Here is a 57500-nt window from a genome sequence, read left to right as displayed (position 1 = left end):
AATTGCTTTCACTTAATCTCACAAAGTCTTTTTTGGGACATTTGTTTTTTTCAATGACAAATGCAGTCCTATTTGCTTTGACTGGAATAAACCCAGTAACATACAAATATATAGGCCGATAGTGTATATAAAGAATGTATATCTCTGTTCCAATCTGCCATCATGAACAATAATCAAGATGTATTTACCACAATGTAATATATTTCAAAACACTTTTCCATCATGATGTATTTACCACAGTGTAAATAATTTCAAACACTTTTTTGAGAATTAATGAATAGCGAAGAATTGGAAGTACAGTTTCCTGCATATAGAGTATCAGCCTGTACTATTTGGCCGGAAGAGGAATGATGCATTAAAAAGCATAATAGAATTGTGCCATAAATGGTTCAGGTTGTACCCCAATTGGTTTGATGTGTTTACACACTACACAATTGGACCAAATTATTCAATTCAGAGCATGTCAAATTACTAGATATGATTAATCATAAAAGTACTTTATCATGAAAAGAACAGCATGCAATGATACCACAAATTATTCAGGGGATATTACAAGTGAATTAAAAGTGTGGGCGCAGTAGAATTACATATTGACGAACAATTATTATAGCTATAAGTCTAAAAAATTAACAGATGATCAGCTTCCAACCAATCAATTATCTTAGGTAAGTACTTAAATCGAGAATAATACAAAATTACCCGAAGATTAACTGTTGTCATCTACACAGACACACACAATATCTGGGGTTTAGTCTGACGGCTATCTCCTCCCTCCCCCCTCCCTCCCTCCCTCCCTCCCTCCTCCCTCCCTCCCTCGCCCCTTCTCCCCCTGTGGAGATACATCTGAGTAGGACCCTGCTCCTTTTGTCCTGAGCTCCTCCTTTGTTACCATGCTGATGGTCAGAACAGCGACAGCAGCAGCCATCATATTTACTCTAATGGCCCAACGGCAAAATAGTATCCTCTTTCTCAGTCCCAAAACCACCCTTCATTAATTCACAATCACTTGCTTGAAACAGTGTATTATGGTATTTATTAGAAAATCGGATGATAAAATGCAAATGATGGCGGGAAGTAGTATTATAAAGACATTATAATATATCTATAATATAACATTGTATTTTTTATATTTGTTTTGAATTTGATTTTAAAAGCTTGCATTCTATCTATCTATCTATCTATCTATCTATCTATCTATCTATCTATCTATCTATCTATCTATCTATCTATCTATCTATCTACCTACCTATCTATCTATCCATCCATCTATCTATCTATCTATCTATCTATCTATCTATCTATCTATCTATCTCTCTATCTATCTATCTATCTATCTATCTATCTATATAGCTATATCTATACATTCTGTCTGTCTCAATCTATCTATCTGTATGTCTGCAGGTCTGAACCGTAGATGTTTGCCCCGAGCATCATCCACTATGAACTGTGGATAACCCCATGACGCGGCAGACATATGGAAAGCCTACATAAAATTCTCAGCACCCTGGATATTTATCCGACTGCAGACTGAGCCGCTGAAAAAAAGTGGGTTCGTCGGTTAATGTGACTTCAGTGTTATGAAGGATGAGCTTCTCGGGCGTACTAGACGTTGTCCATCCCGGTGATGCTACCTCGTTTCATCGTAAACTCTTGTGCACCCTCTGGTGCTTGCTAGTCTCCCAAACTTCTTTGTGTAGCTGCCTGCTTTGCAGATTGTCTTCCTTGTCTGTGTGGTTGCTCATTATTCAGAGACAGACGGATCTCAGGTCATCTGCAGCTGCAGCAAAGGAGAAGCAGGAAAGATGGCGATCATCCATTAGACCGACCGGGCACCACACGCATGAAATACGAGGACAACTTTTTGGAAGATCGCTCGAGGAGGAGAAGATTGTACCTGTGAGTTTTTCTACTGTATTTCCAATTTCGACCAAGGTTTCTAAGCTGGGCTTCCGTGGTCTACGAGAACGTCGTTTATGGTAGATCATGGAATATAATGACCTGGAAAGAAAGCGTATCCCCTTTCTTCTTTAGTTCAGGACCAGCGGACTTGCAGGAGAGGGACTCGGGGAGGAATAACCGGGCTGGCACCCATGTAGTCAAAGTCAAGTGGTTCTCCTCGCTTCACAATAATATTCTAACCAACCTATACTGCTTCCTGCTATGTTGCCCGTCGGTTTGAGGTCCAAGTGACACCACAAGGAAATGGACACAGTGGGTTAGAGGTTGACTTTTATGTTTCAGCTCGCCAGTGTTGTGCTATCGCTCTCCCTCATGTCTTATCAGGGGGGGGGTGGAATTAGCGTCGCGTCTCCTCGGCTGGTTCAATGTGTGTGTGTATAGAGGGCTAGCTTCATGGAGAGGCCATTGCACGGGATTGTACTTCGCTTCTCTCAACCCACCAGCCTCAGCCAGTCGCCGAGGGAGCTGAGCCTCCATTAGCGACACATTGTAGCTGGCATAGCCGCCGGTCCACGGCCAGTCACTCACCGTTGGGGAAAAGCCGTGATGTCCACCTCCCGGCGGCTCTCAGTACATTAAAAAACACACTGTCTGATCTGGGATGGGGCTTTGAGATGTTTCTCCAACGTTTGGAAAGTGATATCTTTTGAGAACGTTTTGGGAATTGAATTCAGCCGGAGTTTGGCGGTGCGGTGGTGGGCTCCTGACCATTGTTGTGGACGCGTGCGGCTGTCAGTGGTCTGGAGTCAGGTATGTCACCGTGGAGCTCCACCATAAAATGGAGGAAGGCAGATGAGACTCCCTAGGAGAGCACCGTAGGAGCGAGGCGGGCAGGATCCTCCACGACAGGACAAAGGTTGCCAGCCCTTTCCCCGGCACCTAAAAGCACCATTTATTTGAGTGTTTGCTCTGTGTTTTTACAAAGTTGATCTGCCCATGGTGGCAGAGCTGAACTCTGGAAAGTGACGTTAGATAACATGTCGAGGCTGTGTGGAATAAAAGTCAAGGTTAAGTTTAATGCTTTGGATTTATTTTTTGCGTATAGCGGGTATTTTCGTATTGATTATTTGGTATTGCTTTACTAACAACCTTTAGCTATTGTGAAACACATAGGCACGTGGAGGAGCTTGGTGTTTCAGTGCTGAATGTGCAGCGGTTGGAGCCTGCTGATGGTTAATGTTCTACAAAGTGGTCCCAACGCTGGGCCCAGAGTCGAAACATCTCGCAGAAACTCTCCTTTTGAGAAGTTGAGACAATTCCCTCGTTTTAGGTCTACTTTCCGTTTCGTCCATAATCACAGTTTATTTTTATTTTTTTTACAATTTATTTTGTAAACTATTTTTTTCTTTCTTTCTAACTTTTTTATTGTTCGATGACAGTTGACCCCTTTCTCCTTTTTTTCCATAAAAAACTCTCCACTCCCCAACACCTGTTCTTGTATTATGTTTAGTGGTGTCTTGTATTGGTTGAGGACCAGTTAAAGAGAAAGGTGGTGTGTCTGTGTGTCTCTGTGTGTGTGTCTGTGTGTATTTGTGTGAGCGCACTTGCCCGGCTGTGCTGTGCTCTGCGGTTTGCCTGGCCACTGTGTGTGTGTGTGTGTGTGTGTGTGTGTGTGTGTGTGTGTGTGTGTGAAATCCTGCTGACAAGGAGCCTGTGCTTGACACGGTGTGCTGCGACAACACAGAGGGCTGAGAAGAGCAATCAAAATGGTGGCCGTGCTCCTTCTCCCTGGTGTGGCAGGGCAAACAGGTTCTCCAGAAGGCGCTTTTCTGCTGTCCTCAACACATCTCTCTCTCTCTCTCTCTCTCTCTCTCTCTCTCTCTCTCTCTCTCTCTCTCTCTCTCTCTCTCAGAGACTAAAGTAACATTGATCACTCTGCTGATAGATGCTCAGCAAATGAGCCAAAGCTAATCTCATGTTTGGCTTGTTTGTCTAGTGTTTTTTTTTTAGGAGTAATGTCTCAGCACGTGGATTATCTGTGCATGCATGGTGGTTCTCACATGAGTTTTATCTGAGCAAATTTGGTTGCCAACTTTAGCTTGGGTTGTTACGATAAACTGCTTGAATGTCATGGATAGGGTAAGTAGTGTAACTGGTTGGTTGAACTTTTCATCCCGGCCATTGAAGTGATAACCTTGTTGAATGTTATGCTGAAGCTATCATTGTTATTATTGACTTCATGGAACAACTCTTCAAATTGCTTTTTCAGACAGAGTTGAGTGAGTCACTCAGGTATCACCTCAGCCAAGGGCATCATGTTTTGTGTTACTTCAATGTAAATCATTTGAATGGACAAACATTTGTTTGGTACTAGTGGTACTACATAGTAGTTTACAGCATTCATTGTCAGTCGCTACAATATCTGTTACTCTATTAGTCTACTGCTACTTGGTTACTATGCCGATGTAAACGCCATAAGCTTTACGCTTACGATATTCCAGGGTATGTCCAAAAACTAAGACAGAAGCGATCGATTCTTACCGAGGTCTACTCCTATAAGACGCAATAGGTATTCAACAAGAGAGGTTTTTGTCGTTCTTTGAATGGTGGAAAGAAGTACTCATGTAGCTCATCACTCTCACAGTTCCTTCGCTCTCTTTCTCCCTCTCTTCTCTTTTCCACACACACATACACTACGATGATGCAGCCTTCTTTCTCTACCTGAGGCACTGAAGGAGGAGGCTGGAGAGTGAGAGAGGCGCATACAAAAGGCAATTGAAATGCTCCACCGAGTGCTTTTTCGTGACATGATGCATTGCTTGTGAGATGCGGCCTGGCCCTATCGCTACAGTAGTAAGTGGCCAGGAACTCGCTGGCCCCATTCACCCCCCCCATGTCTCTTCTCATTAAAGGACATCATAACCATGCTAGCTTCTCTGGCGTTATAAGTGACCTGCTGTATGCACCGTAGTAATAATAATAAGTTAATTTTCATACTAAACTATAAAAACAACTTCTTTATTTTTTAACGGTCTGGTCTCATTTTATTGCCTTATGGTAACAAGGTATAAAGACCTAAGATGCGGTTGGGAATTTTATGGCTTTGAATTAAACCAGGAAGTGGCGTTTTGTTTCTGTTGTCTGTTGCCATGTTACACCACGGTTACACCACTGGTTAACTGCCACTTCAATGCTTAAGGGCTTAAACCTCTCGATTATATGCTATGCCCAATAGGAAATGTTAAGCAAGAACAGGTACTTTGATTCTCTCCTGACATTAAGTTGCATTCCCTTCCTCATTTAACACCAAATAACAGTAAATAAACCCAGGCTTGAGCTTGCCATGGTGGAAAAAAACACTGAATTCTTTGGAGACGCCCGTTCCTTGGCCAATGTGCTAACCAGTGGACACAAGGCCTTCATTGAGCCGAAACAGGAGTGGTCTTGTGGAAGGGATCCACTCACGCAGCCTACGAAGCAACAGAGCTGTCCAAGGACGATTAAATATTTAAGAGCTCAGAAAGGAGGTCTCGGTGGTAAGTTAATATCGATGGCTCTCTCGTCTTCCCTTCTCCGCAACTTGTAAACTTACCTCCAGCAGTTTGGTTTTTAGGTGCACCTGGAGATAAAATAAATATCTTCTTTAACTCATTGAGAATATAGTCATGAAGTTGTTGTACAATGATTCTGTACATCACTCCATGGTCCCTCTATCTTTTGGCCAGTATGAAGACCACTCACCATTTTGACCAGTTAGTAACCCCACCCACCCCTTGTAACTTTGGCAACAGTTGAAAGCACGGCATCGGCGGGTTTTTCTGGCAGTTCCCTGTTGAAGGCTGACTCTAACCCTGCCTAGTGTCCTCGGTGTCGTATCTTGTTGAGCTTTGGATGTTCTTCATTAAGTTGGTCTTGCTAGACACTAAAATAAACATTTTTCAATTGTAAAACAAAGCAAACATTTAAATTATTTTTGACTCGCTATTTAAGGAGATATTTAAAAGCTTATAGCACGTCCAACAATTAATTGTATTTTGTGGCTCTTTGGCTGAAGTTACATTTCACTAATTTGAATAATTGATGTTAATGTACTTAACCAAGCAACAATGAAAAATAACCTATAGTTGTTTCTCATAACGAAGCAATCATGTATATTTTTTCCATCGAGACAAATATAAGAACAAAACAGCCATGACTTGTGTGACAAAGAATTTGCACAAGGAAACAACAGGTTCTTGAACTCCAGGAAATGGTTTCCTAGGAGAGATGCTCTACAGGACCGCACGGAATGTATGCTTTCCTGGAGGGATTGTCCTTGTGGAAAAACACTTCCTGGTTTCACTCCAAGATCTGTCCTTGGACATCCTTCAGCTGTCAATTTATCCAATGCCCTCCGCCTTGTCCATGAACTGCACTGGGATACTGCATGACGGATATTCCAGCTACAACTTGAGAGGAAATGTGATGGGAGGGAAAGGCACTAATTCAGAAGACCCCAGACATGAATTGCACTTAAATTGGGGATAGATGGGTTAATAATAATATTTCTTTGATGGTGACATGACTCAGACTATAATAAATATACTGATGGCATGTGACTTTTTATTTGGCACCATGTAAAACACAGCTGGTTGACTTCGCTTCTTCATGTTTAGGCCTAGTAGGGATATGTGACTGAGTGGTCTTTCTCAGTCCATATTTGGAGCTTTGATCCTCAGATATCTCCATGGTGTTATCTGAAACCAGTAGATAGGCCATCGATGACTTTGCGCTGAAGAAGACAGTCCACTTCTCACATTTTTTCCGCCCAGTTTATTTCCTGAAAGCCACGGTGACTGGCGGCTACAGGAACCAATAGGAGGGGGAAGCAGAAGAAGCAGCCTGGTCAGGTCTGTGTGGTTTTAAAGCTAAACACTACCATCTGTGAAACAAGATAGCAGAACAAGCAGCAGACGCAATCCCCCTCTGCTGAGCCGGACGGTCTGGGACCTTGAGGAGCACAAAATGGTGGACGGCCAGCAGGCCACTGATACTGCTGTGTGTGAGTGGCCGTGTCTCAGTGGTCACATTGTGGCTGCTGTATGAAATGGACTCCTCAGAGTGAAGCCTTGGCCAAGCCTCTGCCTTGATATAGAAGATAATGCTGTCAGCGCCGAGAGAGATAGAGAGAGATAGAGAGAGACAGAGAGAGAGAGAGAGGCCGATTGAGCCGGCCTTTGCTAGAACAGGTTTAGATGTCACCCTCCGGTGAACTCTGTCCATGCATGTTTATCTACTTCCACCTTTTATCCAGCGTGAAAAGCTTAGCATCCTGTGTTTTTGGCTGTCATGTCGGAGTGGACTTCTTGTTAAGTTTCAGCTGCTTGCTGCGTCAAACTGTTACAAATGTTGGGAAAATATTAACTGCAAGAGTGCTTCATGGTGGTGTGTGAGTGTTATCGTTGGCATAGTAATGGAAAGGTAGAAGGTCTTCTTTCCATCTAGTATTCTCCATCTAACCTTTACCATCCAGAGACTTAAGCTCAGGGATTTACCTACCCATTTATGTTGTTGCTTTGAACACCGATTTTTACTCTCAAGGTCACATCATTGGGAAAAAAAAAAGAAAAGGCAGCACAACCACTTACCTTTTCAGAAGCTTCTTAAGGGAAAAGGTAAATGTGGGCCGGCCAAGAGCTCCACGCAAACCAAGGCCCTTCCTTTTTTATATGAATGTATGAATCTTGTGGAGTTCTTTTCTCACCATGACAACATGAAGACATGTTGAATCGGGAGCAGGAGAGGAGTACGGTGTGCGTGATGTGTGTGTCCAGTGTTTCTGTGATGCCAAAGTTTGCTGTTTTCTGGCTTCAGGGAAACTAAGGCTGCTCTCCCAGCCAGGGTACAAGTACCTCCGGTGATTACAGCTGCTTGGTTTTTATATTAGGTTGTTTTCTTTTTTGTTCCATTTTTAAAAACTGAAACGTGGGATCAGCTTTGTCTGTTGGATGGAGCACCGAGACATCTTAGGTTTGTAAATAATAGCGGCTATGAAGAGAAGAGTGATATCATTGGTGATATTAAGTATTAAAGGCTGGCTGGCTGGCTGGTGGGTGATGTCAGGTAACCATCTGTCGGAGAGAGAGAGACAGACAGAGAGACACAGAGAGAGGCAGAGAGAGGGGGAGAGGGAGAGGATGACAGAAGCACTGTCTAACCTTGAAGTATGGAGCTCCCAGACATGAAACAGCAAATTACCATATTTTCTTAGGATTAGCATAGTATTGCAGATAGAGGAACTAGGCACATCTCTCTATCTTCTCTTTCTATCTCTGTCTCTTCCTCTCTGTCTATGTCGCTCTTAGTATCTCTCTCTCCCTCTCTCTCTCTCTCGTTCTTTTGAAGTTTGACTTTTGCTGCCAGTATCAAATTCCTTGATACTTCAGCTTTGCTCTTACATGAAGGTTCTGTGTTAATGTTCAGAGATGAAATACGTTCAAAGATGCATTTTATTTTCAAGGACAATGCCGTCAACATTGCTAATGCCACATTTAAGGGCTAGAGCTTTAGTTTACTTTCTGACACCTGGTAAGCATTGTCGGAGGAATATTGGTTCCCAAGCGTTCCTCCGGCTCTTAAGCTATTCCTTGTTTGTTCACTGCAAATTCTTTTTCATCTTTTTTTTGTTTGCCCTGTGTCATCTTTCTAGTGAGGTCAACAGGCAGAAAACGAATGGCATGCTGGATCACAGTGTCTCGTAGCCCAAGTCTCTGGTCTTCACCATTGTTCTTGGCCAATGAACTCGGATGAACCGTGTCCCTCCATACTCTGCACTGCTATGTTTCACTTCAAATATGTTCTGTGGCAAAATGCTTTACTACAGCGTAATGGAATGGAATGGAAGGAGCAAATGAAGGAAGAACCAACAGACAATTAATAGAATTAGATGTATCCCAAACCAATGTTGTTCAGAAGACTAGGTTAGGAAATGCTTCGGAGAATCTGGGAAATATTGTTATTGACTAGCCACAGGCTGTTTTCTTCGAGGTGAGCAGTTGAAACATACAGTTGGTAGGCTAGTAGCAATGCTTCATGCAAAGGCTGTTGAGAAGGTAAATGAATGTATTTTTTATGTAGTTATTCCTAATCTTTGACTGTTCCTTGTTCGCAGTATTACTCTTTGACTCAATGACTGGATGATATGGGGAACATAGATGTAGCCCATCACTTTGTAATTGTACCAGGGGATGAATGTTGCTAATAACGCACGGATGTCTTAAACATTTAAGACACTACAGTTCAATTATTTTATAGATTCAGTCTGCCTTTGTGTGTGTGTGCGTGTGTGTGTGTGTGTGTGTGTGTGTGTACGTTTCACATTGTGTACCGTGCACACGTCTTGGACCTGGGCTTCCTCATATTCATAATAAACACTTTCAGATATAAGAGTAGGTTCACAGATGAAAAAACTGAAAATGTGTTTTCTTACACGTTGTTGATTTGGCATCATGAGGCAGAAAGCGTATGAAATCATTTGATACTATAAACGTACAGCTCTGCTATTGCTAGTAACTTGTTCTAGCATCATGATAGCATATTAAAACTATGGGGCCAGGTCAACGACACACATACTAGAGTGTGTATTAGGATACGGACCCTTACGAAACACTTTTGATCATAAACTACTTTCTAACTTATGTTGCATATCACAATAACCAATGTTGAAATATCACCCGCATCGGCGTTTAACATGTGCTGATGAGGATGATCCTGTATTCTTCATATTACTATCGTTATTAATATCGTATTTTGTATTTCTCTATGGTTGCCTCTCATTCATTCCTTCATGTCATTACCGCTGATTTTTATTCCATCAAGGCAGAATGGAGGAATGTTATGACAAAGTGTTTCTACTGAGAACTATTGATTTCTCACCTCTCCCCTGAATGGGAGTGTTCCATTGATTGGCCAGGTGCGATCGATGCCTCATCTCTGCGTATTCAGACTTTGTCAAATGAGCATGGATCTCACGGGTCATGTGATCATGTGTCATTAAAAGATGGAGCTGCTCCCTGGGCTGTTCTGATGACAGAGTGGAAGGGGGAGGAGCCGATGAGGTCATCGTCCATCGCATTCTTATCAACCTAGCGATGACGGGATGATGGAATGGATCTGTGTTGATGAAACACTATTCATATGCAGTGTTTGGCCATTCAGGACTTTTTCTCCAAAGCAACATACAGTGATTCTTATGTATTAATTCTGTGGTACATATCATGATCGAGTAGCTTCCTGAAGGACACCTTCAGGCTAGACTGAACTTTTGGGATCAAACCAAGAGCGTTTTGGCTCAGAGTCAAACACCCTAAACACTTATGGTAAACACATGTCATCTCCATTAGACTTCTAAAACAACGACACGAATACTAATGTTATCATAACGGTGTCATAATGCTGCTTCGTGGGAGTCTATTTAACAAATGAGTGACCAGGTAAAGACTCTAGGCCAGGGGTTGGCAACCCTAGGCACGCGTGCCACCACTTGCACGGGGCAGCATAATCATTGGCCAAAGGTCAATTTTTTTTATTATTATTATTAAAAAAATTCACAGCACAATGCGGCAGCATAATCACTGCTACCATTTTTTTTTCTGCACTTTATTCTGTTTTGGGCATTTCCTCCCAGTGCAAATATGTTTAAATCAGTTACAGAAAGCAGTGTACATGTCTCAAAGATATTGATGTGGATGGTTCCAACATTCTCATATATTCTCGTTTTTTACATTTCTCATAGTGCAAATATGTTTTGGAATGAGTTTCTGAATGTTTCTGATATGTAATTATAATTTGTAAGCCCATGTTGCAAATATAACAACCCAAAAAACATTTAAAAAGTTGATGCATGATTGTGGACTATATGGAAATAGTACAATTCCAGGTCTTCTGGAAATGTTTTTGGTCGCTGTGTCATAATTCAGCTTAATTTTTAATATATTATTGCTTAAGACACACTCATTAATGAGAAAATGTCAAACTGGCACTGCATGTTGAAAAGGTTGCTGACCCCTGCTGACTCAAACAGATCCACTCTGAAATATGGGTCCACTTCAAGTTGTACTCATTGCTTCCTGTGTTGGTTGATCAGTCTTGATAGTACTTCACCATTCTCCCATTTTGGTGGTTTTCGTTTGGTTCGTGGTGATAGGCTGTTTTGTGTTAGCCCAACATGGCATTGTCAGATAAAAACAAACTTAGCTGCCGTGTTGTTTTTGGATGAAGATTTTACAATAGTTAGCCATGGTGTCAGCACACATGGAAATAAAGGATTTTTACAGTTTCATGGAGACACTGGTTCACTAATCCAGGGCAGTGTTTCATCTTGCTAAAATGAATTCCTAATTCATGTGGAATAGCCTGCAAGGCTTCTCGCTGGCTTACTTCATGTATAAATACTGACCTAGGGTAATACGCTGTATGTTGCCTGAGGCTACATTTGCCAAACATCTCGCCAAGCTGTTGTTAACAACTCCCCATTAAAGTAGATATTAGGACGAACATAGAATAAACTAATGATGAATTCCACTGTTCTATAGCGTGATAGAAGTTGATTAAAGGGGTGTTTACGGTCAGTGGTAAGATGCTGATCTAGTATATCAGGTTCTCTGGTGTTGCCTTCAAGGGTATATGCAGCTGCCAACCTGATCTCCACCTTCTCTATCTTCTCTTTATGCGGGAGGCCAAATTCAACGTTAATCTGGTGATGTAACCTTGTTTTCCCCCACCTTTGCAATACAATGAGATCCTTCTTGGCCTTTGTGTCCCTCTGCCACTCCCTGTATCTTCTCTAAAGGTTTTCCTAGGGCCTCTCTAGAAGGTAAATTATTTAACGCTATCTCAAAGCCTTTAGGTCAGACTTTCCAATCATACTCATGCTTCCGAGATGCATTGAGATAATTATTTTGTAATAATTTCTGAAGTTGTACACATCTCCATAGCCCTTGGCTAAATGAAGAAGATAGCATTGTGGCTGCAATCAATAGTCAATAATATTATCCTTGGTAACATAATTTGCCTGGGCTTGTCGGTTACACATACGTGTTTTGATCTTGGAACAATTTTGGTGTGTGCAACGCAACAGTATCCACCAATCATCCTCCCTCCTTCACCCTCCCTCCAACTCCCCCTCCCAAGGCAGGAGATGCTGGAAGCAAACCCGACGGTTAAGGACAAAAACCTCTGTACGTCTAATCAGCTTAATGCTGGCTTATTCTAAGGCCTCTCGTTCAGACAGAGCAGCTGCTGCCGACCGGCAGAGCAGAGCAGAGTGGAGGGTGTGACTGCTGGCAGCGCACACCGATGCAGAGAGACCGGTTGGTGATTAACAAATGTCAGTAGACTTTGGAATCTGGGGAGCCGAGACTGGTGGCTTTGTCCTCTCCCTCGCTCCCCCATTGCAGGTCTCCTAGGTGGTTCGTTTTATAGGTCTCTCTCTCTCTCTCTCTCTCTCTCTCTCTCTCTTGTGCTCCCTTTCTCTGTATCCCCCCTTGGCCCATATCTCCTCTCTTAGCTCCACCTGTTCGTGTCTGCTCCTCCTGCAAGGTTGCGAGATGTATTTTGAGCACTGCAAAAAAAAAAGGAGAAGTTCATGCGTGCTTCACATGTTTGGACCCTCTTATGGAACCTACTTGGCAGTTCCTTAAAATAGGTTTTTCTGGTCTTTTCTGCTTCTTAAAGAAACATTGGTGCCGAGGTGTACCACACGTTCCTCCACCACTGCCGTTCTGCACGCTGTGCCATTAAAGAGGACGGTATTGAGACCTTAAGGAGATGAACAACGTGGCCTAGAAAAGGAAAGGTCTAGGTAAAGTGCGATTGGCACGGGCATTATGTGTTTCCTCTGCTGAGCCGTGCAGCCAGAGAGCTTGGGTACAGTACATCTGGCAGATAGATTTTCTTGCCTGCAGCTCTCCAGTGACAGACTGCCTGCCTGTCTGCCCTGTCCGCGAGGGAAGAGGATCAGAACGGTGGATCCATGTTGTGTGCCGCTGCTGGCTGAACACCTAAGCACAGAGCCGGCCTCTAAAATGGCTGCCCTTGAAGCTGGGCTCAGAGGAGGATCTGGAGCGGCTCACTCAGTGGTCGTCTGCGAGAGCCTCTGCCGGAGCAGATGAAAGCAGCCACACAATCTCCACCCATTAACTCTGCAGGCTCCGAGACAAAAGGGCCCTGAAGAAGACAGAGCCTCCTCTTAAGGAATATGATGGTGGAGGCGCTGGAGGGGGGGTCCTTTTCTTGCTGGACAGTGTGGGTTTATTTCCTTCTTTTTTCCTCTCCTACCTTTCTTCTCCGGGATTCCCTTGGTATCCATGTCAAGGAACCCGGCATTAGAGTGCAACTTTGTTCAAAGTAGAGATAAACTGTCCATGGAGTGGGGTGGGGCCCTGTGGTGAGGCTGTAACCCGAGGCGAGGCAACAATGGGGCTCCAGGCTGCTCTGGGGACTCGCTGGCATCTCATGCCGGCCCCTGTGTAACTGACCTCCAGTTAGGAAGTAAGGTCTGGTGGTGGGTGGCCTGGTTACCTTAAATACTACAGTAGTCATTCATGCAAATATTATGAATGATATATAATGAAAAGACTAAATCCTCCGTAATATTATTGGCTAGTTATTTATGATAACCTATTTGGGATGATCTATCAGTTTACCTAAAGATATAATAAGCCAATATTCTATATATATATTTAAAGCCTTTTATATGTTGGAACTACTGTATTGAACTCTATGATCCCTAAATTGGTTTTCCTTAACATGACCCTTTGCAAAAGTGCACAAAAGTGTCTATCAGATGCATCAAGACAAGATTTTGGCTTGTTGAATTCTCCACACACAAAACTTTGCCAGCAAAATGTTATGATGAAGAACATTTCTAGCTGAAGAACGCTTGAGGTGTGCATGAATGGTCATTCTTGTAGAGTGAATAATCCTCTTTTATTCAAGCAAGGTATTACTGTTTTTCTGAAAGATGGTTGTTCAGATTCATGAGCCCCCTTTGGCAAATCGAAAGGAATGTTTAAGAAATAAAATGCTTAGCTTTTAGCACTCTCTTTTTAAATTGGACCCCTTTGAATAGTTCATCAAGCCTGGTCATGAAAAGTTGCTTGTCCTAGAATAGTTTGGACAAGGAATAAAGCTGAAGCGTTTTATATATTTATTTATCTTACTTGATAAAGAGACTTTTCTTTGCTCATCATCATTTGTTATGTCATGTGTTTCATCTACGAATATGGCTGTATTCCCATTGATGTTTGGGCCTTACGTTTATTTGGGCCTTTGTTTGGTTATGCCAGTGATTAGGACACCTAAGACCCCCTTCATTGAGATGATTTGGCTACCAACTTGGATCTTGGACTAAGGTTATTAGTTAATATGCTCATCACAACAAACCAATTAGGATTTTCAGGCTCACATACAATTTCATTAGTAAAATAATAACCAGGAATTTGTCTTCATACATTGCTTACATTAAAAGTGACAACAATAACATGATGAAAGGGCAATGAAGCCATAGTGTTATCATCTCATCTTTTTCTTATTTTCCTGTCTTGTCTCTCTCTCTCTCTCTCTCTCTGCTTTTTCATTCAATCTTCTTCTTTGAGAGCAGGGTTATTAATAAAGTCTGACAGAGGAGTCAGTATGTTTTGCCAAACATTAGGATGTGGAGCTGGCTTTCCAGCTGGTCGCTTATCCAAAGGTTACAGAACTGAAACACACCAAGCATTAATCCCTCTTAGTTGTCATTTGTTTTACAGATGATGATGATGATGATGTTACACTTCCACAAAAATAGAATCTCACCATTCTGAATAAAGGAACATCAGCAACACTTGGGAGGCAGATCTTAAAATCAACTTTAATTTGAAATACATTTTAATAATAGAATCATCTGTGGTACCAAATCCATCGGACCAATACTTAGTCCCTGTTGCCATCAAAAAAGGAGATGCTATTCCTATATGGACACATACACCTGTTCAGGTGTATTGACAGGTGTACAATTTATGATATAAGACTTAGAATCAATCATTTCCAGTTACCTTCCTGCCATTAGCCACATTAAATTATCTTAATTCCCAAAACTAACCCAAATCTCCTTTCTCTTCTAGGTTTCCCTGATTTTCCAGGGAGTGCCCCCTCCCCGTAACCATGGAGGTCCTGCAGTGTGATGGCTGCGACTTCCATGCAGAATCGTACGATGACCTGAAGATCCACATCCAGGAGGTACACACAGCCTTCCTGCAGCCCGCCGACGCTGACGAGTCTGAGTCTCCGAAAGACGACGACGAGGAAGAGGTTCCTGACGATGAGGAGGACGACCGAGAATCTTATGACAAGCATTCCTCGTCTTCTCTACCTGGAATGAGTATGATGACTACATTATATTATAAGTGATAGATGATTACTGTATTATACGGAACCCGTAAAGGGACATAGGGTAAGACTTTTTTTTTTAATGTTTCTCGTGCGCACGAGAAAATATATTGTGCGCACGAGAAAGTATCTCGTGAGCACGAGAAAGTATCGTACGCATATCACTGGCAGTGTCACTGGCACACACACACACACACAAGCACACACGCACCCACACACACACACACACACACACACTGCCACTGATATGCGTTCGATACTTTCTCGTGCTCACAAGATACTTTCTGGTGCGCACCAGATACTTTCTCGTGCTCAAGAGAAACGTTAACAATTTTTTTTTCATGTACCTTTACGGGTTCCGTAGTATTATGTCTGAGTGATGAAATAAAAAATATTATTTTTGTGGATGACTTATAGCAATATTCTTATCTGTTTCAGGTCCAAATTCGGAGACCCCCAAAGAAAAAGACCCATCTGAATCCACCCTGTCGTTTTACCAGTGCAAGTTCTGCGTGCGCTACTTCAGGTCGAAATCCTTTTTAAAGAACCATACCAAAAAGGTCCACAACATCAGAGACGACCAGTCGGATGTCCACAATTCCCGCAAGACATCGAAAGATCCCAGCTACACCGTCGTAACGCACAATGACCATTCAAAGGTGTACTCCTGCCAATATTGTACGTACAAATCCCCACGCAAAGCAAGGATCATCAAACACCAAATAATGTACCACCAAGTTCCTTCTGAAGGAGCCGAAGATCATTTAAACGATGCGGAGGCTGGGGACGACTGCCTCTCGGCTGGTGCATACCTCGGTGGTACTTTCGCTTGCGAGTGGTGTGACTTTCAGACCGACGAGAAGGACAGCTGGACGGATCACGTGGCGAAGGAACACAGCGACAAGGTCAAGATCATTTCTTCCGTTGAGGAACTCGAAGGAGAGGCAAGCTCATCCAAGCCGGATTCCCCTTCCTCCCCCAGAAGTCCTGCTTCCGAGGGAGGAATAGACGGTTCTACGGGTAGAGTAACGCCAGTCAACACCATGGGAACACCAGATAACAATGCATCAGTGTTTCATTATGTGATGCCCAATAGCACGGGGTCGTCCATTTTGTCAAAAAGGTTTCCCATGGCCGATTCAAATTGTAGTCCCGTCCTCGAGATGGACGCCAGTTTGCGGAATGAGGAAGACTCCAGGAGCAGCATGGAAGAAGACGACGAGGAGTTGGTTGACATTGACGATCCAAGTTACACCGGGACCTTGTCGGCTGACGTGAAGCAACTGTTGACTGATGAGGACAACAAGGTACTGGAGGCAAAAGGGGTGCAGATCCGAAAGCAGATAAACCGCTTCCAATGTCCCTTCTGTTCTTTCCTCACCATGCATCGGCGGAGCATTTCCCGCCACATTGAAAACATCCACTTTTCTGGTAAAACCACTGTTTATAAATGTGACGAATGCCCCTTTATTTGTACAAGCTCTCTGAAGTTAGGCACTCACAAGCAGAGCCACGGTGGTTCAGACGTGGATGCCATGGACATAACCAACAGCCTGGACACACAAAATGAACCGGCTGCAGAGTCCCTTAATGGGGGGAACGTTATTGCTAAAGTCAACGGGAAAAGGTCAAGTCCAGCGAATGACCATCCGAATCCCCACCAGTGTTCCCTCTGCACTTTCTCCACCACCACACTGAAAGGCCTCAGGGTCCATCAGCAGCATAAGCACTCCTACTGTGATGATGTCGAGACCGAAGCCTTTGAAGAGGCATCGGCTGACCAGCCGGATACTGAAGTGGAGAACTCGCCCACCTTTTTACAAAAAACCCAGACTTCCATTCTAAGGCCTTCCACCAAAAAGAACCCTACTACAGGAAAAAGGGCAAGAAAGTCCATTAACGATTTGCCTTTAGATTTGTCCTCGGTGAAGAAAAGAACAAGAATTGATGAAATTGCCAGCAATCTTCAGAGTAAGATCAGCCAAAGCCAACAGGATATGATCATAAATCTTGATGAACTTGACGATGAGGAAGGGGGTGGAAGCCACAGAGTTGATGATCACGATGATAGTAACCTCACTGCTATAAATCCTGTCTTCACATATAACATCCAGCAAATTCTCGTAAGCGAACCCACCATTCAGGGTGGCAGAGTAGGTAAAAGGAAAAGCAACCCCAAGTCCAAACCACGCAACATCCCCATTTCGTTAACCCTTTCTGACGATAGCGAAAACGTATCCGGGGATCTCACTGAGCTCCAGGACAACGGTAACCAGGATAATAGAGACACTTTCCAAGAAAATGCTGAATATTCCGAGGATCCCGGAGCGGTCCGTTTTTACTGTAAACACTGTGATTACCATAACAAGTCGGCCCGCAGTGTGAGCACCCACTACCAGAGAATGCACCCTTACATCAAGTTCAGCTTTAAGTACATCCTGGATCCAGAGGACCATAGTGCTGTCTTCCGCTGCCTGGAGTGCTATATTGAATACCCCAATTACAACGATCTACACCAACACTACATGGATCACCATCCAGAAGCTAGCAATGTGCTCAACTTTAACCAGCCAGACCTTGTTTACATGTGCCGCTTCTGTGCATATACTAGCCCTAATGTTAGGAGCCTCATGCCCCATTACCAAAGAATGCATCCCACGGTGAAAATTAACAATGCCATGATCTTCTCCAGCTATGTAGTGGAGCAATCTCACAAAACAGGTGAATCTCAAACCCTGCGGGAAATATTAAACTCTGGCCCCAAGAACTTCTCCTCTGCCACCTCTACCCCTAGATCTTCCTCAAGCCCAGCCCTGAAATCGCCCTCCAAGACTCCCGAAGCTAGTGTTGACTCGGAGGCTCTGAAAGAAGCCATGGGTGGTAATGTGGTGGTCTATGAATGTGATGTCTGTTCCTTCGCTAGCCCCAACATGCACTCTGTCTTGGTCCACTACCAGAAGAAACACCCTGAGCAAAAGGCCTCTTATTTCCGTATACAAAAAACCATGAAGATTATCACAACGGATAAAGCCCAGTCACCAGCCGCCAACTCCTCATTTAATGTTAGTTCAACTTCCCCGCCTTCGAAGTCTTCAAGTGCCACGACATATGGCACTGAGGAAGATATCTACTATTGTAAACACTGTGTCTACAGCAACAGATCTGTTGTGGGCGTCCTTGTCCACTATCAGAAGAGGCATCCAGAAGTGAAAGTGACTGCAAAATATATCAAACACGGGGCTCCCACTCCTGTTCTGATGAAATTAATTGACGATTTGCAAATTGCAACTCCAAAGCAGTTCTCAAAGCCGTTTCAAAGCAACGGCTACGACGGATCGTTTAACTCGAGTCCTAAAATTGGTAACGGCGAAAAGGGCGAAGCAGAGATGCTCTTCTTTTGTCAGCACTGTGACTACGGCAACCGTACGGTTAAAGGAGTGCTAATTCACTACCAGAAGAAGCATCGCGATGCCAAGGCCAACGCGGACCTCGTACGCCGTCACACCGCCGTGGTCCGGAGTCAGCGCGAGCGCGCTCAGATGGTCCAGTCGGGCACCGTAGCAACCACCATCACCCAAGCCCCGGTGGATCCGGAGAGCTCCGGAGAGCTCCGGTCTCTCCTGTGCAGACACTGTCCCTACACGTCCCCCTATGTGTACGCCTTAAAGAAGCATCTCAAGAAAGAGCACCCTACTGTGAAGGCCACCGCGATGACCATACTGCATTGGGCCTACCAAGACGGTATCCTTGAGGCGGGTTATCACTGCGAGTGGTGCATCTACTCCCACGCCGAGCCCCAGGGCCTACTGCTGCACTACCAAAGACGCCACCCGGAGCACAACGTGGACTATACGTACATGGCTAGCAAGCTTTGGGCCGGACCAGAGACCACTCAGCAAGGACCGAACAGCCTGGAAAACAAGCACTTCCGATGTCAAGAGTGCGCCTTTGAGGCCTGTACCATTTGGGACATTACCAGTCACTACCAAGCGGTTCACCCGTGGGCCATGAAAGCAGAGGAATCTGTGATTTTTGATATGATCAAAGGTAATATAACGACGGATAAAATCCTCCAGCAATTGGTCAATGACCATGCACCTTCCAGCGGGCAGTCTGAAGACGATGGAGCCCTGATCATCGCTTCACCACTCCCAGAAACCATCTCTCATCCTACACATCCACGCCTCTGCATTTCAAACAATCCCTATCAGTGTACTGTATGTCTCTCCGAATATAACAGCTTACACGGCCTCCTCACCCACTATGGGAAGAAACACCCAGGCATGAAGGTCAAGGCTGCAGATTTTGCTCAAGAGGCAGACATCAACCCTAGTTCGGTGTATAAGTGTCGTCACTGTCCGTACGTAAACTCTCGAATCCACGGTGTCCTGACTCACTATCAGAAACGCCATCCGTTGGTGAAGGTAACTGCGGAAGACTTTGCTGACGACATAGAGCACATCGCCGATCTGAACGAGGGGGAGGACAAGTGCAAGACCCAGAGGCAAGGCTATGGAGCATACAGATGCAAAATATGCACCTACACGCACGGGACTTTGGAGAAATTAAAGATCCACTATGAGAAGTATCACAATCAACCAGCTGCCGAAATGTTCCCCCATACTTTCTCATCATTCTCTCCCAGCAAAGAAGGCGAACCAGTAGCAGAATGCAGCGTAAGCAACGTATCAGCAGTGACGGACATGCTGGAGGTCAAAGAATATGAACTCCCTAAGTCCGAAAAACACGCCATCTTTAAGTGTCAGCTGTGCAAATACTTCTGCTCCACCCGGAAAGGCATTGCCCGCCACTACCGAATCAAACACAACAACGTCCGGGCACAGCCAGAGGGCAAAAACAACGTCTTTAAATGTGCTCTGTGTTCGTACACCAACCCTATACGCAAGGGGCTCGCGGCCCACTACCAGAAGCGCCACGACATCGACGCCTATTACACTCACTGCCTGGCAGCTTCCAAGACGCTCAGCGACAAGCCCGTCAAGGTGATGGCGCCGGAGAAGGAGACAACGGAGATGTCGGAAGACCTGCGGTTGGCGGTGGAGACCCGGAAGTGTTCCCTCTGCAGCTTCCAGGCGTTCAGCAGGAAGAGCATTGTCTCGCACTACATCAAGCGCCACCCGGGGGTCTTCCCCAAGAAGCAGCACTCCAGCAAGCTCGGCCGCTACTTCACCCTGATCTACGCCAAAGAGCCGGAGAACCCCCCGGAGACGGCGGCATTGGAGGAGGAGGAGGAGGTCAAGGAAGAGTTTGAGGTCCAGTCTATGCCCAATCATCAGGCGGACGAGGAATGGCCGCCCTTCAAGTGTCTCAAATGCGGCCAGTTGTCCTTTGACACCATCGAGCTGCTTTCTATGCATTACAACGACGACCACAGCAGTGACCTAAAGAGGGACTTCCAGTCAAATGCCGGAGAAGACGGGTCCGAGTTGCATCAGTGCTCTCACTGTGAGCTGAAGTTTCTGGAGCTGCCTGTCTTGGCGAAGCACATCGTTGACCACAATGACGACTTCCAGAAGAAGGCCTTAAAGCAGGAACGAAGGAAACTTCTCAGCAAACAGAAAGCCTTGGAACTTGCCGAAGGGAAGTCTGAGAAGGTAGGTTATGAGATTTATTTTTAAGTATCTTCTCTGGTCAAATAGTGGTGAAATAGAAATATGGTGCTTCAGACATTTGTGAATTTGGTATAAATCCTATCCTTAATATCCTATTAAAGGAGAATGGGGAGGAGAAAAATGCAGTACTAACAATGTTGCTTACATTTCTCTTTAGCAGGAGAGCCCTGTTAACAAAGCGCCCATAGGCTTTAGGTGTAACTTCTGTGTGGAGGTGCACCCCACCCTGCGAGCCATCTGCAACCACCTGAGGAAGCACGTCCAGTACGGGGAGGTGAAACAAGGACATGTGAAGGTAATTAGAGTGGTTTATTTTTAGTTTTTTAAGAATTAGGATCATCAACTCATTTGAATAATGGATTTTTAGATATGGACAAAACCAGAGGGGACAGAAAGTTCCCTTTTAAAGCTCAAAACTTGGTCAGGGGGTGCTTCAAGTAGGGGTCAGGCATGGCATTCCTCCGAGTAAAGACTGGGATGTAAAGCCGTGGCTTAGGGGCAGTGGTTTAAGAATATGAAGGCATTTATATTAGGAAACTTTAAACCAGTTTGATTTATTTGTTTTTCATTTGAAGTTATTTTATGTCACATTTGTGCCGGCTGCTGCGCGGCGCAACATAGTATCTACTAGATACAATGTTGCGCCGCGCATCAGCCGGCACAAATGGGTTAATTACATTGCGTCCTTGACATCCACGGAAAACCTTAATCCCACTTTTGACGTCATGACATAGATTCAGGGCCCTATTGTAACGGTCTGAAACGCAAGTGAGAAGCGCCAAGCGCAAGTAGCTTTGTGGGCGGTTCTATGGCGATGCCGCTAGTTTACCGGCGCAAAAAACAACTCTTACGCCCGGCGCAAATCTAAAAAGGGTTGGTCTGAAGTAGCCTATTTACCCGTAGGTGTGGTTTGGGCGTAACGTGCAGTAAACCAATGAGAGTGCCAGCTCCCATCCCCTTTAAGAGCCATGAGCGCATTTGAATCTGACGAGTTGATATTTTGACAGCGCGTATGCAGTCTCCGATGAGACAGATGCACATGAATTTCTAAACTTCAAATGGCTCAGTTTATGGCCAAATAATATGGCCTAATTCACACATGGAATAAGGTTTTCTTCCACAACTTCAGAAATACTGAGTCATCAAATAAATTTAAGAAAACTTATATGGTATAACATATGATATGCGGTAACTGGTTATATTTAATGATATACGCAATACATTATAAAAATCGTTTCTTATCAGTATTGTATGCATTATCGTTATCGACTTGTGTTCCTAATATGCATGTGTCCCCCGTTAATATACATTTCCATGGACTGTATTATGCGTTACGTGTTCAGTTTGTGTGTGTTTAAACAGATGGACGCACACACGCGCGCCCGCATTCATTAATTCTTTTACACATACCCACACGCGCGCCCGCATTCATTCATTCTTTTTAACACTCACTCGCGGTAAAACAATGTTTTCTCACGATCAATCCTAAAAGTTAGGGGCATGTACATATGAAAAGATGTGTTTGCTGTACGGTGTTTGCAGATGCATTGATTTAAAAGTACAACTTATTACCGCTGTGTCAGCTGTTCTTTCCCAAATAATTTACCGATAATGTGTGGCTAGGTAGATGAGAGAAGCAAAGTGTATGCGCGAGGTGCGCAAGCAACATTATGCATGCGCATAAAATAGCATCTGAACAACGCGCCAACGGTATTTCCTGGTTTGTGGCGCAAGTGGTTTCTGAAACTGCAAAATAGCACCAGGGAACGTTTGCGCCATAACACGCCTCCTCCTTTCGCCAAACCGGCCCTTGGGGTGCAAGATCATTCCCTAATTAACCGACGCATGGCGCATGAGGGAAAAGAACGCTCTGCGCCAGTTGCAAACTAGCAACGACACATGCGCCAGTGATAAAGTCAATTGCGCCTATGACATTTAATACTATTTATTGGTTACTTTTTTGTCAGTAATAAAGTTATCTAGTGGAGCACAGTCTTTGAGGCATTAGTTAACCTGAAACTTGATACTTTGTACATGTTATACGTCAGCATTTCAGGCCCCAAAGTTATGAAAGGATCCTACAAAGGATCCTTGTTCCTTTTGTCACTCATTTGAAGAAGTGTGACAGGTTACAAGGCAAAGTAATAATAGCAGAGTAAGGATACACTATAGTTGAAGTTGGCCAAATAAAATAACATATAAAATGTTTTTTTACAACAGCATCCATATTGTCTTGAATCTGGTTTTTGCACAGCACTGTCACCGTCCGTTTCAAGTTGGACGGACGGCACACCGAGAGGGGACGGAAGGCGATGCAGGACGACAGGCTCTGTCAATCCTGCATTATTATTTATGAGCGCATGAAGTGCAGGGTCAGGCCCACAGTTAAAATGAGTTTCCTGGAGGCGATATAAGCTATCTTCTGGTGGTGGCTGCAGGAGCCAGCCCCTCTGGGCCCTCTGTGAATGAAGGAAGTGAGGCGCGCTGTTTTGCTGGATTGCAGGAAACAGGTGAAGGTGATGACGACGAGTCGTCAAGGTTATGCAGGGTTGGAGATTGCAAAAAAAGTTAAGAGGCAGAAAGAGAAAGTTGCAGTGTGCAAAAGCTGTTGGCTAATGTCGTCTGACCAGACTGGGTTTTGTTTAGGCAAAGTTGAGGCAATTCAAATCCTGGGTCATTATGAGATGTATTTGCATTTCATGGTACAACTTGATTTAATATCCAAGTGGTATACTGATGCCAAACTGCTTGTTTGAAATTGATAAACTCATCTACATCATACTACTTCATCTACAGTTGCCAAAGTGTGTGATCCGTGACAGGCAGAATGACCTAAGAGCTTATCTGTAATGGTGGCCATAATCCATATTTTTTATCTTAAACTCGTCAATTATCATTGCTAATATAATCTTTATTTTGACAATTCGGGAAATATTAACAATTCTACAACCAACCTTCAGTATCTTAAGACTTATGTTTGAATTTCTTCAGTATGCAAAACTGTGTCCTTTGTTTCATTTTTACTCAAATGAAGAGGGTTGACTTCTAATCGAAAGCCGCTCAATGGCCTTTGTGTTTTAAGGGTGTTCAATAAATAAATCGTTCTCTACAATCCCTTATTAATCCATACTTAAACCATAACTAAGTAATCGGATCGCTCGCCGACGGCACGTAGGAACATCTCAGCATCATCACCTACCTTATAACAAATGAAATAAATAACTGAATTCCTGTTCCCAGATGGAAACCAGCGAGGAGCCCCTGACACCACAGCACCCCCCAGAGAGCCTCACCAACGGCCAGCCAGAGGAGGAGGGGGAGCAGGGCGCTGAAGGTGTTTGTCTGGACGACGGCGATGCTGTCGACGACGGCCCTTCCCCCACTGCCCAAGACCTCCTGCGCGTCACCGCCCTCGGCCACCCCCCGGACCCCGCCGCGACTGCCGGACCACCCGTCGCACTGCTGACACCAGGGGACGACCAGGACGACCAGCTCTCGGCGGGCGCCGTCGCCATGGCGATGACGCCGACGCCGACGCCGGCGCCGGCTCCGTCGGCGGTCGTCGGGGGCCTGGCCGGGGCGCTGGTGGCGGCGGCGCGGGCGATCGTGGCGGGCGGGGGCCAGCCGAAGCAGCAGCGTCTGGCAGCGGGGGGGTACCCATGCGGACAGTGCGACCGCGTCTTCATGTCCATGCAGGGGCTGCGGTCGCACGAGCGCAGCCACTCGGCCATGGCGCTGTTCAGCCGGGAGGACAAGTACAGCTGCCAGTACTGCCAGTTCGTCTCGCCGTTCAGACACAAGTAAGAGGAGAGAGGGGGGGGGGGCTTCTTTTTTATCATGGGTTTAAAATTTCCGGTCGATTTTTTTTTTGTCGAGCCAGGTCTGTTTTATCGGTATCGACCGTAACCACGGTTACGGTCTCGAAGGGATTTAGAGGGCAGAAATATTACAACCCCTGTTCTGAACCTAAGCCATGCGAAAAGGGAGCAGGGAAAACTTCCCAAATCCAATGGAAGAACACCAAAGGAACACCAGAATGTGTCATCAATTATTGGAAATGCTTGATGAGATATTTAGAATTGGAAGTGCTTGATGTTGGCTGCTACAAGGAGGCAAGGAAAACGTTAAGCCTAGTTTAAGTGCCCGTCCCCAGTTATATTTGGAATTTGGAGTTATAATTTGGGAATCACTTTGCTAAATCAACTAAAAAAACTAAAGATTTATTTTAGGAACGTTGGAATCAAAGCTTGAATATCTGAACTGGGCTCAAAGCTCCCTCATCCAGTGGGAAGAAAGTTATGCTAAGAATGAAACAGAACTCTGGAGAGTGAGCCGTAGAACAACCAAACATCATAATCTAAGTAGATACAATTCAAAGTTTGACCAAGTTAAAGAAATATATGTTTTTACTATTTTTGCATAATAATGTCATCTAGTAGTAAGAGATAGAATATATGAACAATGTGTGTTCTAGATCAATGGTTCCCAACCTTTGACTTTATGGTTTAGTTGTACCACTAAATCGTCATTTAGACCTTTCGCGGACCACCTCATATGCAAACAGTAAAATATCGATAGTCCACATGCATTTATGTAATAATTAATCCATGAAGGCCAGTTGGAAACAGTGGAAAGAAAAAGTTAGCAATGCTGCTTATGCTACCCTTTGTGTTTATTTAGCAAACACAAATGAAAACAAAACGTGGATGGAAAAAATCACAATGGGAAACATGCTGAATGGAAAAAGTGACACTATTTTAAATGACAACAAGCTATTATGCTTTATTTACTGAACAATAGTTCTGATCTATATCATTACTCATATTCTTCTAAATCTGTCTATTTTAAGAACAATCCCATGTACGACATACGGTGCAGAAAAACACTTTTATAAAATCAGTTTGTGAGATGACCTTAGAATAAGAGGAGCTAAATGACTTGACCAACTATGGATGATCAAAAGTGATCATCATATGCACGCTATAAACATGTTTGCTTTCCGCCATCTATGTTTATGTGTGGGTAGTGTATGCATGTTGTAAAGCTGAGGAGAAGCAGGATTATATAATAGTTACTGCTTAAAAACTGTATCTTACTTTATTATAAAAACAACAAAACAGTTTTAATATATTTTTTGATCAATTCTGCAGGCTGTCAATTTATTTTCATTTTTAATTCTTAAAAAGATCTGTCCCCTATGAAAGACTAGGAGACAGACTAAGAAAGAGAAAGATATATCTTTTCCCGATAGTGTGATTGGATTTTATCCATCGCTCAGAGTGCCGGGTCCTCATCTCCCGGGTGTAATCCCTCTCTGTGTGCCCTGACCCAGAAAGGAGACACACACCGCCCCCATGCCACCTAGGAGGTTGGCATTCAACACACAGCCGCAATCCCCACAGGCTCTTGCACACTCATTACCACCAGAGGATTGTGGGTAGATGAGTTCACAACATGGCTCCTTAATGTTTAGTCATTGGAAATGCAGGATGTTGCTCTTTATGGTTTATGTACTACGAAAAAGATTCTGCTGTACCGGGAAAAAATATCAAAGAAATAAAATCAATCAAGCACTTAGATGTTTGCTGGATATACGGCCAAAATAGAAGATTCTATAATAAAATATATAAATATAAAAAAATATGCTATTTTAATTCCTTTGCCATTTTTTTGGAAAAGTGGTTTGCTGTTATGATGAAGTATTCTTTATGTTGTAACCCTTTTTGTTGTTGTTTGCCTTCTCCCCTCAGTCTGGACAGACACGTGCAGTCTCACCATGGACACCACAAGCCCTTTAAGTGCAAGTTCTGCCCCTTTAAATCCTCCTACCTGAGCCGCCTGAAGAGCCACCTCCACAAAGCACATGCTGGTACGCTCACACTCACTCACTCACTCACTCACTCACTCACTCACTCACTCACTCACTCACACGCACACATCGACACTAGCGAACACTCACACACGCATGAACGCACACACGCACACACACACACACACACACACACACACACACACACACACACATCTATTACAGGATAAACTGTTGGATACATGTGCAAATATTAGGCCACAAATTAAATATATGATCACCGATAAATGTTTATCTTAGGTAAACATGTGAAAGGTGTGTAAATTAGGTCTGCTGCGTTCACCGTTTAAGGAAAGAAGTGGTCAAATTAAGCAAAGTAATTTGATTAAGTAAATTAAATACTATAAACGTTCAGTCAATGACGATAATGAAATGGAAGACAGTTATGTTCCACTCCATTACCAACTGACCAAGAAAAGCGATTCATTTGCATATCATTGATCATATGAATGAAAGATGAATGAAAAACCCTGGAGTTATTAATAAATAAGCACTTCGCCACTCACAGTATAACTGCAGATTAAAAAAAGTGAAATATTAGACTTTAAAATATAATTTTTCCTCCATATAGGGACTGGCATTAAATCCATATTATCGTTAATCGTCTTTGACTGGTCGTTTGACTTATCGGGATTGGACAGATTTATAGTCTAAATTAATTACGACGTGAAGATGTGCCCTTAAAATGATCAACTACAAGGCGTGAAACATCAGTGAGAATGGTCAACTAGTTTTAGCTTGATACAAAATTTACATTTATAATTATAAATAATGTTTACAAGCACATCGTGACATTAATGTATAACGTGTAAAATGACAGGAAGATGTGCCATTAAAATGATAAAATATAAGGCATGAAACATCAGTGAGAATGGTCAACTAGTTTTAGCTTGATACTAAATTTACATTTATAATTATAATAATTGCATATTTTCAGCCTAGAATTATCAGGCCAATATATATTTCCAAATCGCCTAGCTCTACCTCCCTAAAGCCCAAGATAAAATAATAAATGAAATCAAAGATTTTTCTTAAAACCTTCTGAGGCCTTTAGATGTGTGATGTGAGGCTTCCAACACCTTCCCAGGTCACCGGCCATTCAAACCCGGTTTCAATACCCCTGGTTGAGGCCTCTGACCCCCCTCCCTCCCGCTGCAGGTGAACACAGCAGTGCCTACCAGTGCTTGTCGTGCCCCTTCTCCTCCACGACCATCAGCCTGCTGAAAGAGCACTCCCTCAGGGACCACGGAGAGGAGCTTACCCTCAGCAAGCTGCGGGCCGCCACCCAGGCTGCCCTGCGGACCCCTAAGCTGGCCGGCGACGACGCCGAGCTCCCCGGGGCCCTGGGCCCCGAAGGTGAGACCCTCAGACCCCCCTCGGGGGTGAGTGTACGCTGGTGCACTTTAGAGAGCACTTATGGTGCCCCTAGGTGTGACGGAGGAGGACGGAGTGAGGATAAGCCAGTTACAAGCTTGTTTTAAAAATAATAGTGGACCCACTTGTTGTGACATCACAATTGGGAGGGCATGGCCTACCAGATTCTTTGGACGCTCTGCCTAAATGAACTACTTTTACATTTTAAAAACGGTTGCGAAAGCAACTCTAGCACGTGGACTACTCCTCCAACTCAAAGATTTTTATCTGTGGCCGTCTTCCTTGGCAGAGCAAAGCCTGTTTTCTTTCTTCTAACGTGGATGGACCTGCATGCTGTGAAAGCACACAGTAGCACAAGATGAGCTATTGTGACAAGATTACATTATCATCTCATATCGCCGTTGAATAGAAAGGGACAGAGGACGAGGAAGGGAAATGTTGAGGATTGAGTCTTCATTGTACCAACTACCATACCAACTAGTTTAACTGCAACACACGGTATAGCAGACAAATTAACTGATCTATAACTAATTTGGTAATGGAGGTTTCCCATTTCCTTTGTAAATACTTAAGTACATGTCATTCGGTGGATACTTATATCTGAGGCAATACCATGAGTTCATGCAGTCGTACTCACTCGACAGTGTTAATGCCAGGCTCTACTAGTTGAGGTGAACTTGGTAGGGATTATGTGCTAGATTCTACCTTCAGCAATACATTTTCTAGGTTTTATCTAGATCTATGTTTGTCTGTACTTTTCCATAAAGGTGAAACTTCTAGGCTGTGATTACTCTAGAGAGAGCTGTTTGTGTCTTTTTGAAAGTGCCTGACGAGAATAGATGAATCTTTTTTCCCAGCAGAACAAGTAGGACCGGATTGATAGGATTAGATTCGTTGACATCTTTCACCAGAAATGTGTTTGTGTTGTTTACCATTTATTCCTTTCCTGCTGTTTTGGTTTTCTATCAAATGTTAATTGGTTCACACAAGAGGCTCTATGGGTCCTGAATACATTTCCATCAGCACAACAAAGATGTATCTCAGTCACCTTGCCTGAAACTACCTTACCTTAAACTACCTCCATTCATCTTACCCCACCTTACACTGCATACCTGACATTACCTCACCCTCAACTTACCCTACCTGACGCTAACTCAGGTATATCAGGTCCCTTCCATCACCTTATTTCTGATCTCACCTCACCTTACATCTCATGTCCCCTTAAATTGTATTAATTGTCACAACACCCACCTTATATCTCATGTCACCTCACCTCACCTTATGTCTCATGTCCCCTACCCTCACCTTAGATATCATATCCCCTCACCTTATATCTCATTGCACCACACCTCACCTTATGTCTAATGTCCCCTACCCTCACCTTAGATATCATGTCATCTCCCCTCACCTTATCTCTCATGTCATCCCCCCTCACCTTATATCGCTGATATCACTTCATAATACCATATATCTCTGATGTCACCTCCCCTCACCTTATATCTCTTGTCACCTCACCTAACCACCCCTCTCATGTCACCTCCCCTTACCTTATACCTCATGTCGCCTCCCCTCACTTTATATCTCAGGTCACTTCCCCTCACCATATCTCTCTGAAGTCACCTCACCTCTCTGTCCCCCAGACCCGTTGTACCTGGAGCCGGCCGACGTGCGCCAGCAGCTGACTCACTACCAGATGGCCTCCCAGCAGTCGTCAGCCCCGGCGCACGGGGGCTCGCCCACGGCGTCCGACAGTCGGCCCGACGCCGTCCTCACCTGTGAGTTCTGTGAGTTCAGCTCGGGATACATGCAGAGCCTCCGGCGCCACTACCGCGACCGCCACGGAGGCAAGAAGCTCTTCAAGTGCAAAGACTGCGCCTTCTTCACCTGCTACAAGTAAGCACACCGTTTACACACGGGCAAGGACATCGGTGAAAACTATAAATATGCATAAACTAATTATTCAAAATAATATAACATGAAACAAATACATGAATACATTTCGAAATAAGAAGGGAAATCAACAAGTACTACAAAAGGGCAGGTTTTCAAAAACAGGGTGGAAGACGATTCGCTAGGAATAACAGAAGGGTTTCCTGCCTTTAGGAAATTGTATGCAACGAAAACTTGTATATCTTGAATACAAGTTTTCGTTGTATACAAGATATACAAATCATAATAGAAAATGTGTTTAGTGTCGAGGGTACACCTGCCATGTATACATATGGCAATATTTCTGTAATGCTGTGAATAGAATAATATATTCACTTTAAAGTAAATATAATCACCGAAAAAAAACAAAAAAACGTTAGTGTTATCGTTTTTGTAGAGAAGAGTCTATATACATTAGACGGAGCCAGGTAAAATCCAGTGAATAGGATTAAACGGAATATATCACCACAGTGTAAATAAATAACAACTAAAGTATAAATACGTTTCTACGACTTGGAAGACGATGAATGCTCCACACGGTCTAAACACCCGGGGGGCTCGCGGTCCCACGTGGGACTGGAACCCATTACTCATAGGGACATAAACACTGCCTCCCCACTGGGAGCGTTTATATGTTCTCGTCGGCTGTTAGAGCACCTTGCGCCGCCTGCGATGTGTTCAGGCCGCTGCGGGGCAAACGTTTCTTTTATAGACCCATATACCAACCATAGTGGTGGGAATTTAGTCCGGAGTCTACCAGAGTATTACAATTCAATGAATAAAGTATTATTACTAATATTGTGATTAAAGCTGACCTATGATTAAAGCCAGTAAGCTAGTCAAATATTTTGGGGGCGTGGCTTTGTAGGGAGGCCTGACATGAGGGAAGGGATTTATTTTGGTTCGATACTTAAAAAATCAATATTGCCCAGGCTGGTTTCTCAGGATTGCCTCCCCTAGCATTAGGTCAAATTGAGAAAATTGTTAATGCTACTAATACAAGCTAATTATAAAAACAACACAAACTGGTCAGAGTGCAGCACAGCAATTAAAGCACAAGCTTAGTATATTATTATAATATACATCCTTTCACTTAGTCCTTTAGCAGACGGCTTTATCCAAAGTGATTTATAGTGAATTTAACTACAGGTCATTAACAATCTGCTAGGGATTAGGGCATCTTGCTAAACAAGCTAGGCTACTGACATGTGGGATCCAAAATCGCTCGGCACCTCGTACCACACCACCCACACGACCCTGCCCTCCCCGCGTGTCCTCAGGAACACCTTCACCACCCACGTGGCGGCGGGCCACGCGCCCAGCGCTTCGGACGAGCCCGCCAGGGACCTGCGCTGCCCGCTCTGCCTCTACCACACCAAACACAAGAGCAACATGATCGACCACGTCGTCCTGCACAGAGGTAACCGCGCGGGGGGGAGACCACGAGAAGGACAGTCTGAAGTCTGATGGCAGTGTTTGTTTCTGACCCATCATTTTGCTGTAAGGGGTGGATCTGGGACAGCTGTTGGTGGCTTTTAGCCCAACACAAACTCGGCCAGCAGTAGTGGACTGTTGTGTCCTTAAAGGTTTAAAGTCCTGTAGACAGGCTACTGTACAAACACACGTATTGGAAACCCATCGTGAACGCTTATTCACTGAAAATGAGTGGATCAAATGTGGTTGATCTAGTCAAATTAGTTTTATTGAGTCAAATATCTCCTTAATTTAAAAGGGAACAAGGCGTCCCTTCAGTTTTTTTGTATTCTGGCACAGGCTCTGAGCCTTCTCCCCCCAGAGGATCTTCTATAACATATTAGGACTGCTGGATCAGAGGATCTTCTATAACATAGTAGGACTGCTGGATCAGAGGTTCTGCTGAAACACAGTAGGACTGCTGGATCAGAGGTTCTGCTGAAACACAGTAGGACTGCTGGATCAGAGGTTCTGCTGAAACACAGTAGGACTGCTGGATCAGAGGTTCTGCTGAAACACAGTAGGACTGCTGGATCAGAGGTTCTGCTGAAACACAGTAGGACTGCTGGAGTCACAGATTAGCACTATGTACAGAACTCTGGAGAGTGACACATATATTATCAATATGTGTCTTTTAGTTAAAGTGATTATAACTCATGCACACACACACACACACACACACACACACACACACACACACACACACACACACACACCTACACACACACAGTGTCATTCACACTTTGCCTCGGTCTCAAACGATCACCTATTCACAACATTTATTTGGTTGCTCCACCCCTCCCACCCCCCTCACCCCAGAGGAGCGCACGGTGCCCCTGGAGGTGAGCCGCTCCAAGCTGTCCCGCCACCTGCAGGGCCTGGTGTTCCGCTGCCAGCAGTGCACCTTCACCTGCTCCAGCAACAAGGCCCTGCAGCAGCACCTGCTGAAGCACACCGTGCTCCGGCCCTACCACTGCCAGCTCTGCTACTACGACAGCGGGCGGCGCGACCAGCTGGAGGAGCACCTACGCCTTGAGCACAAGGTCAGTCGTCTGTCCCCCTGCCTTTGGAGGACTCTTCAGCCGGTTCTGGTGGATGAGGGATCGAGGACGAGGGCGTGTGTGTGTGTGTGTGTGTTTGTGTGTGAGTCGTATGTAAGTCAACACGGGGTCAACGGTACAGGGAAATGTGTTGTATGGGGAGAAATCAGGTCAGCTCAGCAGAAAGAGCACCTGTCGTTATAACAGCACTGCAAATAGAAAGAATCAAATGGGATAAATTGAACACTATGTACATATATTAAGAGATTTTGGTGATAGGGGCAAGTGTATACCAAAGTATTACACAATCCTGGGATATGCAATACAGTGAATGGATACAATCCTGGCTGCATGGGTGATTGACAGATAGTTAGGGGTAACCATCACCCAGACATTGTTTATGTACATGGCCGGCATGAACACAAGGGTAGCTAGTTTTGCTTGAAGAGTCTTTCTCCAAACTTTCCAAGCTATCATGGATTGGTAAGCGCGTACATTTGGCTCTGTAGGATATAGACGGGGCAGTGGATAAGTGAAAGGTTTCAGGTTTAACCCGTGGATGTGTTATAAAACAGTGGACATAAGCATACATGCTTTTGTCTTTACCTTCTCTCAGTTTGAAGTGTAGTCGGGGCAGACATTGTGTTCTGCAAGATGAGCGCTCCAGGGTAGGCCTAAGAGTCAGTAGGACGGGGGGGTCGGCGCAGAGAGGGTTTAATAAGGTGCGCTTTGAATATCGATGGCGTGTCATTTCCTGCTCAACGCCAGGCATTTCCTAAAGGCAACCCTTCTATTATTCCTAGCGTATCGTCTTCCATCTTGTTTTGGAAAACCTATCCTTTTGTAGTACTTGTTGATTTCCCTTCTTATTTCGAAATGTATTCATGTATTTTGTTTCATGTTATATTATTTTGAATAATTCGTTTTTATTTTTATTTGCATTACGTACTTCCTTCGTTATTGTACCACTCCATCTCTGGAAATGGGAAGTGATTTGAATGAATTGGCAGAACAAAACAAATAATCATTTCCCGTGAGAAAAAGAGAACATAATATCTGAATATATGTGTACCTAATGTGGGAATATAATCTTTCTCATAGGGTTTAGCGAAGACCAGAATAGATAATTCACAATAAACAGCTTCAGTTTCTGTGTATTTCAAAACAACTTGCAAACAGAAGCCGTCCCCCAGCCTCAAGTCTCTGTGTTTGTTGTCTCAGTGAGCCTGTTCATTCTAGTCCGCGTGCTTCAAATCCAGACAATCTCCGCTTATGGGCGGTTCTTTGAGAACTCTTTCAGAGTCATAAACGCTACGATCGATCTATGAATTTGACCAAACAGTCTTTCCTACCGTCATGAATGGATTTATGGAAGTCTAAGACATTATGTCCTAGCAAAGTAATCTTACATAATCCTTATTTCAGCTTTTTTGCTACCATTATTTTTCCGCCCATTACTCCTATTCTGCAGTCCTAAACATCCCACATTGCTTGATCCTTCTTCTTCCTCCTCTGCTGCTGAGTTTTTCCTTGCCCTTGGGAGGGCTTTGTTTAGGGTGTTGACTGAAGTGTGACTTTAAAGCCCTTTGAGATTAACTGTGAGTAAGGGCTGTAAACATGAAATTGACTTGACTCAAAGGGGGCCCAACTGATGCAAACCTCCCTCCTGTGTTTCGATCAGGTGGTCCGAAACTTTGAGCTGATGGGCCGCGTGAACCTGGACCAGCTGGAGATGATGAAGGACTTCAGTAGCAGTGCTGAGGAGGAGGGAGAGAAACAGGAGCAGCAGCAGGAGGATCAGGAGGAGGGGGAGGAGGAGATGATGGCGGTCGACATGGTGACGGACGGACGGGTGTCTTTCGAGGAGCAGGAAGAAGGGGAAGACGGAGAAGACATGGAAGCGGCAGAGAGTGCCGAGGCCGAACAGCGAGAAGCAAACGATGGAGTGATGGCAGAACATGAGGAAGAGGTGGAGAGAGAGGAAGGGGAGGTGGCAGTCAAGGAGGTGACTGAGAAGCCTGTCACTCAAGGTAGATGGGCTTCGGTGTGCCACCTTTTGTTTTTTTGGTTCAATTCTCATTTATTTTGTCTACCAGTTTGTTTTGTTTCACATAATATATGTTCACTTCTGCTTGGATGGTTATATAACATTTATCACTCATAGATAACCATATCTTGTCTGTCAGTTTATTAAATATAACTATTAGATTAAATACATTGCCTAGACGAGCTTTGCAACGACATACATCCCTTTACAAATACGAAAATAATATGACCATTTCTGCAGAAAGAAGCCATGTTTAAATCATTGCCACGGCTACAAGAAGAAAAACAGAAAAATAAATAATCAGTCTATTCTTTAAGAAATCGAATGGACACATAAAATACGAATAGATGGAAAATCAACGTCTACCATAACTGTGTCCTTCCATTTCCTGACTACTTATCTGATCTCCATTTCCCAGAAGACACTGCTTCTCCGGGCAGCTGCTGCAGCAGCAGCAGTGGTGTGACCGGCCTGGAGAAGCGCCTGCCCTGTGAGTTCTGCGGTCGCTGCTTCACCAACAGCACGGAGTGGGAACGACATGTGCTCCGGCATGGCATGTTAGTACTGCCTTTAACCTCTAACCTACCCAGTCCGCTCTCAACCAACACAATGTGTGAATGCAAACGTACCATTTGGGTGACGTACTTACGTTTGTAGCCTTTATGTTGCACTGTGGTTGTAATTTAATATTTGCCATTTGGTTAGCATTTTATTCCAAAGCATCGTTCAATAGCGTGAGTGTATTTGGTTTATATAGCACTTGTGATCCGTCATTATGTTCAATAATAACAAAAATAACATTTTATCCAGATTGATTGGTATTTATGTGTTTATTTTTTTATATGTATTAATCTTTTTTTTCTCCTACTGTCACACTTTTTTAACTCGCAACGTATGTCAGAATGTCACTAATCAATGTGTCTCTTTCCCCCCAAGGATGAATAAAGGTTTTGATTGATTGGCCATCGATCTATCGATTGTACGCAGGCCGATCCACATTATATTTACACAATGTCTCCCGTTATAGGTTGTTAAACCCAATGGACACAGACCCCAGCGCCGCTCCGGAAGTCCTGGAGGCTCCGGGCCCTCCTCCCGCGGAGACCTCCTTCCCGACGGACCCCGGATTAGATCTGTCTAGTCACCGAAAGGAGGAGCAGGTGAAGAGGAAGAGGAAGGAGGAAGAGGAGGAGGACAACGGGCCCTCTACTGATTCCTTGCAGACCGCTCCAGACCAGTACATGGAAAACAAAGAATCGCTCTAAACCAAAAAAAAGAAAACGATAAACTGTTTGGTGCAAAAAAAAAAAGAGTTAGGGCCTCATTAGAAATTAGAATAAAAAAGTATGGGTTACAATAAGGGGCTGAGTTTGGTGGTGAAGATTATAGCGGAAGTATCAGTAAAACAAAGAAGAAAGGGAAATGTGAAACGGAAGAGAACGTTGAAGTGAATTCTATTTTTTTCTTTGAGCGTTCATGTTTTTTTAAAATGTTACGTTTTAGAGCTACTAGGTCATGCCACATTCGACTTGTTCTTCATAAATGGCTGAACCCCTACTGTGTGGTCCCCTAGGACAGATCTATATATTAATATATTGGTAACCAATAGTGAACAGATCTCTAGACGTGCTTGTCGAAATATTCAATCGAAAGATTCCACCTAGATTCATCTACTATGGTAATTGTTGAGATTGTCGTCCAAAACTGAACTAAATTGAGGCATTTATTGTTTAAGCACCTTTGAAAAACCCTACAATCCCAAACCTCTACCTGAAAGAAAATGGTAAGGTGTCAAAGCATTTAACTCCTTTTGTCCCCTGTAGAGCTACCTTTTTTATTTAATAATTGAATTTCAGAGTTTTACCTCTTAGCCTTGTTTTATCTATGTATACGTATTCCTTGCGGAATAGTTGCACCTTAAATCTTCAATAGTTTTTGTTTAATTTCTAGAGATAACTGCAATTGTCCCTGTTCCCGTGGTTCCTTGAAGATTATAGCAAATTGCTATATTTATAGATTCCCTTATATTATACTACGTATACGAATTCTTCCCCAACATTTCCACTCCTCAACTACAGTGGGGCAAAAAAGTATTTAGTCAGCCACCAATTGTGCAAGTTCTCCCACTTAAAAAGATGAGAGAGGCCTGTAATTTTCAACATAGGTATACCTCAGCTATGAGAGACAAAATGAAAAAAAATAATCTAGAAAATCACATTGTCTGATTTTTAAAGAATTTATTTGCAAATGATGGTGTTTTCTGGTGTCCTTTGACAGTATTTGGTCAATAACAAAAGGTCATCTCAATACTTTGTTACATGCCCTTTGTTGGCAATGACAGAGGTCAAACGTTTTCTCTAAGTCTTTACAAGGTTTTCACACACTGCTGCTGGTATTTTGGCCCATTCCTCCATGCAGATCTCCTCTAGAGCAGTGATGTTTTTGGGCCACACAGACTTTCAACTCCCTCCAAAGATTTTCTATGGGGTTGAGATCTGGAGACTGGCTAGGCCACTCCAGGACCTTGAAATGCTTCTTACGAAGTCACTCCTTCGTTGCCCGGGCGGTGTGTTTGGGGTCATTGTCATGCTGAAAGACCCAGCCACGTTTCATCTTCAGTTCCCTTGCTGATGGAAGGAGGTTTTCACTCAAAATCTCACGATACATGGCCCCATTCATTCTTTCCGTCATACGGATCAGACGTCCTGGTCCCTTGGCAGAAAAACAGCCCCAAAGCATGATGTTTCCACCCCCATGCTTCACTGTAGGTATGGTGTTCTTTGGATGCAACTCAGCATTCTTTCTCCTCCAAACACGACGAGTTGAGTTTTTACCAAAAAGTTCTATTTTGGTTTCATCTGACCATATGACATTCTCCCAGTCCTGTTCTGGATCATCCAAATGCTCTCTAGCAAACTTCAAACGGGACCGGACATGCACTGGCTTTAGCAGGGGGACACGTCTGGCACTTCAGGATTTGAGTCCCTGGCGGCGTAGTGTGTTAGTGATGGTAGCCTTTGTTACTTTGGTCCCAGCTCTCTGGAGGTCATTCACTAGGTCCCCCCGTGTGGTTCTGGGATTTTTGTTCACCGTTCTTGTGATCATTTTGACCCCACAGGGTGAGATCTTGCGTGGAGCCCCAGATCGAGGGAGATTATCAGTGGTCTTGTATGTATTCCATTTCCTAATAATTGCTCCCACAGTTGATTTCTTCACACCAAGCTGCTTACCTATTGCAGATTCAGACTTCCCAGCCTGGTGCAGGTCTACAATTGTGTTTCTGGTGTCCTTTGACAGCTCTTTGGTCTTGGCCATAGTGGAGTTTGGAGTGTGACTGTTTGAGGTTGTGGACAGGTGTCTTTTATACTGATAAGGAGTTCAAACAGGTGCCATTAATACAGGTAGCAAGTGGAGGACAGAGGAGCCTCTTAAAGAAGTTACAGGTCTGTGACAGCCACAAATCTTGCTGGTTTGTAGGTGACCAAATACTTATTTTCCACCATAATTTACAAATAAATTCTTAAAAAATCAGACAATGTGATTTTCTGGATTTTTTTTTCATTTCGTCTCTCATAGCTGAGGTTTACCTATGATGAAAATTACAGGCCTCTCTCGTCTTTTTAAGTGGGAGAACTTGCACATTTGGTGGCTGACTAAATACTTTTTTCCCCCACTGTATGTGTATGTGTCCATTAATTTTGCTGATGATGAAATAGATTTGACCTTTTAATTGTTGGTTTTAATCTGTCTGCTTCAGCCAATTTGCACATTGTACTGCTGTACAAGTACGATATAAGAATATGTGAAGCAGACTTTAAAACAAAGAACCAAGTGTCAGGCGTAAGGTCCTTTTCATCATCATTTGAAATTTCTGACAGAATTTGTTTCCACGTTTGTTTGTGATGAGTGTGAAGTTTGGACTTTAATGTGAACATTTGACAACTTTTATTTTATTTTAGGTGCATAAGTGAAGTTCCCTTACTTGAAATCCTATACTCTATATGTGTTTGAAGACAACTGTCAGAGCCTGCATTTGTGTGCTTATTTTTTAGACAAAGCTATGTTATTATCAACGGAAAAAAAAAAGGCAGAGATTGTATTTGTTTGAAGTTGCTGCTTAAATACCCCAAAGCCTTATTAGAAATCAATAGCAATTAAGAAAATCTCCATCAAGCATCATTTGAAAATACAAAATGACTTGAGTGTCATGTGGAATTATTAAAAGCTCTATTGAGCTTTTAAATTTGGAGAGGAACATAATGAACTCAATTTTGTTACTGATACCAAAATATGTATCGAACTGGCTATGTTTGCTGTGATTGTCTTTCCTGATTGGTGGAAATAGGGCATCTTGGCTGGAATCATGGAATTCTATGAGTGAAAAACAACTAATCTACTTGTCTTCAGCGATGTATAGAAAACCGAACTACTTGTTACATGTTTGAAATGTGGTGTTTGAGAAAGGATACTTATACCTTGTTTATTTAATTTTTGGTGTTCACTTACTAAAACAAAAAAAATAAAACAATAAATTATTATAAATAACCCCTGCAAGGGGTATTTGAGTTCCCTCTCAAGTGTTAGGACACTGTCGTACAACATCTGGGTACAGTTAAACTGATTTAGCAGACACTGTAGTAGCGTGCAATCAGTGTGGTTGTACAATGATTCAAGTCGAGCATTGCAAATCCCTAGTAGGGTTTTTAATTTGAAATCGTAATTAGTATTATTTTTCAAATTAAAGTAGTTTTTTTTTAAATCCATATCTATTTCCATCCTTTGCTCAACTATTTACCAAGAGATGTATGTTTGGTAGATTGGGTTAACAGTTCAAACCTTTAGTTAATAGTCCCAGTGTGCCTCCCAGTTAATAGTTGAGAGGTAAACTGGTTTAAGAATGTAGCAGCCCCTCCACCACTACCCCTCAGCCCTCCCAGCTCAGCTTAAAAACCAGCGACTTGGTGCTGAATCTCAAAGCCCCCTTGTTGTTTATGGGGCAATCCTTTAAAATCTGTTGAAAAAGAGTGTAGCACTGGCAGCTTGTCTCCTAGCATGCAAACCCCCCAACACACACACACTCAAACGTTGGGATCTATTGTAGTGTCCATAGAAGCTATGTACTCCAAACTAGTCGCTGTCCTGTACTAATTTATCGTTGGAAAGAAGAAGAAAACCTATTTATGACGCCCTCACTGTGTGGATTCAGACTGTATCGATGTTACCTCCCGGTTTCCTTCTATCTTAATCCCTGCCTACGACACACTGGATACCTGTAAATACGTTTAGTTTGCTTCCGTTATAACGTTTGTCATTTTATTCAGACTGTTTCCTCCATAGTTTGATTTTTAGAGTCTTCTCTTTCTTGCCTTCTGTCCGATAAAAAAAAAGAAGTTTTTCCTGATTACCTGATGTTGGGTTGTGATATTGCCTAGAATGATTGTTTACAAATGTGTTCCATTTATCTCTGGATATTCTGTAAATATTGTAATTCATTGTCTTTTTTTAACTTGATAATAAAGTTATAATAGTCAAATCTGTGTTTCCGAGCTCTGTGTTTGTTTGTTTTTCAAACATTACATGTTTAGAGTTTACAGCACTATAAACTGGTGTAGGTGTGTAGTCTGGTACCAGGGTAACAATAACAGATTGAGCAGGAATGGGACCAACCTTGATGTGCTCATTATTCTACTCAATTAAATTTCTAGAGACCTAATACATATTCATATTCTCCTAAGTAATTCAAATCCAGAACATATGGTTAAGCCATGAACTTGAACATTCATTAGGTGAATGTTTCAGTTCACATAATTTGACAAAATTGTTTGTAATATTTACACAATATGGTTAGGGTTAGAACTCTAGAAGTTGTTGATTATTTGGCCAAAGAATATTTCGATGTCAATGTCAAAAGGACAGAAAATTATGCAATTGTCAAAAGTCAGACAATCACAGAGGCCCCCACGTCTTGTGAAGTTTGTGTGTGTGTAACATGTTGCGCCTATCACCACAAAGGGTGCAGATTATAAGACAACATTGATCCCAGGCTTAATCATTTTCTTTCTCTAGCTTTGTGGCTTACTAGAAACATCTTGTTGAATTAATACATCTCACGTATTTGAATCTCTAACAAACCAACAGCTGCTGCGATATATGTTGGAGGGTGCGCATCTTTTATTTCACAGGCCTAACATCATCTTTTGAAAAATATGTCGAGTGCCCTGGGATCACCCAGTAAGCTTCTCACTAATCACTTCAGTGTAGGCGAACGGCAAACTGACGACCCCTAGGGACGTAGGCATGAGAAGAGACTTGAGAGAAAGAGTGAAAGATGATGCTGCTGGTGTTGTGGTCTGGGATGCAGCTTATTTAGACCACCTATTGTCTTCTGGCCAACTCAAGAGAGACCTCATTATCACGGATAGATGATAGAGCGCAGGAGAAGGAAGGACAAATTAAAAAATGACACAGAAATATGTAAAATGCAGAAGGGCTTGAGTTATTTATCAACTCAGTACAGCAAGTTTTAAAACTTATTAGGCTTAGTCATACTATTGTTGTATTGAATAGACAAGCAAGGTCAGAACTTCAGAACAATAGAACACCATTAGAACCTGAAAGGGGCGGGGTTACGCCTTGTTTCCTGTTATGTTATCTTGGAGATATTCTACTAATCAAAACCTTTTCAATTTTAACAAGTGTATTTTTACAGTTGCCAGTCTACACAGTATTGATTTGACTTTACAGTTTATTACTGCTGTCTGAGCAGGTGTTTGTCAATGATGCACCTTCAGCTCCATGCGACATGATTAGTTGATATATATGAAGGAAAATAAAGTGAAACCTCATCAATATTTGAGCTTGTCTGCCATCAGGCTTTAGATTTGAATCTATACTAATGCTATTACTATGAATACAAAGCATTTTGGGAGGCCATTGTGTTGGACACACTGTCGGAGTCCACTATCATTAGGGCTGCCACCGGTTCCTCACCATGTGGGGAATCATTCAAATCTTAAAAAATACCAATCAGGTGTTACTAATAAGACTATAATAAACAAGCTGCTATTAACTCAATCTGTTAAATTAAATCAGATCAGCGTTGATTTTGTTTCTGGCTTTGGCATACGAAACGTTGATAAGTTACAGAATCCTTATTATTGTTGATTCTATTCAAGAAAATATTATCTTAGTTATCCATAAAAGAGAATTACATTTAGTATGTATCTGTCCAGTAATGTAAGGCTGAATTAGATCTATTCTGCAAATTGGCTAAACCACATGTTCCAAGGTGAACCATTATGTTTGACTACAGCAGCCATGAAAGTCATCCAATTGATATGTACTATGTGGTTATTTATCCAGCCATATATGATTCAAATATTGTTTCAAGCAGCTGTTATGTTCATCTTTAAAGTCAACTTACAAAAAATATAAAGCAGGTGGTTTGGTAAGTAAGTTAGAACTAACTTACTTACCAAACCACCCGCTTAATATTTTTTGAATTAGCATTTATTCTTTGCTATTGAAACTTTTCAATAACAAAGAATAGATGCTAAATAAAGTAGTTCACTCAAGTCAAACTATATTTTAGCTGAATATTGTATCATTGTATTTCTCATAGAATAAAATGAAGACAAATAATTGTTTTCATATGCTCATATTTAACAAACCGAGGCCTATACTGCTCGGGAGACAGGGTGGTTCCCCACCTACAGGAGCGCCAGTCGGCAGCTGCTGCTCCGTGTGACTGAACAGAAGAAGAAGGCTGAGCCCAATGGCGTTGACCGGTCCAGAGTAATGAGCCTGCGATACATAACTCACAGAGAATAACCCCTCAAGTGCCTTTAGATATCGAGAGTGACAGTAGCTAAGATGCTGATCACTTTGAAAACCCTTCAGCAGCAGTCTTTTAAAATTGACATCGACGAGGAGGACACGGTAAGAGTTAAAACACCAAGTGGGCTTTGTGGAGGAGGACGGACTGGGCACAGAATATAGACGAATTACAAACACGTTGTTAAAGTTGGGAGTTTAACCAATGCTTACACCTTGGCAGTGTATATGCTGTGAAATGTACGTACATGTGTAACGATATTACGTATAATTGCTTGTCAACAGAGAGCTGAGTGGGTCGTAGCTTCCAGCATTTAGACGGGTCCAGTAGAAGTTGTAGATGAAGGCTTTAAAGGCCTAGTGATATCCAGACACTATTAACGTGATGTGTGTCTCAGTTTGATTCGTGTTGTCCTTTTTTATCTGCCTTGCCTCGATTAGGAGCCTGGAGGCTGCTATGTGCAATATGCTTGCTAAAACACGCACATATGGATGACCTATCTAGACCGAACTTTAGCTGAACTAGTTTTTACTTTCGATTCCTAGCAACTCCAGTGTGTGGCCCCACAAGGGCCCTGTGTGCTAACGCCAGATAAGTGCCATACCCTCGCTAGTGTCAAACGTACACCCCTCCCAATATCTAGAGTTCATCATAAACAGAACTCCTCACATGCAATAACATTTGAGGCAGCAGAGTTGAGACATAACTTGAACTCTTCTCTATTTACCTATGATTCTTGGCATCTAGATATTTGACATTTTCCATAAAGTGTGTTCATGGCATTGGAATCATATTCGCCTGACGCAAGAGCCAGTCAAAACAAAATGGTTAGTGTGTTATTTAGATTGAAAGAAAAGGAAGGGTCACCCAAAACATGAAGAAGAACCATTGGGGCCCATTCCTTTAGGCCGATTGTAGCTTCAGGTTTGAAGTTCTACAATGTGCAGATAATGAACGTCCCTCAACGGTTTGTTTAGGCACTGGACTTCATGTGGAAAGTACAGACATTGTCCCTAAACTTATGTTTACCGAAATATCAAGACATGACTAATTTCCAAGAAGAAAAGGTTGTGATTAAACTTTGTTAAATACACCAATTTAATATGACTGAAGGACCTCCTTCAACACATTCAATTTTAATTCTTTGCCTCATGGATTTAACAAGGTGCTAGAAAAGATGGGAGTTGATGACCACACACATTATTGCTACTTAATGCCGGTTCGACCTCATTCCCTTGGTGTTATTGATTTGACTGTTCTGGCAATCAAAGTTCATTGTGTTTTTTCACATGTTGGTATAGTCTTTGGTTTGTGGCCATAATGGGATGACCATGCTCAGCAATTGGTCTAATACTTAGCTCCACTGTGATATTTTTTTTAGTGGTGTTTATTTTTAGTCCCACATGGGACAACACTCCCTAAGCCATTGAAGGAGCAAGGCAATAGTCCCAGAAGAATAAGAAACATTGAGTATTAAGGACTATAAAATTAAAAAATAGAAATATACAGAAATTAGTGCATGAGCGAAATGAATAACATGATATTATGTTATTACAAACTGGTATGAAATATAGAGACGTTACAGTGAGTTTTGACCTTAGAATGAGCAAACACATGGAAGGTGGTTATTAAGTTAATATAATGCAAGCTTGTAACTGATAAGGTGATATATATATATATATATATATATATATATATATATATATATATATATTCACTCACATCAGGAATGCTAAAAGGTGCAAACTGTAGTTCTACTTGCTTGATTCATGCTAGCAAACACACTGTATAGAAAGTGGTTCAAAGGTACATTTTTATAGAACTTGGTTTACACATTCTCTCAGCTTAAAATTGGCAAGCTTGTGACTATGAGTGGTTCAAAGTTCCCTCTTTACTTCAGTATTTTATTTTTTTTTACATGCTTAGCTTAAACTTTTTTTAGACATCCAAAGATTTGGCTTGAAATTTTAAGTTGCTTTATTGATTTGGTAAATGATTTATACATTCAAAGGCCTTGTGCAAATTCTGCTCGCATTGGTGGTCAGAAGAGCCAGTGGTTCAAACTATCATATTATTACTATTTAATGTTTCCACAGGTAAAGACATTAAAAGAAAAGATTGAACATGAGAAGGGGAAGGACAGTTTTCCAGTCAACGGACAGAAACTAATATACGCTGGTATGTTAAACCACAAGGCTCTTAATCACTTTACGCCTTTTCATAACCAACGTTGAAACATGTGAATCATAGTAACCTAAGGATCACTTTAATTCTAAGTGAAGTGAATGGCGATAATTTAAGGCTGGGGTTTGAGGGAGAATGAGTGTCGATAGACTGGACCTTTTCTTGCAGTAATGACGTCAAACACCAACATCAAGGTGCTATGGTGGCCAAGAGTGAGCAATAGGGACAGTAAACCTGGCACAACCTGACCTTATAAAGTAGCTTCATATCTTGCATTATTTCATGTAAACATACAGAGTTGCATTGTTCACTCAATGGATTGCACTTGGCCGGGCTGCCACTGCTTGGCTCAGGGGTGGGGCCTCCAGCGGGGCGGGGCCTCCAGCGGGGCGGGGCCTCCAGCGGGGCGGGGCCTCCAGCGGGGTGGGGCCTCCAGCGGGGTGGGGCCCCCAGCGGGGCGGGGCCCCCAGCGGGGCGGGGCCTCCTCATCTGACCCCTGCCCAGAGCCAACCCTGTGCCTCTCCTGCGGGCTGCAGCGAGGACTTGGTCCCCCTTTAGTACAACTAGATTTTCTCTTCAAGTGAGGAAAACGAGAATTTAAGAAATCTAGAAATGGTTTCCTTTGGAAATGAAGACTAATAAGGAAATGGGAGATAAAATCTCAGAATGTTGAGTTCTCTGATTCCTTATTAACATGACACATGGTGTCTTATGGCGTGTTATACAAATACATATATGCAAAGTTGAGCAGGTTCCATTCAACGTTAGGCCTGGGAGTGTGCGTGCATCACGGGGCATTCTCATCCGTCATACTACTCTCAGTGTAAGTAGTGATGCTAATTCCAGTGAATTATTATACTTGAGCTGAGGGTCCTGTACACCTTGGTTCCAATATGTTTTAGACGTCAAAGTATTGCTCGGAAGGGGTAAACTACCAAATTTTATTACTAATATTTAAAATTTAAACAGTTTGCATTTTTGCAGTTTTCAATTTTTACAGTTGTATTATCATTGCATTTACTTTAAGATGATTAACAAATGAAAAGCCAGTGATTTAATAAAGCATTCAAAAGCCTACAGGGATGTTTTAATGCCTAATTGTGCCCTCTACATAATCTCGGAATTGTAATTACTAAAGATTAGTAAAGAAAATAGCTGTGAATATAAATGTTTAATTCAATATGCTTGTGTACTCCACAGGTAAAATCCTCAGCGATGACTCGCCGATCAAGGAGTACAAAATCGATGATAAGAGTTTTGTCGTCGTCATGGTGACGAAGGTAGGGTTCAACCGTTTCAATTTCTAAACAAGTTTAATTTTTCTTAATTAAACATTTTATATTATAGACACTTTGTTCGGATGCAACTGTACTCCTGGACAGCACTTCATTAACCACCCTTTATTAACAAGCCTACTGATCACAATCTACTGATCATGGGTTGGTCATGGATTGAAAATATTACAATTATTTTGTTTGAAGTATTTGGTTCATTACCTGATACTAGTTTCATAGGACGGAGCAGAAACAAGTAGCCGTTCATAACCATATATGCATTTATTGTAACCTTACCTGAGTAAAAGTAAACCTTGAAGCAAAAGCACCTTTGCAGAATGTTTTTGTTCACCTCGACTCCCAGCCTAAAGCAGCCCCATCGGCCGTGACTCCCCCGGCTGCCCCGATGCCCTCGGCTCCAGCCCCAGGGGAGACACCATCTGCGGCCGGCCCTGCAGAGCAAGCCCCTCCAGCAGAGAAGCCTGCAGCAGAAGAGACCGCCGCCCCGGCGACTGTGGAGCCATCTGCCACTTCCAACAGGTAGGATTATGGAGGGATCAGGTTCCTTAATTACTTGGTTTCTCTAAAGTGCACTCTGACAAAAATGTGGTTTGTTTGGAAAATGTGTTCATGTAGAACCAACCATACCTTACTGGATGTTCCACTCTTTGTCTTGTAGAACCAGTGAGGCTGCTACGGACACAAATCTATTTGATGAAGCAATTTCAGCACTGGGTACGGGTGAAGTGTTTTGACGAAGATCTGATGTGTGGTGCAGTCAGTAGTGGGCCTGTTGGCCCACAAATAAAACACATGACGATTATGTTTCTTAGTAGTCAAATACAGTTGTTGTAGCAGACGAAGTGCTTACCTTAGGTGCTATAGAAGTCCATGAAGTCTCAAATAAAAACGTTTAGTATTGGTCAATTTGTGCTGAGAAATCTTTAAAGGGAAATTATATTTTCAAATGCCATGTTATAAGTTACACGTATAGACAAAAAGGGAACAATTTTTGCATTTGCGTCCCTTTGAGTCAAACTTACACTTGATGAGATGCGCTTATGAGCACGTCTGCGTGTTGACCATGCTGTCCTCTCCTCGGCTCCCGTCCAGTGACGGGTCAGTCGTACGACTCCATAGTGGCTGAGATGATGTTGATGGGCTTCGAGAGGGAGCAGGTGGTGGACGCTCTCCGGGCCAGCTTCAACAACCCAGACCGGGCCATGGAGTATCTGCTCACGGTGAGACCCACGGCCACTGTGGCCAAAAATACATTTAGCAAATGAGAAACCCCCTCCAGCTCAGAGGAGTAAATGCTAGCGTTGCGGTCGTAATCCAGATATCTATTTAATATAATACAGCCAAACACACACTACAAACAAATGTTTGTCATTGATATGCATAAATGTTGGAGGTGGGATGGATAGTCTGGTGGTTGTGTTGCTGTGTTAAACTCCTAGCCAAAAGGTTCAAAGCCCAAAGTCTACATTCTACCTGTCGGTATCCTCGGGGAAGAGGCTAGCTCTGTCTTTTCCTGAATATCGTGTCTCTAAATTCACTGCAGGGTTATTTGGCAGAAGGCTCCACAAAATGATCCAATAGACACACTGTAGTGCTCTGCAAATATTAAAACAGTGCACCGAAAAATAATTTGTTTGAAATATGTATTTATTTAATATTTGTTTTACCGTCCTCTGCACAACATTAGTAATACAACCGTCACCAAAAGAATGAACGCATTGTATTATTCCAGGCATCAGTTGGTCGTGGTGAAAAAGAAAAAACATCTCTAGTCCTTGGATTAGTACCAAACAATCCAGGTGTCACACAACAGGTTGAGTGACATGCGTTGACCTTTCCAAAAAGGTCAACGACCGTTCAGTCAGTCAATCAGTGCAGTAGGGTTGACCCACTTGGCGCCGGTTCATGACCATGTATGGCTCCCCCTGCTTGCTGGTTTCCAGGGCATCCCAGCCCGGGAGGAGGGAGATGCTGTTCCAGCGGTCCTTCCTATTGGTGCAGCTCCAGCCCCGGTGGCTCCAGCCGCTGTCAGCAGCCCTTCCAACCCTGGCCCCACCCCAAGCCCCGCAGCTGGTCAGTGTCCGCCGGCCCAGAGCACCGCCTTACCACAGCGCTGCGGAGCCAATACTCTGTGGCTTCCTGCTTTGGTTTAACGGGATCCTGTTGCAGCACCATGGCGCTCTTGATTAGCCAGATAGATTGGGCTGTGATGTTAAATCTACCCTGCAGTGACCTCACAAGTGGAAGTGTCCAACCTGAATGCCCTGTAGTGACATCACAAGTGGGAATGTCCACACAGACTTACCTATAGTGACATCACAAATGAGTTCCCACCAAGACTGCCCTATAGTGACATCACAAGTGGGAGTGTCCACCCAGACTGCCCTATAGTGACACCACAAGTGGGAGTGTCCACCAAGACTGCCCTATAGAGACATCACAAGTGGGAGTGTCCACCCAGACTGCCCTATAGTGACATCACAAGTGGGAGTGTCCTCCCAGACTGCCCTATAGTGACATCACAAATGGAGGTGTCCACCCAGAATGCCCTATAGTGACATCACAAGTGGGAGTGTCCTCCAAGACTGCCCTATAGTGACATCACAAGTGGAAGTGTCCAACCTGAATGCCCTGTAGTGACATCACAAGTGGGAATGTCCACACAGACTTACCTATAGTGACATCACAAATGAGTTCCCACCCCGACTACCCTATAGTGTCATCACAAGTGGGAGTGTCCTTCCAGACTGCCCTATAGTGACATCACAAGTGGGAGTGTCCACCCAGACTGCCCTATAGTGACATCACAAGTGGGAGTGTCCACCCAGACTGCCCTATAGTGACATCACAAGTGGGAGTGTCCTCCCAGACTGCCCTATAGTGACATCACAAGTTGGAGTGTCCTCCCAGACTGCCTTATAGTGACATCCCACGTGGGAGTGTCCTCCCAGACAGCCCTATAGTGACATCACAAGTTGGATTGTCCTCCCAGACTGCCCTATAGTGACATCACAATTGGGATTGTCCTCCAAGACTGCCCTATAGTGACATCACAAGTTGGAGTGTCCTCCCAGACTACCTTATAGTGACATCCCACGTGGGAGTGTCCTCCCAGACAGCTATAGTGACATCCTAACTGGGAGTGTCCAACCTTAATGCCCTGTAGTGACATCGTAAGTGGGTTGTCCACCCAGACTGCGCTATAGTGACATCACAAGTGGAAGTGTCCACACAGACTGCGCTATAGTGACATCACAAGTGGAAGTGTCCACCCAGACTGCGCTATAGTGACATCACAAGTGGGAGTGACCACACAGACTGCGCTATAGTGACATCACAAGTGGGAGTGACCACACAGACTGCCCTATAGTGACATCACAAGTGTGCTGTCCACCCAGACTGCTATAGTGACATAACAAGTGAAAGTGTCCTCCCAGACTGTTGGATGGATCAGTCGATAAGTTGGTTCCCTCGCTGGTTCTGCTGGTGGGTTGATCTATAGTATCTTTCTATGTGGACACTCACACTTGTGATGTTACTGGGGAACATTTTTAAATATCTTGTAATGGCTAATCAACAACTGACCTAGCGGTGAAATAGGGCACCTTTTACACTTCCTTATCCATACTTTCCCGTGCTATATTTGTTTTGAATAGCTCCGGCCAACCCCCTGAGCTTCCTCAGAAACCAGCCCCAGTTCCACACCATGAGGGAGCTGATTCAGCAGAACGCCTCCCTGCTGCCCGCGCTCCTGCAGGAGATCGGCCGGGAGAACCCCGAGCTGCTGCAGGTACCCTTGGTTAAGAAACCCAGACCTCCCGGGAATGGGCGTCATTCGAAGAATTCTAAATATTGAAGTGATAACACAACTGATATGGGAAGGGTGTTTATTCAGTCCGTCATCTCTGTGAATCTCTGTGTTAGGCTGTATTGGATGGAAATTGGTTGTCTTTGGTTCTATTGTGGTGGAGCGTTTGAGGTGAAATGGCTTTTAGGCTTTAATATCGTTCAAAATGTAAACACACATAATGCGTGCATTTGTATTGCGTTTTCGTCCTTTTCCTGTCACAGCCACACATTGTAAGTGTGCTGGATCTGAATCTAATCCGAATGACGTCTATATTTTGTCCCCTTTTTAAAATAAGGAAATAAGTAACCATCAGGAGCAGTTTATTCAAATGCTGAACGAGCCAGTGACGGTTGAGGTACCATCAGCTGGAGGAGGAGGAGGAGGAGGAGGAGGAGGAGGAGGAGTGCTGCCCTCCAACCCGTCTGGAGGAAACTACATCCAGATCACACCGCTGGAGAAGGAGGCCATCGAGAGGGTGAGGAAGATCATCACAAAATAATGGGAAATATAGAGAGCTAACGTTAGAGCTAACGTTAGCATTGTACATATTTATAATTCAAAATTCCTCCCAGCCTTTATACCATAGATATTCTAGGGTCTATAGAATATTACCCCGTTGTCTGATTACAGTTTAATTAATTTTTCACAATTTACCAGCTGTCGTTTTGAAGACCAAATCACTGCACCATTCGTTTCAATGGGAATCGCGACAGTCTATACTTTCAACATAAGTGTACATATTTATAATTTGAAATTCGTCCCATCCTTTATATCACAGATGCTATAGGGTCTATAACATATAACCGCGGTTTCTGATTACAGTTTAATGCATTTTTCACAATTTACCAGCTCTCGTTTGAAGGCTGAACAGACAATTTGACTGGAACAACTTAGCAGGTAGTTGTTTTTTTGCGTTTAAGATATGAAGTGATTTCTTGCCGATGATCCATGGCTGCCTTGTGAATGTCGGCACACATCGAATAATCGTTTAGTCGTTCATACAACCCACAGATTATTCTACCATGAAAATTTTGAGTTATTCACATCCCTAGTTTAAAGGGGACATATAATACCACCAGGTGATTAGCCTTACAAGCCGTTTCGAAAATCTGCCCCATATGACATCACTAGTTGGCGTGTCAACCTAGATCTGTGCTGGATAGATGAGCATCGTTTACTTCAGTAGGCTGGTAGACTGATCTAGTGATGTCATATGGGGCAGATATTTTCGAAACGGCTTGTAAGGCTAATCACACTCACACCTGGTGGTATAATATGTCCCCTTTAAAGCCTCTATTAATTTTAACGTTTTTGTATTATCGATACACAAATCAATGGATTTTTTATTTGTAAAATGTTCCCCAGCAATTCTGGCTGTCATTCCGTCTTCATATTTAACAAAGAGGATTTCTAGTTTCACTGCAATACTGTCCCCAGTTCTCCATACATATGAAGCACATTTTGGGCTGGACACCGTTTGATTGCATGGTCGTACCGTGAAGAGTCCAGGGCGTTGGAAGGAACACATTCATAACCAGAACTAGATGGGGGTGCCTTATTAGGTGGATATAAAAAAGAGTTGTCGACCAGCAATGAGTCATGGGAACCAAATTAAGAAATGAGGAAACCACTGAAAATGTTGCAAAATGAAGAAGTTGACTCTTGCCGGTTAACTTGTGGAGTTGTCTGTCATGTCCTTCTGTGACGTGACATTTGTCTTGGTCTTCCTGTTTCCAGCTAAAAGCCCTCGGGTTTCCAGAAGGACTCGTCATTCAGGCCTACTTTGCTTGTGAGAAGAATGAAAACCTGGCTGCCAACTTCCTTTTACAACATAACTTTGGAGATGATTGAGACTTTTTTTAAACTTTTTTTTGTTAATCTGTTCTTTGTTGATTAGTTATTATGTCATGATATGCGTAAATGATGAGTAAAGGGCCTTCCACATTTTATACAACTTTTACTGAAAAAGATTACTTGTTTTTCCTCTTTTCCTTTTTAGGACCACTGGATTATTTCAAACTGTTCAGTTAAAAATGTTAGGAATGAAGTAAAATCACTTTGGTGCATCACAAATACTTTGTTTGCGTTTGCGTTCTTCTGCAAGATAGTGCGATCTTGATGAACTGAATGAATCCATACGTTGTCTTTGCTGAATTTGCTCTACTTATGAGAAATACACAAACATTAAGTAATAGTCATTGACCATTCAGGTTAATTTCGATTTTAGCATTGGCATAACTGGTGGTTAACTGCTGATATCGAGTGTGTTATGTTTGAATCATTTATTGGACTATCTGACATGGAATCCGCAGTCTGAATACACAATTAAAATTGAGAACTGTTTGCAAAGGATGTCCCTTAAGGTTTATGGGTTGAAATATACTAAGCCTAATTCTATTTACTTGGAAAGTAAATTGACAAAGACAACACTGTCTGAAGTGCATTGCAAACTACACTAATTCGACTATGCAAATGTTCAACATGAACAGAGTCTTATTTGGTTTGTAAATGTAAGTGTAGAGCAAGTAGATCTGTAAATGTAGAACACATCTGCTTCCTCAGTCGCTCATTCTGCGGTTGCTAATATAGCTGATGATGGTTTCACTCCGGCTATATCATTTTGTGACACCTCTGTCCGAAAGACGACATACACATATATACCTTCAGGGGGCAGTATATACCAAAACGACAGTTGGCCTACCAAAACGTCACACTTTCAGTACATAAAAAAATATAAAAACATACAGTAGCATATTTCACAAACAGCATTTGAGTTTTTGGAATACCATCTTTTAAAAAAAGACAACACCACTGCAGCACTTCACATTGTAACATGAGATTTTGACTTAATGTTAGCCTATCTACACATTGTATTTGTTACGAGAAGGGATGGGTAGACAGGGAAAGAAATTGTTAAATAGCTTTTTTACCTTGCATCTTATTAATTATCAAATGTAATTAAGCAGCCCGTCAAGTGACATGTTAGTAGAAAAACCCTCCACACCATTTTTGGGTTGATGAAAACCTCATGTAAAAAAAAAACGTAGAACGTTTAGGATTATATTCTTCAGCTGTTCAATGTGTGTCGCTGATCGCACCAGATACAATGCTGACTCTGAGAAAGATACGGTGTCACAGCTGAATTTCATCCAGTAGCTTGGTTTCCCTGCCCATTCTTCCAGCTGGCAGGTGGAAAGGGAGCACAATGGAAAGTGGACATTGTAGAGGTATTTTTTGACCATCCTTTTAGCTGGGAACATTGTGCGAGATTGCCTGAGGCGCAAACTCTTTATTATCCAGGGTAGATATTGTGTGTCGCATCCATCGCCTTTTGTTGTCATTTAAAAGGCGCTCATCCACTCCCCGAGTCCGACCCTATACTAAACTAAGGTTTTGGGATGAAAAGAGTTGAACCTATAATGTTCTCAGCAGGAGAAACAAATGGTGTGAATGAAATCAGTAAACATCTACCCAGAACCGGAGTCCTCCTTTTGGAATAAAAGTTTAACGGATGGGAAAATAAAGTAGTCCGGTCAAATACGTTTTTATTATAATGTAAAATACATAAAATACAAAACGTTAAGAAAGCATTTTTCTATTTACAAATGTACAAAAAGAAATAAGGATTATATTATATTTTGGCTTTAAACAAAACAAGTATTTTGTTCAGAGTTACACATTTAATACAAAAATATGACTGGTGTGTCTCCTATAAATTATTGCACGGTGCAGCTGCAGTGCATTGAAGATTGCCGTCACCATTGAAGAGGGTTTTCACCTGATAAGATAGTCTGACTGTAGAGTAGCCTCCAAAATTACACTCAGACATATGGCACAGTCCTATTCTCTTTAGGTCTTTCTCATTCTCATGCTGTTGCTTTGTTTGTTGTCTTTCTTGTTCCCTGGTACCATTCCCGTAAATCCGTTATTTTCGAGCCCAGAACCTTCCTGTAACATAAATTAGAATTGTACCTGAATTGGATGGCATCGCAGGTGAAATTTCTCTATAAATATCGATTGTTTGTAATACAGTTTGTAAAGAAACGTGTCATTACTGAGAGACGGCTAGCAGGGGTTTGTGCTCTCGCTAGGCCTCTTGGATACCGGCTGTGTCTGCCCGACAGTGATATCCTTTCTCCAGGTCATAAGTGCTTCTTGGCACTCGGTTATCCAAGCTAATGGTTGTTCTGCTTTAAGTAAGACAAATTCCAGTTTTGGTCCCTTGAGAGTTGAGTTGAGCCGGCCCTGATCGAGAGAGCGGACATGTTGAAATCACCTGTCCCAGCGGCACAAGGACAGGGCTAGTCCATTCCCGGAGAACGATTCCTGCTATTATTTTCTTTTTAATAAGCAGCTATCAACAAACAGCGTGTCTTGTGATGCTTCCCAGCATTGCTTGAAGGCAAATAATGGTTTTCAAAATATGAACTTTGGCATTTTTTCAGTGTGGGAAGGGGGGGGGTTATATTTTTGGATTTTGCTTAGTTCTTTTTGGCGTTTGCCTTCCTCCACCACCATCACCACCACCACCTGCACCCCCCCCCCCCTCCCCCCATCAACCCATCATCATCATCCTCAGGGTCCGTCCCCTTCCAGATCGCCCCCCTCACAGGTGTCTCTTCATGTGCAGGGCCAGGTGGTCCGACCGAGAGAAGGCGCGGTCGCACTTCTGACACTGGAAGGGTCGGTGGCCCGTGTGCTTCCGGTAGTGACGCGTGAGCTCGTCTGAGCGGGCGAACTTCCAGCCACATCCCTCCCAGTCACAATGGTAAGGCTTCTCCCCTGTACACACACACACACAAACACACACACACACACACACACACAAACACACACAGGAAGGAGACAGAAAAAGGCACAGTAAGTTAGCCGTTTGGACTAGCCTGATAATCGTCCAGAAACATCACGAAGTTCAAACTTTGTGGACTTTGAACCAATCACAAAGTGGGTAACGAGGCACCCTGTGACATTGCTGTCACGTCACATGCGGAATCGCTTGTGACGTGGAATCGTTGAGGCCGTTGCGGCAATGGCAGATCCATGGACATTTAAAAACATGGAATGAAAACTTTGCACTACTGGAGTCATCGTTCCGGTCCCTATGCTGCGCTGATTATCACTCAAGCAACCGACACCAGAACATGAACCGAGTAACATGTCCAAAAAGGTTGGTGGAGGTTCAGGGGTGGATCCAAGCAACATTTGACCCTCAGCAGGTGAAAAGCAAGTCAAAGTCCAACTAAACGTGTCTTATGTATAATAATATATAGAATATAATAATAATAATAATAATAAGGCATTAAAATCATGAGAAGATCCAAACCAACACAACTTTTTCATTATAAATTGTCTATAACAGAACTATTTATAATTCATAATATATTATATTAATGTGTTAACAATATGAACCATAATAACAGTAACATCCAAAACGTGTAGTAACAATACTTGTAGCTATACGTATGGCTCATAAGTCACCTGTGTGCGTGCGATGGTGGGCCTTCAGGTGGGAGCTCTTGGTGTAGGTCTTGCCACAGCCCACGTAGTCGCAGGTGTGCGTGGCGATCCGCTTCCTTGGCCAGGAGCGCCGGCCACGCTTCGGCTTGCTCTCCTCTTGTACCCGTCCCCCCGTGGAGATCAGGTGGGGCTCTGCAGGGGGTCAAAGGTCACGGTCCACCATCACCTCACAGCACTAGTCATTCGCCTGGCCTTGTTCTAAACCCCGCGACCTGATCTACGAGGGGCCTCAGGAGTGAAGATGTTCTCAGCTTTGTTTTTGATCAGAACGCAACGCCAATAGAACACGTTAACAGTATGAGTGTGGATGTGTGCTGTTGATCTCGGGAGAGGCACAATCGTTTACTGTAAACAACTAACTAAATAACTGAGGTCTGGAGGTGTCGACTCAACAGGGCACTTATGCTTATTTCAGGACAGTCTTTACAGCTGATTTCTATGTAAAGAGACGAAAAACACAACAAACATGATTATCTTGATTGGTGGCTTGACGTTTTAAGGCTACCTTTCAGAATCACTGAATTCTATATTTTCTTTTTATTCCCCACAAAAACATCAGAGAGCAGATTATCAGAAAAGGACCAGGGAGTATAATTAATGCAGTATCTTTCTCTATTTCATGTAAAACATGCTTGTTAAGGTAATACGTGTTCAAAGAGCCGAGAAGACCAAGTTAACTAAATTAGTAAGTAAATGGAAATTGCTTGAATTTCATTTTTAGCTTCGAGAGTCAACACGTTTATACAAGGAAACCTGCAATCGGTTTTCATTTCCAGCGCCTGATTATAAAGAAAGGCATTCGAGGGTGTGACGTCTAGGTTTCCATTTTGTCTATTAAAAGAGTGAAAGAAATGCCGATACATTCACCACGTGGGGGGGGGGGACAGGTTTAACAGACAGGTACTGACCTTGGTAGTGCATGGACAGCTGTGGGAAGGGGGAAGGATAACCCTGGGGAGGGGAGCTGTGGTGGAAGCCCTGTGCGTGCTGGGGCAGTGGGTTGTGGTGGTGCTGGTGCTGGTGGTGCTGGTGGTGGTGGTGACCCAGGACCTGGTGGTCCGGGGAGGTGGAGGACAGTCTGCTGCCGGCCGTCCCCGCCAGGCGCCCGCCCCCGTGGGGGAAGCAGCGCGTGGGGTCCCCCCTGCCCTGGGAGCCCACCCGGGTCATCTGGAGGTCCAGGGGCTGGGCGATGGTGCAGTCGCCGGGGTTCTCCTGCTTTATCCGGTGGCACGGAAACGGCAGCGCCGAAGCAGCGGCGGACGAAGATGACGAAGACGACGACGATGAGGTGGCGGAGGAGGATAAGGGCTCCGACACGACGCTCACGCAGGCTTTGCTCACGTTGACGCCCTGGCAGTAGTCGCCCATGTCCATGGTGGTCTTCACCACAAACTTGCCATGGACGCTGGCGCCGCCGGCGGTGGAGGCGTTGGTGCCGGAGGCGGGGTGGTGGAGGTAGGCGGGGTCCAGCTCGGGCCTCATGAGCTCCGCCACGAAGCCCCCGGACGGGGACACGTCGCTGAGGTCCGGCAGGGTGTAGAGGAGCTCGCCGGCGGGGCCTTGGGGAGAGGGGAGAGGGTAGGAGGAGGAGTAGGAGGCGGGGGACGGAGACAGGGACGAGGTCTGGGCCGGGCCGCACGCCGCCATCGCCTCCTGCTGCTGCTGCTGCTGCTGCTGCTGCTGCTGTATGAGCAGGGAGTTGGACAGGATGAAGTCGTAGTCCAGTAAGTCCAGGTCTGGTTCTGAGTCTTTCTTGGCCATGCTACAGTGAGCGGCGGCGGCCGAGGTGTGGTCCAGGCCGGAGGAACTGCTTCCTGTCGGAGCTCTCTTAAGGTGGGACAACTCCTCCTTCCATCGCTAGAAGGAAATGTTGGAAAAATGCTTAATCGACAAATTCCCGATGTGTCGCAGGATACACGCTGCCATTTTACTAACTATCTAGTTACTATATATATATATATATATATATATATATATTAACTATATATATATATTACATTAAGATATAGTTGGAAACCTTACTAGGCATACACACCATGATTGACATTTAAAAGTTGGTAAACTGCTGGTAGAATAAGCCTTTAGCAGTACAGTAGCCTATACCTTTGAGGCATTCTTCTATATTTATATAGGTTTTACCCAGTAAGTT

At 43.4% G+C, this 57500-nt stretch overlaps 3 protein-coding genes across 7 annotated transcripts in view; 2 read left to right on the top strand and 1 right to left on the bottom strand.

The window, feature by feature from the left end:
• The first annotated feature begins 1756 nt into the window (after window positions 1-1756).
• On the top strand, window positions 1757-40187 carry znf462 (zinc finger protein 462). 2 transcript variants are annotated; one of them, XM_079755827.1, is made up of 13 exons: window positions 1757-1896; window positions 15042-15298; window positions 15745-20921; window positions 21100-21234; window positions 24180-24739; window positions 26690-26808; window positions 27967-28164; window positions 29823-30075; window positions 31392-31531; window positions 32404-32627; window positions 34306-34654; window positions 35090-35228; window positions 35699-40187. In XM_079755827.1, exons 2-13 carry the CDS (start codon window positions 15082-15084, stop codon window positions 35934-35936), a joined length of 7749 nt encoding a protein of 2582 aa, XP_079611953.1. In that variant the 5' UTR covers window positions 1757-1896; window positions 15042-15081; the 3' UTR covers window positions 35937-40187. The 2 variants fall into 2 exon arrangements, with proteins under 2 accessions (XP_079611953.1, XP_079611952.1); XM_079755826.1 differs by having other exon boundaries at window positions 21097-21234.
• A 2220-nt stretch (window positions 40188-42407) lies between these two features.
• rad23b (RAD23 homolog B, nucleotide excision repair protein) lies at window positions 42408-51907 on the top strand. 2 transcript variants are annotated; one of them, XM_079755385.1, is made up of 10 exons: window positions 42408-42609; window positions 44602-44683; window positions 45890-45969; window positions 46328-46503; window positions 46643-46698; window positions 47077-47204; window positions 47928-48057; window positions 49641-49774; window positions 50130-50309; window positions 51572-51907. In XM_079755385.1, exons 1-10 carry the CDS (start codon window positions 42544-42546, stop codon window positions 51683-51685), a joined length of 1146 nt encoding a protein of 381 aa, XP_079611511.1. In that variant the 5' UTR covers window positions 42408-42543; the 3' UTR covers window positions 51686-51907. The 2 variants fall into 2 exon arrangements, with proteins under 2 accessions (XP_079611511.1, XP_079611512.1); XM_079755386.1 differs by lacking the exon at window positions 44602-44683.
• Window positions 51908-53687: 1780 nt separating this feature from the next.
• The window catches only part of klf4 (Kruppel like factor 4), a 4743-nt gene continuing 930 nt past the window's right edge, over window positions 53688-57500 (bottom strand). For 2 of the 3 annotated variants that reach the window (XM_079755485.1, XM_079755486.1), the window contains exons 3-5: window positions 56260-57208; window positions 55313-55483; window positions 53688-54616 (exon numbers count right to left, since the gene is read on the bottom strand). In XM_079755485.1, the coding sequence (XP_079611611.1) occupies window positions 54441-54616; window positions 55313-55483; window positions 56260-57208 (1296 nt within the window). In that variant the 3' untranslated portion in view covers window positions 53688-54440. The remainder of the gene's footprint in view (window positions 54617-55312; window positions 55484-56259; window positions 57209-57500) is intronic. The other variant, XR_013812614.1, reaches the window with a different exon arrangement.

Source organism: Pollachius pollachius (assembly GCF_949987615.1).
Source record: "Pollachius pollachius genome assembly, chromosome: 18".
Taxonomy (NCBI): domain Eukaryota; kingdom Metazoa; phylum Chordata; class Actinopteri; order Gadiformes; family Gadidae; genus Pollachius; species Pollachius pollachius.
The sequence above is the reverse complement of the archived record's forward strand: the minus strand, read 5'-3'. Positions and strand labels throughout refer to the sequence as shown.

What these genes read in the sequence shown, in the direction of transcription:
- znf462 (XM_079755826.1), top strand. Translation starts at nt 15,082, where the DNA reads ATGGAGGTCCTGCAGTGTGATGGCTGCGACTTCCATGCAGAATCGTAC. An exon ending in TGAAACAAGGACATGTGAAG is followed by an intron (nt 21,235 to 24,179) that starts GTAATTAGAGTG and finishes TCCTGTTCCCAG; the next exon opens with ATGGAAACCAGCGAGGAGCC. An exon ending in ACCTACGCCTTGAGCACAAG is followed by an intron (nt 32,628 to 34,305) that starts GTCAGTCGTCTG and finishes TGTTTCGATCAG; the next exon opens with GTGGTCCGAAACTTTGAGCT.
- rad23b (XM_079755385.1), top strand. Translation starts at nt 42,544, where the DNA reads ATGCTGATCACTTTGAAAACCCTTCAGCAGCAGTCTTTTAAAATTGAC. An exon ending in CCATGGAGTATCTGCTCACG is followed by an intron (nt 47,205 to 47,927) that starts GTGAGACCCACG and finishes GCTGGTTTCCAG; the next exon opens with GGCATCCCAGCCCGGGAGGA. An exon ending in AGAACCCCGAGCTGCTGCAG is followed by an intron (nt 49,775 to 50,129) that starts GTACCCTTGGTT and finishes TTTTAAAATAAG; the next exon opens with GAAATAAGTAACCATCAGGA.